Raw genomic sequence first — 72,089 nt, 5'->3', positions numbered from 1 at the left:
TGCAAAAAGGAGGGGTCTGCGTGTAATAGTGGGTATCACTACTAATCGAACCCGAGACTTCGGCCTCAAGGGCGACATGGGCATCCAACCACTACGCTACACTAGCAATTGGTGACATAGAGTGGGATTAATTTCTCCTTATTGATATGCTTTCAAAGGTATTGGGAAGACATCATAAACTCTTGCAGCACTACAGTGGGTAGTTTAAACTCTTACCAAGGAGCAATTCTCGACTTTCAGGCATAGAAGCGTTTGAAGAACTTCCCATTGATGGGGCCGATTCTTACACCATCATTATCAATCAACTTGTAAGCTCCATTGGTGTAGACTTCTTGCACAACATAAGGTCCATCCCATTTTGAAGTGAACTTATTGCCTATACGATGAGTTGTGATGATAGGTCTTCGAACAACAAAGACTAAGTCACCAACTTGGAATGATTGTGGTTTAACTCTTTTATTGAATGCGCTTGAAAGACGAGCTTGATAGCACTCAAGGCGTTGTTGGGCCTCGAGCCTTTTCTCATTAAGTGCCTTTAATTCTTGCAATTTGAGCTTGACATTTTCTTCTCCAGTCAATGCTTCTCGAATGGAAATCCGTAATGATGGGATTTGACGTTCCAAAGGAAGGACGGCTTCTACTCCATAGACAAGAAAATATGGCGTCGCTTGAGTAGGCATTCAAAATGTTGTTCAATATGCCCATAATGCTTCTCCGATTCTTTCATACCAGTCTCACTTTGTCTTGGATACCACTTTCTTCAACAAATTGCCAAGTGTCTTGTTAAATGTTTCAGCTAGTCTATTTGTCGGGGCATTGTACATGGAGAAGTTGTATTGTTTAAATTCAAACTTCTCACATAGTTCCGTCATCAGCCTATTGTAGAATGGTTTTCTATTATCAGTTATGATATAACGAGGGACACCATACCGATAGATCAAATGAGTTCGAATGAAGTTGACCACCATCTCTTTTTTCACTTCCTTAAAGGGCACAGATTCCGCCCACTTCGAGAAGTAATCAGTTGCGGCCAAGATGTACAAATGGCCACCGGATGACTTTGGTAACGGTCCTATCACATCAAGCCCCCATGCATCAAAAGGCCAAGAAACTACAATTGAGTGTAGAGGTTCTAGCGGTTGATGGATGAAGTTTGCATGATACTGACAAGCTTCGCATTTCTTAGCGCACTCCATGGAATCTTGCACCATTGTAGGCTAATAGTAACCTATTCGTTTGATCCTGTAGTGTAACTTAGGACCCGACTAATGTGTGCCACATATTCCAAAATGAGCCTCCTCTAAGGCTTGTTTAGCCTCCTCCTTTCCATCAAATGAACGACGGAAGAGAGTGTCTTTATAGTAAATGAATCGAACAGCCCTCCGCCGAACTTCGGTATTGTGGAGTTTATGATTCGGGAGTCTTCCATGTTGAAGGTATTCAATGATCGGTTGTTGCCAATCTTCTTTTTCAATAAGGCATACAAAAATGATGTTGGCTTGCTCTTTTTCTTCTTCAACCACGAGAGGTACCACCTACCTTTGGGAAATAGCAACTTTGGTTATCTCTTCTTGGGATAATGCCAAGGTGGTAGACAAATTAGCTAAAGCATCGGCTTGTCTATTCTTCTTCCTTGGTATATGCTCCAATGTGATGGCCTCAAAATTTGCTAGCAACTTCTTCTCATATTTGTAATAGGGGATGCGGTCTTCCTTCTTGACGTCATATTGCTCCAAGATTTGGTTGATAATTAACTTGGAATCCCCAAAGATCTCAAGTTGCGATATGCCCATCTCAATGGCCATTTGTAGACCAATAATTAATGCCTGATATTCGGTTACATTTTTAGAGCAAAGTTTGCTTAACGAGAATGAGCATAGAAGTATTTACCGTTGTGGAGAGATAAACACTACACCTACCCCTGCTCCTTCTTGATGTGCAGCCCCATCGAAAAATATCATCCATGGTGGCATTAATTCAATGTAAAACACGTCTTCATTTGGGAAATCATTGGAGAACTCCCAATCAGATGGAACTGGGTGATTAGCTAAGAAATTTGCAATTCTTATCCTTTGACAGCTTTTTGTGGAACATACGTGAGGTCATATTATTGTAGCAAGACCGCCCATCGAGCTATACGACCCGAAACCACTGGCCTAGAGAGCACATACTTAATCGGGTCTGCTTTTGCTATCAAACGTACTGTATATGCTTGCATGTAGTGCTCCAGTTTGCCCATGGCAAAGAAAAGAGCGAGATACATCTTTTCGATAGAAGAATAATTTAATTCAGCCCCATTGAAAGTTCGACTTAGATAATAAAGGGCTCTTTCTTTCCCCTTTTCATTTTCTTGTGCGATAAGAGCACCCAGAGACTTCTCTTGTGCCGCGATGTACAGCACCAGAGGCTTTCCTGGGATAGGAGCACCTAAAACTGGAGGATTAAGCAAGTATCTTTTGATGCGCACGAAAGCATTGCTACAAGCCTCATCCCATTCAAAGTGCACATCCTTCTTCGTTAATCTATTGAAAGGTTGACATTGACCAGCTAAGTTCGAGATAAATCATTGTATGTAGGCTAGTTTTCCTTGCAAGCCTCTAACTTCTTGCAGATTCTTGGGCTCTGGAATTTTTCAGATAGCTTCAATTTTGGACTGGTCAATTTCAATACCACGTTGCCTCACAACGAAACCAAGAAATTTCCCAGATGTTACGCCAAAAGCGCATTTGCAGGGGTTCATTTTAAGCTAATACTTTCTTAGGCGATTGAACACGAATCGCAGATCTACTAGATGGTCTTCCGTCCTTTTTGTTTTAACCACCAGATCATCGACATAACACTTAACGTATTTATGAAGTACATTATCAAAGATCTGTTGCATGGCTCGTTGATAAGTAGACCAGCGTTCTTTAGTCCAAAAGGCATCACTTTGTAAAAGTAGATGCCCTTAGGGGTACGAAAAGCTGTGACCTCATCCTTAGGATTCATTCGAATTTGGTTGTAGCCTAAAGAACCATCCATGAAAGATAAAACTTCATGACCAGTAGTGGCATCAACCATGACCTCAGTGATGGGTAATGGAAAATCATCCTTGGGACATGCATTGTTCAAATCATGGAAGTCAATGCACGCTCGGATTTGTCCATTCTTCTTTTTGACAGGGATGATGTTAGCGATCCATTTCGGGTACTGTACTTCACGAATGAAACCCACCTCGATTAGCTTATTGACCTTAGTTTCTATTTGAGGGATAAGCTCCGGCCGAAAGCATCTTTGGGCTTGTTTAACTGGGCGCACGCCTTTCTTTACTGCCAAATAGTGTAGAGCAATACTTGGATTGAGCCTGGGCATTTCCTTGTAAGTCCAAGCAAACACATCTTTGTATTCTAATAGGAGCTTTTGGTACCATTCTTCTTCTTCAGGGGTGAGAAGCGCATTGATGAAAGTTGGCCGGGGTTCTTTAGCAGTTCCTAAATTGACCTCTTTAAGTTCATCAACTGTAGCCTGTCCTCCATCTTCCAAGGTTGGAGGAGCTTCATCGACCTTTTCATTGGCTGCTTCAGCATCTGAAAGTGTATCCTCTTTTACTGTAATATGAAACGAGGATGATACCTCTTCAATTTGCTTATTGTGGTCGAGTGACTAACTTGTGCATACAATTGTTCATCTTTTGACTTTGAGCGATCCTTCAATGCTGATATCTAAGGTAAAGTTATGTTTCATGCGTGAAGGAATGCTACTGCGGATCTCATCATTAGCTTTTTTCTCCCCTTGAACCTCAAATTTGATTGAATTTTGAGAATGACTATCAACAGGCCTTTTTGTTGCCCCCAATCGATCAAAGACTTATTTAGAAGCAAAATCGTCACGATTCTGTGTTAAGCAAGTTGTATTTAACCAGTCGAACACTGTGACTCGTGACGATGAGGCCTCGATGCGATCAAACCCCGAGACACGCGATAAAGAGTGATCTTTTCTTTGATTCGAACTTTCGCCGACCTCCACTGTTATGTCTTCGGAACTTGAAGCATCGCTTCTTTTCCTAATCCATGTTTGAGCTGGTTGTTTTAGAGTATAACCTAATCCGGTCTTTGGGATAGAAATTTTATGCCCTTCAAGACGCATTTTCCTTTGTGTTTTGCTAAGGCCATGCATCTTTTCTCTGGTGGCTTCTGGAATTAGTTTCCCTAAGTCCCCTTGTTTTGAGAAATCGTAGCCTGGTTTGGCTAACAGCCTGTATGCCTTTGGGTCGAACCATTCTTTCGTTCGTTCACTTGGTAGAATACCATGCTTTGTCAGACTTTGTGAAGACCTCACGAATCCATTTAGCGGCATCGAGGGCAAAAGATTTGTGGATGAAGTTAAAGGCATGACATGATTTTCTTTCAATATGGCAACATCCTCCATTGTGAGCTTTGCAGGAGGCTTTCCCTTGTTTTTTATAAGTTGAAGGCATTTCGCGAACAGTGATTGTCCATTCTTACGGTGTAATAATGGTACATAACGGAGGAATGAAGGGTTATTGGAAGGTGTTGAAATTTTCACTCTTACTGAATTACTGGTAGATTCACTAGAATGATCATTCCCACATTCTGGACCTTCCTTTGGGGAAGGATTATCCTTTTTCAGTGATGAATCTAACATGCTCCTTTTCACCCTGCTTGCTTTCCATGGACGGGATCTCAACTGGGAGAACTTCATTAAGAATGTCATCTTCCACATAAAACTTTGCGTCGGCAAAGTGAGCTTCAGTCTCAGCGAAAGGCTTCAAGTCGGCGTTGACCTTTTTTATTCCACTTTGAAGGAATTTGAAACATTGATGCAAAGTTGACAGCATTATTCCATTTCCATGAATCTAGGGACGTCCTAACAACATGTTGTAGGTCATCTTGGTATCAATGACATGGAACAAAATGTTGCTTGTCAATTCTCCAATGATCAATTCCAGGTGGATCATGTCGATTGCGCATTGTCCTCCTTGGTTAAAACCTTGAATGACCAAACAACTATGCGATAATTCCTTCATAGTAAGACCAAGTCGTCTCATTGTCATTTTTGATAGAATATTAACAACTGAACCTCTGTTAATGAGAATACGATCAATCTTTTGTTTATGAGCATAACTAGAGACATAAAGTGGACGATTGTGGGGCTTAGAGCCTAACAACAGATCCTCATTAGAGAAAGTTATGTTTAGAGAGCACGCGTAACATTCCTGAGTTTGTTGAAGCATGCTGGTAGAAGGAGTGTACAATTCTGGCTTTTCAAGGGCTTGAGTGAGCACTCCTTTTGGTGAGATGGAGGATTGCAAGGGTTTAACTTCATTGACCTGAGATTGGAGTTCCTCCAAAGATGACAACGTCTCATTTGGACCACCATGGTCAACATCCTCATTTTCATCCTGAATTTCGCAACAAGAAATTGTGTGAACGGCCTTGGCTGAGTCATTTTGAAAGAATTTTCTAGGGAAGAATTCTTCCAATGTGATGAGATTTTGAAGTTTTTGGGTTTGTGTTGAATTGTCATACATTTTTGTTACCAGTCTTTCTTGCCTTTTATCATTCCTTCTTCTTGACTGAGGCTGAATCTAGTTTTGTGCTCTTCTGGACTTTTGGGTGATCAAATGAAGAGGGAATGCTCGTCTATTCTTCCATCTCCTGCTAGTAACCATCGTCCAGCCTTCTTCTTCATCCATTGTTGACCTTTTATCATCATTTGAATTATAATCAGATGCTTTTTGTGAGAGCTGAACTTGAATAGGTTCTAGAGAACCAAACTGAACAAGAGTGGTATTTGCCTCCTGCTTAGTAGTTGGAGACATGCAACTAGGTAACCTACAAGCAAATGTTGCAAGGTTTGATTGAGCAACATCATTAAAATCCAAGTCGATTTTCCTTTCCTTGGCGAGTTTCATGATGAGTTCTTTAAGAACAAAGCATTTTTGGATTGGATGGCTTATGATGCTATGATACTTACAATAGTTCGGGTTATCAACTTTTCCCATCTCTTCCGGTCGTTTGCATTCTGGCAATTCAATTAATTTCAACTTGAGCAATTGTTCTAGCATTTCGGGCATATCGGCATCTAGGAAAGGATACACCTTTTGTTCCCTTTCCTTAAGTGATAAGCGTCGCGTCTCACGCTGTTGGCCTACTTCGGGCTTCTTCTCATTGGCCTTCACATTTCTTGTTGAAATTTTGACTGGGGTAGGGTTGACATTCATTGAGTCTTTGACATTAATTTTTGCATTCCTATCAATTTTCTTTATTTCCCATCTTTCTTTCCTTTCCTTAGGTATGGGAGGTTTCGTATTCCATGGCTAGAGATACTCAGTTCTATGTCATGCGCATGAGTTGCCAACTCTTCAAATGTTCGGGGTTTTATCCCTTGAAGGATGTAAATGATTCCTCAATGCATGCCTTGGATGCACATTTCTACAGTAGATATTTCAGAAAGTCTATCCTTGTAATCTAGACTCAAAGAACGCCATCAGTTGATATAATTAACGACGGGCTGATCTTTTCACTGTTTGGTATTGGTAAGCTCCATCATGCTTATCGTGCACCTTGTGCTGTAGAATCGGTTGAGAAACTCTCTTTCAAGTTGTTCCTAACTATCAATTGACTCTGCTTCTAAGTCTGTATACCAATCAAAGGCATTCCCTTTCAGTGAACGGATAAACTACTTTACAAAGAGGCCTCATTGAGTCCCTGCATTCTCACAGGTTTCTACAAAGTGAGCCACATGTTGCTTAGGGTTTCCTTTGCCATCAAATTGCAAGAACTTGGGGGGTTGATACCCATTTGGCATCCTCATATTATTGATGCGCTTTGTATAGGGCTTCGAATATATGAGAGAACTTGTAGAAAAACCTCTATATTGTGCTCGAATAGTGTTCGTTATCATGTTCTGCAATTGTTGGACAGATATCGAGGCTATTAAGGTGGAATGTTCGTGTTGAGAAGTGCCGTCACCTCCTTTTCCCTTATCAACCCTAACATTTTCTCCCTTCAAGGTAAAGCCAGATGGGTGCTCAGGCCCAAGACTTGATTCACCCGAATCTTGTACCTCCAGCTTGTTCATTAGGGTTGCAATTTTGATGTCCTTTTCTTCAAGTGCTTTGGTGAGAAGGATGACGCTTTGCTCCATTTCAACCATCTTTTCTTCCATGGTAGAGGTGTTAGTCATCATCACTGGCATGACCTCTAGATATGATGGAGAAAATGATGAAATAGGATGAGTCAAAGGTACTTCATTCCTTAAGTTACTCATCACGGGTGAAGAGTTGATAGAAAAGGTCTTTGTTGGGGATGATTCTTTATTGATCTCCAAATCTTTCAAGATAGATGAATCCTTAGTGGTAGCTTTCCTATTTGCAAGAAAGTCTAGAGAGATGGTAGTATGAAGCTCGCCTTCTTTGGTTGGTTGGGGTTGAAGTCGATCAAGAGTTTTGGATTGACTGCGAGTGATTGGGCCAACATAATCATTAGCATTGGAAGCATCAACTATTGATTTTCGAAAATTCTTGCTAGAGGCCATTGAAGCTGGTAGTAAAATGATGTCGAATTTCTTTTGAAGGAGAAAGAGATGGGAGGCAGAGAAGTCCCACTGGGCGTGCCAGAATATGTAGATGACTAAATTTCTAGTTTGAAATAAATCAAACAAGTAAAATAGTTTCACAAATGCGGATTTGTATTGATGATTGTGTGATACAATTCTCTGAAATTACAAAAAAGTTATCATCTAATTCGATCTCCTTGCGAGACTTATTGATTGGATATGTGGTAATGTGATTTTGACTTGAACACAAAATATCCTTCAATTTGGTTGAGGGATGGATCGAAGATTGTTGAAACGGAATTACAATGAATCTCTGGCTATGAGCTTGTTAGAAATCCTTTGTTCTTCACGTTCTCCATGTTCTTCGTGTGTTCTTCGTGTTCTTCTTGCGTTCTTCATCTTTGAAGGTTTATGGTGGAAGTTCTTCGGGGCCTTAGGGGCTTGAATCTATAGAGCTTCACTGATTTGTGATTTGTTGAAGTTTCTGGAGGCTTTTGGGCTTGATTCTAGCAAACTTTAGGATCTAAGCAGATAGTTTGGATGATTCTGCTTTGAATGTTCTTCAATTTTGTGGTTGAAGTTCTTGAAGTTCTTGAAGGCTTTGAGGCTTAATTTCTGCAGAGCTTTTGTATTTTTGAATCTTCTCTGATGCTGCTTATGCTTTAGATGACTTGGTGTCCTCCTAAATGTCTTAGGAAGGCTTCTATTTATAGGAGTTTTGGGGTGGGTGAACGACACGTGGTAGTGATAGAAAAATCTAGCAGCAATACGTGGCGCTTTGTAATCGGCTGCATTTTGTAGACTTGGTAGTGTGACGTGTCAGCTTGTGATAGGTCGAGAATTTTCCCTTTCTACAGTCTTGATAAACATTTGGATATATTATTCAATTTTTTCTAAAAATTGATTTGATTTGATGGGATAAATTTAGTTGTAATTTTAAGTATATTTTTATTAATGAAATAGGTTTCATTAAAAAAAATTGTACTAGTTATAAGGCAAATTAACAAAAAGTAGAGTTTTATGGGGTGGGGCAGAGTTTCGCAGGGCCCCAAGGAACGGGGATGGGGTGGGAAAGTTTTTCCCATCATGCAGGGCGGGGCGGGGTGGGGACTAAGACCCCATCCTTCGTTCTAGCCCTGCCCCATTCCCATCTCTAGTTGAGAGCAAGTGAAAAAAAAAAAAAAAAAAGAAAAAAAAAGAAAAAGAAAAAAAGAAGCACAACTTTCAATTTCATGTCCCACAACCCACCACCACTGTCCTGCTCAGTCATTACACCCTTGGCTCTTACCATCTCAAAAAATCGAGCATTATTTTTGTATGACTTTACCATTGTTTTTATAAGAACGACCTCTTTCAATTTTACTTTTCCTCATGGTTCTCTTTATAATGATCAAGCCTCAGAAGATATATACGGTCATTTGACCTAAGGAACCTTTGATTTATTTCAAGTTTTCAACCAAAGAGGGTTTAAAATTATCCTTTTTTTTTTTAAATGATTGTCACACACTTTAAAAATTGGACCCTCAGTCATATCTAATTATATTTGTTGTGGTTATTGTTTTCTTTTCTTTTCCTTCATGTTGTTTTTGGTTGGCAACTTGAATTTTCTTTATAAAATGAGTTTGTGAAGGAATAAGTAACCCATGCAAAGCACGGAAAAGCTTTACATAAAAATATATGACTTGGTTGTTACTGTAAATTTAACCATTAATATATATATATATATATAATGACATGAAAAATGTGGATCCTCTATGTTCCTTTGAATAATTATCCAAAAGAGAAATTACATAAAAATTAATAAAGTCTCAAAAATGGAGGTACCCGTATATATACATATCTTGAGCATCAATGTACAAGTTTAGCCAATCAAAGTATACACAACCTTTTTGCTTTGAAATTCTCACAGAGCTACTCATAATAGTATACCCTGTACAAAACAGTTTTTTTATTTTATTTTATTTTTTTAAGAAAGAAGCATAAGACAACAAAAAGATATATAATCTGTTATGATCCTAGTATCTCACATGAAATAAGTATAAATTTAATCATATATTTATAAGTTCTTGAGTACCCTCCTCAACACATATTTAAAAATTTATCCTATAGAAGACCGGATCAAAAGCTCTAATATGGTTGAATAATGGTCATTCAAAGGATCTAATAATATCAAAGATATTTCTATAATATATATATATATATATATTTAAATCCAACTTTATTTATCTATTTAAGTTCTCATTGGATACATTCTCCATGAAGACCTAACACTCATTTCGGGAAAAAAAGAAAAGAAAAAGAAAGAATACCTAACACAAGTGGTATAATCTTTCTTCAATAAAGACCTAACATCAAAAACAATAATCTTTCAAGACCAAACAACAAATGATTTTGCAATTCTATCATCAAATTACTCCTAGCTCCTGTCATGAACTAAAGCAAAAACGAACAATTATTCAAGATTTGAGATAGATTATTGAGGGAAGTAAAGAAAAGTAGCATGCATGGACAACCAACATTTATATAAGTAAATGATAACCACAAACCTAATTGAAGAAACAAAATCATAGGTTTCACTTCCCAGATTTATTGGCAAAATCAATTCATATTATGACCATCCTCTATAAGCCCGTCATATTAGTTTCTTAAAAACAAATAAACAATAAACAATTAATAATTTTTTTCAATTATGGAAGAAGGCTCATGATCCAGTCGGTTTTCTTGAACGCCAGTACCCACAATATCAATGAATGAACATTGATAGAGCTTTTGGCTCATTGAGACGTGGCATGTCTTCTCTGTGTGGCACTGGAGGCCTTAGGGCAGAATGATATACTTGAAAGGAAGATAAGCAGGAAAAAGAAGAAAGAAGAGTGTAAGAATGTTTATAGGAATTGAATCCAATTATCCTAAGCTAAAGGAGCAATTAACAAATTACATCCACCAAAGTGACCATCTAAGCATGATCAACCTAATCTTTTTCGTTTGAAATGTGGTCATTTATATTAGACTCAATTTTTTTTTTTTTTTGAATTGAGAATTAACTCACTTGGCAGAGAATTTAAAAATTTTAATTGTGCACATAGCACAAAATTGGATTTGAGTTAGATATATGATTGGTATTTTGGTGGTCATTAATTTTATATTAGACTCCTAGTTTTTTGCATTGAGAATTAACTCATTTGACACTAAAATTAAAAATTTTAATTGAATACATGGCACAAAATTGGACCTTAATTGAAATACAATTTGGATTCTAGTTGGATTTTCTCTTAGTTTTGACTTATATATATATATATATATATAGCATGTAACCAATGTGAACACATGGATGCATTAAAAATTAAACATAATTTTTATTAATAAAAATATAAATAATTAGTGAAATTATTAAAAAAGAAAAGCATGTAACACATGCATACGTATAGATACGTTTAAAATTAAACATAACTTGAATAGAGGAAATTCCTTATATGATTGAGTCTGCTGTGACTCAAAATGTATTGTTTTTATAAAAACAAAAAACAAAACATAAATCAAGGAAATTCCTTTTAAGGAAATTCCTAAGTGAAAATAATTTTATAGTAAATCAAGGTTCTAAGTCGTAAAACACATGCATGAACATGTTTTGAATGTTTGAGAATATGTTAACTTTTACCTCCGAAGAGCTTTAGAATCCCAACAACACAAAAAATTGATGATTATACATTTTCTCGCAAACTTTTTCTTGATACAACATTACAATAGAATTCATACTTATAATGAAGATTATACTTGAGAGTCAATGATAATTAAATTTAAATTATTAGATATTGACTATTTCAATCCCATAAAGCTACTCAGGTTATGAACTGAATCGGTCCAATGATGTCTGTAGAACATTATCAAGGCAACAAGGGCAGAGCTCCACCGATTCTGAACAGAGCCACTAATAGCAAGGAATGGTAAATGGTAATATGGCTGCACGTTGGTTAGCAAGTTATGCACAAAATTAACGTAAACATAAAGGAGATTTGTCTAGAAGAAGTTCCAGCATTTTCACGAAGTTAGTTGGCTTTTGATGTATTATTACATGGCTAAAATGGGCAAATGCCCTTTTCGTGCAAAATATACATTGTTTTACCATTTTTCCCAAACTAATTAGGAAAATACCCATCTTTTGAAACTCGATTTTCTAAAAATTGAGTTTTAATTTAAAACTCAATTTTTGGACAATCGAGTTATAACAAACTAAAAATTAAAATTAAAAAAAAAAAAAATTGCTGGAACTCAAGCTTATAAACTTGAGTTCCACACAATTTTTTAAAGCCCTATAGTGGCATTTTAAAATATGCAAGGTGTTTTTTTTTTTTATTTTTTATTTTTTTAATATTTTTAAATTTATATATATATATTTTTTATTTTTTTACCTATAGTGGTGTGTTAAAACATGCAAGTTTTTTTTTTTTTTTTTTTAATGGAACTTAAGCTCCATGAACTCGAGTTCCATGCAATTTTATTTTTATTTATTTATTTATTTTAAGTTTGATCGTCCCATAATCGATTTTCTACAAATCGAGTTTTACATTGAAATTTGATTTTTAGAAAATCGAGTTACAAAAGAGGGGCATTTTCCTAATTAGTTTAGGAAAGGGGGCAGAATACTGTATATTTTGCGCAAAAAGGACATTTGCCCATTTTGGCCATTATTACACATTCCCTACTATAGATTTCAATACTTCCTTGATCTATCCAAAATGAATAAATCTTAATACCTAACTAGACACCTCTCAATCTATCGAGTTTTGGAAAAATTGAATAATAATTTCCTATTTCAGTCCATAATGACTTGACCTGTCTTGAGATTCATGCACTAAGGTTCTAGAACATATAAAACACATATTTTATAGCCATAATCAAATACATAGAGAGATATACACATACAGGAGTTGCTGCAACATTCTGTGCACCTAGAGTTTTGTACTAAACTGCAACTGGTTCATCAAAGCATGCTTTGGAGAACATTGCAAAACTACAACAATAAAAAAGGTTGATGTAGTGTTAGTCACGAATAGGAGATTCATGCAAAGGAGAAGTCCTTAGCAAGAAGTAGTCCAATTGGGCGATTGGAGTTAAGTTTCCTTATAGATTAGTAGGTTCTACTATAAGTAGGTACTTTGGAATATAGTAAGATTCATTATACTTGTAAACTCTATTCTTGTTAATAGATTTTTCAAGAGTGGTGACCTGAAATTCACTAGCATTTTGCATTTGAGGGTTTTCCCAATTGTGATCAAATTGTTGTGTCAAACTTATTTTCCACTGCAATTAACTTTAGTTTGGTGATTTAATTGTGACTTAATTGGATTTGCATATAATTTGGACTAATTAATTCAATTTGTATAATTGGTTAATTAATCAACGAGGGAGGTTCACATACGTATATGTTAGTTTTTAGACCCCTGAACAAACAATATTTAACTTGATTTTATAGTCTAGTTAATTATGTCAATTATGCAGGCCTTAGTTAAACATAAATCAAACATATCATGCAGCGAAAACATAAATAACACAATAAAACAAACTAGTTTTAAGGTAAAAAACTTGGGGGAGGGGGGTGAGGGGACCAATCCCAAGATGAACAATCCATTATCAAATGGAAGTTTATAGTTAAGAATATTTAATTCATAGTAAACTTAACTATGATTATCAAACCTAGCTCTAAAACCCTTAGACTTCTTTGATGTGGATCTGCTCCAACATGAATCTCTAGTTCATGCCTTTAGATCTCCAACATAGACCTCCAGTTTATGACTCCAAGACCATCCTTGAAGGTTTAGATCCAGCACCTTTGATGACTGGTATGCAGCAACTTCGAATCTACTGGTTCATCAGATTGTATGTAAATTGATTTTGGTAGTAACTTTGAAAGGAAAAGGCATAAAAAATTTAGATCTCAAAAGAGCAACTCCAAAGTCCTCTCAAAACGTATATTAGGGTTTTCTTTATATACATAGTAAAGTAGATCTGAAACCCTAATCATCTGATGGGTCAATGAGTTGATGGGCTTTAATTTAAATTCTGTAGATTCGTAGTTCGATCGATTGAAGCACAATCTCGATCGGTCGAAGCTGTCATATTTCAAATTCTTGAACCTGCTTCTTCCTTGTTCTTGTACTCTGACTTGCAGCACCTTGAGTATTGTCTAATATGACTTATAGACTCTATGATACATACCTAGACAAGTTTGTGTTTTCAATTTGTCAATTATTCAAAACTTTTAGAACTTAACAGTATATACTTAAATTAGACAAGAGTAGAATTCTATCAAATATATATATATATATATATTAGGCACAAATTGCAAAGTCATTGCATAGACTTTCCTCCATATTTTTGGATAATTTAATAATATTTTTAAAGAGAATAAAAAAATAAATTAGATCTCCCGGTAATGCATGATTGTTTGTTGGTTTTGTATTAAAATAATATGGGTAAAATATTTTTATATTCTATGTTAATAAAAAATGTATTTAAGTGCTGTTTCTTAGGCTCCCCTTTTAAGATTCTACGATGTGGATTTTTTCATATGAGATGAAAGTGTATTTTTAGTTAAATAGCCATATGTGGTTCACTTTTTGACCATACGGTAATTTGGAACAGGATTGATAAAGTAACATATCATCTTAGATCTTGTTGGAGATAATATGTCACTCAATAACATGGTGTGGTACAACTCACCAAGAAAAAAATTGCTAAAGCAACTTTCACATCATCAGCCAAACATTTAGATATACAGAGAAAATCTTTCACATTCCTCTTAGAAACATTGCAAGTCAAGAACTTACATATCCTTACATGGTAAGACATAAGTTCTTCTTTATATCTGAGTGGTCCACTCTTTCTGCAATACTTATCACTCATTTGACCATACAGTAATTCGTAACAGGATTGATAAAATAACAATATGTAGCTTAAACTTCTTTCGGTGTGCCCATGGCTAAAAATGGAGTGAGATTTTTCTTTTACATGTTGTTCTAATATTTTAACCAATTTGACCATAACGCTTCCAAGTTAGAAATTAATGAGTGTGCTAAAAATGAATGAACAAGGGGTATGAGTGGCCAAAAATTAATATTTTGAAATTAAAATTTCTATAGTTTACAATGCTTCTATTTAAATAAATAAAAACATATGTTTGTGCGTTCAAATGAAAAAAAAAAAAAAACTACTTATTTTTATGTTTATGTTTATTTGTTGATTATTGGGGGAAAAAAAAAAAAATAAGGAACTCGAGCTTGCCAAACTCGAGTTCCATATTACAAGGAACTCGAGCTTGTTAAGCTCGAGTACCATAGAAGAAGAAGAAGAAAAAAAAAAGAGCATTATGCTCAAGTTTTGTATTTACAAAGAACTCAAGCTTGGTAAGCTCGAGTATTGTGTTGCATGGTACTCGAGTTTACTAAGCTCGAGTTCCATGTGGCATTTTTCAATAAAAAAATCCACGTCAGCACAAGTTTATTTATTTATTTATTTTTTTTATGAAACTCGAGTGTTTAAATCTTGATTTACACAGCAAACTCGAGTTTCACGAACTCGAGTTTGAAAAAAGTGGAATACTGCTACTTATTTTGCTGTGAGTAGGAATGTTATTTTGATCAATAAAGATTGATATATAGATTTTGAAAAAGTGATTCTCAATGCTAACGTTTATTAATATTCTCTTCTAGTTCGAACTTTGGTGTTACATTGGTGGTTTCCTCAAAAGAAAAACTTATTACAATGAGGGAGGTCCTAGCTGCTGGTCCTCAGCCTTAACCCACGCTTGTAACTGTTATTCTTACTCTAATGCACATGGCTATTTATAGTGAGGAAGTAGATTTGGAAGTATATGTTGTGCATTTTCATTTATTTATTTATTTAGAGCATTGTTTTATGTGAAGCAAACTACAGCAAGTCCAATAAAAAGAAAAATCAAAGACACAGTAATTAGAAATGAAGAGCTCCATTAACATTTTGGTACATGCTTATGTAAATCTGCAATAGTAGTATGGTACTTAAACTTTAAAATTAGTATTCACTTATTTATTAATTTAAGATATAGATATGTGGCTAAGTTTAAAATTATTCACTTTCAAAATTTAATTGATCTAATGCACGTGGCTGAGTTTAAAATTATTCACTTCCAAAATTTAATTGATCTAATGCCCTCACATAAATTAAAACCCAGCCTGCTTGATTTGGTATTAAGTTTGTTTGGTTGTGAAAATACTTTGGAAGCTTTATATCAAACGGATGGTGTGCGTTTATGAAAAGTGAAACTATTTTGCTTCTAGGAAAGTTAACTAAACCTGGGTAATATATATGGTTGCAACCACATGACAATAAATATTGACCATAACAATAGTAGGGCTTCAACAGTGCAAAATTCTATTTGATTATGTTACTTCTCTTATGGATTTGCACTTCGAGTTGCTTCCCTAAGCAATGTCAAGGACCCTAGGTGTAAAAACCTGTAATGCCTCCCTTAAAGGTTGATCTCATGCCAGAATAGGACCTAACTACCAATACCTACTTAAAGTAAATGTATAATAAGAACCTATCCCACCCTTCTCACACTTATAAATACCTCAGGCTATGTCCTTGCAACTTAAGATAGATTCATAAATTCTTATCCTACTCATGGAGTGAGATCACTTCTCTTCTTTGCTATTGCCTCTTTTAATTGTATTGAAAAATCTAGGTGTGGCCAAAGTTGGATGGTAATCAAAACAGATCAACATAAATCTTAACCTGGTCTAGTGTGGCCACGGTATCATCACCCGCTCATTTAATATAGAAGGCTCCTACATAATAATAATAATAATAATAATAAAAAAACAGTTACTAATACATAATACCACAACATTCAAAATCAAATCAAGCATAAGATCCCTACCAAGCACAAACATAATTTATCAATGATTCAAGTGTGCAGGCTTCAAAAGTGAAAAATACACATCAAATAGAAGAAAGGAAATATAAAACAACTTCAACTAATGGTGAAATGAAACACCTAAGGTACGGTCCATATGCGAATTTATATTGTAAGTCTATTGTAATAGTTTCAAAGGAAGAACATGTCAATCTCTAGCTCTTTGAAGTATAGATAATATTTAAGGTTTTATAAAGCTAAGATTTCAAGTAAGATGGAAGCTGTGGTGGCAAAGGTGAGCACAGGCCAGCAATGCAAGTACATCTACTAGTCAACTTCTCAAACGCTACTAATAGTTCAAGCCATTCTAAGTTTCATGGATGAGAAAACACAATCAACTAATTGATGCTTTCCTTCATCACCCAAAACCAAACCAAGGAAAATTGAGCTGACTGAGATATTTTTAGTCATGAAAATCCAATACAGGGAGACTATAAAGTAAAATGGATGAAAGTAATCTTACCACCTAAAAGTCAAGTTTATAAAAAATGATGCAAATTTCTTAGATGCATGATCTTTTAGATCATTGAACTTCAGAATTCAAATCCATAAGGATTATTTCTACGTTGTAAACTAAAATATTTGAAGTTCTTGTCTTTAAGATCACATTCACGAGTACCACAGTAGATCTCGGCATCAACATTGACATCTACGCCTCAATAAATTAGAAATAATGTAAACCAATAAGAACAACTAGAAAACTAAGGAGTATGTCATATTCATAATACTATAAGCAAACAAACCTTCCAATTACCATGTCCCAAAACTGCTCTTCGGAGACTCTTTCCTGAGAATTAAAATGTCACGAATATCACCCTTGCCAAAAAATGAAAAAAGTGAATATGTACAAGTACACGTGTTGGTACACATCCTATAACTAAAACTCATTACATAGAAAAACACCCCATTTAAGCATTAAAGTAAATTGCATGAAGAAGGATCTGATGTATGGCCAATCCAAGAATACATCCTGACTCATACAAAAGTCAATAAAACCCTATCAGAGTTCAAACACAGAGACCAAGATCAGTAGCAAGAGCAGAAGAGAAGCAAGCAACACAAAGGATCCATCCACTGCACACAGAGTTGTTGATCTTGTAACAGAGCATAAACGGCAAGCAGTTACAAATGAAGACGACTTGTAGTTTAGTACATTTAGGAGAATTCTTAAGTAAATAGCACGTGTGTTAGTTAGTTAGTACTGTGGCTAGCACGTGTAAGAGTTTGTTAGTTCTGTTAGTTAGTTAGTTCTGTGTTCACACCTGTACAAAGCAATATATATATATCTCTGATGTAATTCTTCAATTCAATTTTTAATGAAATACAGATTTTCAATTCTGTTTTTGTGATATGGTATCAGAGCAAATTCCCAAATTCATATAGGGTTTTGTTTTTCTTTTCTTTCAATTTTTTTTTCATTTCTCAGTTTTCCCGAGAAAATCTTTCTCTGTTCTTGAGAAAATTCAGTTCTTGAGAAGTTCAATTCAATCTTCAATCTTTATTGATCATCTATGGCTTCCGCTACAAATACAAATGGTCCTACAGATCCTTCTACAACTATGAATCTATCTTCTTCTTCATAAGAATCTCCAATGGACAACCCTTTGTTCTTGCATCACGCAGAGAATCCAAGTTTAGTTCTCGTTACACAGCCTTTGATAGGTGGAGAAAACTATGCAACTTGGGCTCGTGCAGTGAGAAAAGCTTTGCTTACCAAGAATAAATTAGGGTTTATTGATGGAACCTTGACCCTCTCATCATCGTTGGTATCAACTCCTTCGAATGTGCAAGCCTGGATAAGATGTGACAACATGGTTGGGACATGGCTGACCAATTCAGTCTCACCAAAACTCCAAGCAAGCATCATTTATGAAGATACAGCCTTAGAAATCTGGAATGATCTGAAGAATCATTTTGCTCAGACAAATGGACCCAGAGTCTTCAATCTTCAAAAGGACATAGCAGAGCTTCATCAAGGAGAAATGTCTATCACTGACTTCTTTACACAGTTGAAGGTATTTTGGGACCAATTACAGAACCTTAGTCCATTTCCTGTCTGCACTTGTGGTAAATGCATTTGCAATATTAACAAGAGGCTAACTGAGCTGCAAGTAAGAGAATCAGTCATGAAATTCCTAATGGGTTTGAATGACTCTTTCTCCCAAGTTAGATCTCAAGTCTTGCTTATGGATCCTATTCCATCTCTTAGTAAGGTCTACTCATTGCTAATTCAAGAAGAGACACAAAGATCTGTACCTAATGCATCTTTTGCTAAGGTTGATTCCACGGTTTTAGCTGCTAAGTTGTCAAATGAACATCTTGATCCATTTCTTGGTGGTGTTGTTGGCAAAGGGAAGGAGAGACCAACTTGCACACACTGTGGCAAGATTGGTCACACAGTGGATAAATGCTATAAAAAGCATGGTTTCCCACTTGGCTTTAAGTTCAAGAACAAGCCTTTCATGGCTCATCAAGTATCTTCAGATGTGTTACCTGTTGGTCCTTCAATTGCTACACCAGTACATCAACAGACTGCTTTTACACCTGAACAATATCATCAACTTTTTGCTATTTTTGGAGCCTCCACTTCATCTGCTTCAGCCAGAGACAGTCCAATGGCCAATGTAGCATCATCTTCTGCATCTGCCAGTGCTCCAATGTCAGGTATTGACCTATTTCATAGTGTTTTTTTCTGCACAAGTAGTCAACAGAAGAACTTATGATAAGAGCACTTGGGTATTGGATACTGGAGCTACTGACCATTTTGTTTGTTCAATTGATTTGTTAACTTCAATAATTGCTACTATACAGTCTTTGGTACACTTGCCTAATGGGGAATCAGCTCAAGTCACTCATGTTGGAACTGTTGTTCTTTCTCCTTCACTCACTCTCACTAATGTCCTTTGTGTTCCCTCATTTAGTTTTAATTTGCTATCTGTTAGTACACTCACCTTATCACAGTCTTATTGTCTTGTTTTCCTCTCCAGTTATTGTTTTCTTCAGGACCTTTTACCTTGGAAAACGATTGGGGTGGGCAAGGCTGTTGATGGGTTGTATTTGTTGCAATGTGATAGCCTTCAGCATGTCTCTCCTTCTTCACTTGCTGATTATCTAGGCAATCACAAGTTCAATGCTTCTTTCCTTCCATTCTCTGCAACTACTTCTGCAAGTTCTGCATCTTCTTTTCTGTGGCATGCCAGATTAGGCCATCCATCAGACATGAAGCTTAAAGCTTTAGGTCATTCCATTCCTTCTTTACAATTTTTCTGTAATAAGGCTTGCCAAATTTGTCCTATGGCCAAGCTTAAACGATTACCATTCCCTTTCAATAATAAAATTTGTGCTTGTGCTTTTGATTTAGTCCATATGGATGTTTGCGGACCTTATTCAATTCCTACTTTAGATGGTTACAAGTATTTCTTGACAATTGTGGATGATGCAACCCGAGCCACTTGGCTATTTCTGATGAAATCCAAATCTGATGTTGGGTCTTTATTTCAATCCTTTTATACTATGGTTGCCACCCAATTTAGTCAAAATATTAAATCTATTCGAACTGACAATGCCAAAGAATTTACTGCCATGTCTGATTTCCTTAGTTCACATGGCATTATCCATCAACACAGCTGTGTTTACACCCCACAACAGAATTCTGTTGTGGAGAGAAAACACCAGCATTTACTTTCCATGGCTCGGGCATTACAGATTCAATCCCAAGTACCTTTGCAATTCTGGGGAGATTGTGTGTTAACTGCTGCATACCTCATTAATAGACTTCCCTCTCCTTTGTTGCATGACAAAACACCTTTTGAGCTTTTATTCCATAAGCCTCCTGAGTATAACCATCTCAAAGTCTTTGGTTGTCTTTGCTTTGCCTCTAAAATTGCTCAAACTAGAAACAAATTCTCACCAAGGGCAAGAAGATGTGTTTTCCTTGGCTATCCTTGTAATATCAAAGGTTACAAACTATATGATCTTGACACTTATGTTGTTTTTGTCTCAAGGGATGTTGTCTTCCATGAATCTGTTTTCCCTTATGTGCCCTCTTCAAATAAGTCTGTTTCTTCCAATACTTTACCTCTGCCATGTCCTTCCCCAGTTCCTCCCTTCCATGATGAACCAACTTTAGCTAAACCTCACACTACTTCTACTCTTCCACCTTCTTCTATCATTCAAGTTCATCATACTATTGATGATGATTTCCTTGATGAAGTTCCAGAGGCCCCTATTGACCCTATTGCAGATCCTCTTCCCATTAGAAAGTCTACTAGACCTGTTAAGAGACCTTCTTACTTACAAGAGTTTCACTGCAATTAGGTTGCCTCTATTCAGGCTCTGTCTTCTCCCCAATCTGGTACTTCTCATACCCTTTCATCTCATGTCTCATATCACAATCTTTCTCCATCATATAAGACATTTTGCTGTGCTATTTCCTCCCTTGTTGAACCCAAATTTTACTACCAAGCTGTGACTGATCCCCAATGGCAAGCTGCCATGGCTAATGAAGTAGCAGCCCTTGAAGCTAATAATACTTGGACTTTGACACCTTTGCCTGTTGGTAAGAAAGCCATAGGCTGCAAGTGGGTCTACAAAATCAAGCACAAGGTAGATGGTTCTATTGAGAGGTATAAAGCAAGGTTAGTGGCTAAGGGATTCACACAAAAGGAGGGTATAGACTATTTTGAAACCTTCTCACCAGTGGCAAAAATGGTGTCTGTCAAGGTTTTACTTGCTGTTGCAGCCATTAAGGGTTGGTTTCTTAGTCAATTGGATGTAAATAATGCTTTTCTTCATGGAGATTTGGATGAGGAAGTGTATATGGCTCTTCCACAAGGGTTTCACAGCCAGGGGGAGATTGTTTGTAAACTAAATAAGTCCATCTATGGACTCAAGCAAGCTTCTAGGCAATGGTTTGCCAAATTCTCAAGTACCTTGATTTAGCTTGGTTTTATTCAGTCCAAGGCTGATTATTCTTTGTTTACTAGGAGACATGGTGATATTTTCATGATTCTTTTGGTTTATGTTGATGATGTTTTGATAGCTTGCAATGACAAGGCTGAAGTGGATAGATTCAAAGTAATGCTAGATGAGAAGTTCAAACTTAAGGATTTGGGTGATTTGAAATATTTCCTTGGTTTGGAAGTTGCAAGATCAGACAAAGGAATTGCTCTTTGTCAAAGGAAATACACTCTTGAATTACTCAATGATGCTGGACTCCTTGGCTGTAAGTCTGCTAAAACTCCTATGGAGCACAGCTTGAGGTTAAGCAAGATTGAAGGGGAAGAGCTTAAAGATCCCAGCCATTACAGAAGACTTGTGGGCAGGCTCTTGTACTTGACAATCACAAGACCTGACATTACATTTGCTGTCCATAAACTCAGCCAATTTATGTCTAAGCCAAGAAGACCACACCTGGATGCAGCACATAGAGTATTACAGTACTTGAAAGGTGAACCAGGTAAAGGACTCATGTTTTCTTCAGGCACAGACTTGCATTTGAAAGCATTTGCAGATGCGGATTGGGCTGCATGTCCTGATACTAGGAGGTCAGTGACTGGCTATAGCATATTCATTGGTGATTCCTTGGTGTCTTGGAAGTCCAAGAAGCAGTCTACAGTATCAAGATTCTCAGCTAAGGCTGAGTACAGATCCATGGCAGTAGCAACATGTGAGATAGTGTGGATCTTATACTTTCTTAAGGATATTGGAGTGAATCATGAAAAGGAAGCTTTGCTGTTCTGTGACAGTCAAGCTGCACTGCATATTGGTTCTAATCCGGTCTTCCATGAGAGGACAAAACATATAGAAATTGACTGTCATGTGGTCAGGGATAAGGTGATAGAAAAGGTGATTAAGCTGAACCATGTTAGATCAAACTGCCAACTAGTTGATATGCTCACCAAAGCTTTGCATCACAATCAGTTTTCAAATCTTACTAACAAAATGGGAATGCTTAATATATATACACCTGCTGCTCTTGAGGGGGAGTATCAGAGTTCAAACACAGAGACCAAGATCAGTAGCAAGAGCAGAAGAGAAGCAAGCAACACAAAGGATCCATCCACTGCACACAGAGTTATTGATCTTGTAACAGAGCATAAACGGCAAGCAGTTACAAATGAAGACGACTTGTAGTTTAGTACATTTAGGAGTATTCTTAAGTAAATAGCACGTGTGTTAGTTAGTCAGTACTGTGGCTAGCACGTGTAAGAGTTTGTTAGTTCTGTTAGTTAGTTAGTTCTGTGTTCACACCTGTACAAAGCAATATATATATATATCTCTGATGTAATTCTTCAATTCAATTTTTAATGAAATACAGATTTTCAATTCTGTTTTTGTGATAAACCCAAACTCACATGAAAATTAAATGTTCTGCAACTCTACTCTGGCTTCATTAAGTTGACAAGTACCTTGTGTTTTGTTATTCTCAAGAAGTGAATTGGGAAAAAATTAAATTACCCTAACAGAAGAATAAGAATAGAGAATTTATCGGCTATGAAATTAGAGAACGAAATCACATTAAAAAAAAAAAAAATTAACAAATTCTTAGGTGCAGATTAGACTCTTATAATCTAAATTGAAACCAACAATACTCAAATTGGAAGCAATTCAAACATTAACGCTTCACTGATATCCGATGCGATTTGTACTAATATGTATTTAATTGTAGAGAGAGAAAAGAGTTACCTTCTTGGAAGCAGGGGCGGAGCTAGGGGGTGCCGAGAGGGGGCATTGCCCACTTTTGCCTTCTTAAAATATTAGCCCATTCTATATTAACATAACCCAATTCTATTATTTAAAAAAAAAAAAAAAAAACAGATATCTTGATGCTTGTCTAACTTATAACCTCATATTGTTTGATTTTTCTACTCTCTTTCTTTGGTAATTTTTTAAATGCATATCTTGTATTGTAGTATAAATAAATGGTTAATAAATAGGATGGTTTTTGAAACATAAGTTTGCATGTTAAGCTAAAATAAATAGACCTATAACATATAGCATTACAAAAATAATAGAAATTTACCTAAGTTGAACTTTATGTCTATCTAATAACTAAAAATCTTTCAATTCGTAAGTAGAGTTATAACTTTTTTATTTTTTATTTTTTTATTTTATATAATTAAAATTTTAAAAGGATTATTCATGTAAATAAATTCCTAAATAGATAAATATAATATAATGAATATGTTATTTTATTGGGAATTTTCTTGCATTTTGTTTATAGGACTTCTATTATTTCTTTTAATTGTTTCTTCAAACTTATCTAAACATATGGACATCCTCATAAATTCCTTAATGTATGCCTGTAGCACTCTGCTCAGGTTTAAAATTCACAAAAATATAGAGGACAAGACAGGGGTATATTAATGCTTACATTATTTTTGTGAGACTATTGAATTACCTTTGAATCTTTGATATGGGAACAATCTTTCACATTTTTACAATTCAAACCATATTATAATGTTCGCTTTAACTTCTTTGGTAGTCTCTCTTTCATCTTTTTCTTCTATAATTTAATAAAATTTCTTACCCTATCATTTTATTGAAATACAAAATAGTAGTTTGTTGCTAATAATTTCCATGAAAAGTTGTAAAGGGCTGATTTGGCCGCATCATGCATGTGCTGAAGAAGACCTCAGTGAGAGACGCATCTAGTCTTTTTATTGGGTTACTTGAATTAAAGGATACTTTGTAATTACGATTTTAGGAAGACTCAAATATTCTTCCACTTCTTTTGGGTAAAGAAAATAACTTTGGTGTTCTTTTTCTTTACACTATTATGACAGTCTGTCTCTTAATAGGTCTGTTAAATATTAGCTCTGATACCATATTAAATGGATAATATTATCAAACGTAATGTGTTATACCATGTTGTGTATGTTAGAGTGGATGCGGAAGAGGAAGCATAGAATAGGAACACTGAGAATAAGAGGGTTACGTGGTTCAGCCTTGACGGCCTACATCCACGGAGGAATCCCTTAAGGGCTACATCTTTATTGTATAAGAGTGTAGTACAAAACCTGTGTTACAATGAATCCTAACATGAGTATATATAGGCGACTAAACCCTAAACTACTAGTAAAAGTAGGAATGAGTTTGGGCGTATTACATTGGGCTAATATCACTAATATATATCTCTAACACAAGAGATTAAAAAAAAAAAAGTTGTGTATGCTAGAGTGGATGCGGAAGGAGAAGCATAGAATAGAAATATCGAGAACATGAGAGTTACGTGGTTCAGCCTTGTTGGCCTACATCCACGGAGAAATCCCTTACGGGCTATATCTTTATTGTATAAGAGTGTAGTACAATAACTTGTATTACAATAAAGATGTAGCCCTTAAGGGATTCCTCTGTGGATGTAGGCCGTCAAAGCTGAATCACGTAATTCTCATGTTCTCGATGTTTCTATTCTATACTTCTCCTTCCGCATCTACTCTAGCATACACAACATGGTATAATACATTGCGTTTGATAATATTGTCCATTTAACATGGTATCAGAGCTAATATTTAACAAGTTCCATGCTATTAAATTTCATCATAAAAATCAAATTCACATGATTGAGATAGAAATCAGAAACACCACACCACTCCATTCGAGCATATATGCAAAATCGTAACATTCACTGATGTAGTCGTTTATGGCTTTTGATCTGTATGTATAATTGTAAATATGGACCTTCCACCACAGAACTGGAAATATATAGGTCCCAGCCATAAATTCAGGATGATTTGGAAACCTTTCATCTTGTTGTACTTACTTTCATTAAAGTGATAGTTTGTAATAAGTAAATCTGCGTTTAAAATTATATATACATGCATGTCCAGACTTAATTAAGTATTTTTGTGCCCATGTTTTGTTTATGTATTACTCCTATGTACTATAAATAAAGAAAGTTCAGATTCACACTATCTATAATAAATGACAAACTTTTGGTACAATTTCGTCGTTATTGTGCTCTAGAATTTCAAATTAAATTTAAACGTGTGGTTACATTGAATTTATTGGGGGATGGAACAAAAAAAAATTCATTACATTTCTAGATTAGCCTACCACCTCAATTATTGGTCCACCCCAATTTTCAATTAATTATTTTTATGATCCATGTGTGAAGTGGTAGCTTAATTTAAGAATGCTATGAATTTTGTTGTATTCCTAAAATTATTTTTGAATTTAATTATTATTTGAAAAAATACATATGACATTCTCTTACAAAAAGAAAGAAAATAATTACGAATTAAAATGAAATGAATAAAGTTTGGGATATAACAATTTTACAACAATTTCATAGAAAAGTTTACGTCACAAATTATTAATGGTAATTAAAAAAAATATATTATAGTGGTGTTCTTATAGGGTGAAGTTTGAGTTTTGTGACATATATCATTAGGATAATGGACCCACTACATGCAGGAATCTAAGCCTTACCCCCCAAAAAAACCATAGTGGCTCTACTCCTTTTCCAAATTCCTTAGTGTCATATCAGTGAGACAATGGCTTTTTCCACCACCCAACACAAATCTCTATCCCTCTAGGGCTAGGATGATACACAAAAAAGGGTGAGGTTTGAGTTTTGTGACATATATCATTAGGATAATGGACCCACTACATGCAGGAATCTAAGCCTTACACCCCAAAAAAACCATAGTGGCCCTACTCCTTTTCCAAATTCCTTAGTGTCATATCAGTGAGACAATGGCTTTTTCCCGTCTCACCTAATACCTTCTCCAACTTGGGAAGCCTCATCAGATAGGTGAGGCCAAGCTAAACTTGGCTTCCGTTGAATACAACTGAAGGCTTGTGCCACCACCCAAGACAAATCTCTATCAATCTTCTCTGTCTCATACTCTAGAGAAGTGGGGGAGTTTTTGGAGGTTTGTGTGAATGGATTAGCAAAGACAGAATGAGTCACAACCAAATCTGTCTGAGGTTAACGTTGTTGTTGTTGCTGATTCTACTGCCTCTGATGGCCGCCTTCTCCACCTTCATGATTCTGCTTCCCTTCCAAATGCAAATGAACAAGTATTCATTCATATTTCTCACCTCTCTCTTTCTCACTCTCTGTGCACATATAAACATGCATTTCTGGTTCCACACTTCCTTCTCAAACAGTTGCAGAAAAGCATATGTAAATATGTTTGTATCTACAAAGCATGTTCATCAATATGGGTTTTATTTTGTTTCGTTTTTCTCATGAACTTTATGTTTGGTGTATGTAATGGTTGTGAATGGACCAGCAAAGTCAGAGTGAGTCACGACCAAATCTGTCTGAGGTTAACATTGTTGTTGTTGCTGATTCTACTGCCTCTAATGGCCGCCCTCTCGACCTTCATGCTCTTAGTACTGATTCTGCTTCCCTTCCAAATGCAAACGAACAGGTATTCATTCATATTTCTCACCTCTCTCTTTCTCACTCTCTCTGTACATATAAACATGCATTTCTGGTTCCACACTTCCTTCTCAAACAGTTGCAGAAAAACATATGTTTGTATCTACAAAGCATGTTTTTCAATACGGGTTTGATTTTGTTTCGTTTTTCTCGTGAACTTTATGTTTGGTGTACGCAATGGTTGTGAATGGACCAGCAAAGTCAGAGTGAGTCACGACCAAATCTGTCTGAGGTTGACATTGTTGTAGTTGCTGATTCTACTGCCTCTAATGGCCGCCCTCTCGACCTTCATGCTCTTAGTACTGATTCTGCTTCCCTTCCAAATGCAAACGAACAGGTATTCATTCATATTTCTCACCTCTCTCTTTCTCACTCTCTCTCTGCACATATAAACATGCATTTCTGGTTACACACTTCCTTTTCAAACAGTTGCCGAAAAATATATGTTTGTATCTACAAAGCATGTTTATCAATATGGGTTTGATTTTGTTTCGTTTTTCTCATGAACTTTATGTTCGGTGTATGTAATGGTTGTGCTAGATTCTTTAATATGTTTACATATTTGGAGTTTGTTTTTAAAAAAAAAATATACTTTTTAATAAGCAATGTAACTTTATTTTTAAAATTTTTGAGAACTTTTGGTGATTGAAATTTTTAATAAAAGTATTATTATTATTAGTTTTAAGTTGTATGATGTGTAACATTTACGTTGAAGCACATAATGCAAGCGTTGGTGTGACCCAATAAAAAATTATGATAAATAATTTAGTTTAAAAATTTTTGAAAACAAATTTTTTATTGGAGTAGTATTTGAAATTTTAATGATAGAGATTTACCAAGAACAAACTATCTTTAATGATTTTAGTATACTATAGTATTTCACATGTGGAAGGAGGCAAGACGACAGTCTTAATGTGTAACACATAAACTCATAAAGGGATATAAGAATTGCCCATATCCACATGGTATAAGGATGGGAATGTGTAAAATATAGGGATATAAGGATTGTCCATATTCACTGTTCACATGGTATAAGGAGGGGCATCCCAGTGTGTAGTATGTAACTTTTTCCATATGGTGTATGATTTGTAATATATATCTTCAGTTTCTGCCCTGCTTTCTTCCTGATTTTCTTTACCAGTCATTTTTAAAAAGTAATTTAAAAAAATCATGATTTCTTGATTACATTCTAAATTGATACACACAATTCCTTGTTAAACAGTGCTTTCACGATTTAAACAGTGTTTGGAGTTATTCTTTGTTATTTTGTTGGTCATGTTTCTCCTCTTCCAATTTGAACACTTTCAAACGTATATTTAAGCTTTTATTTTATTTTTTTTATGTAAATTATAAGTCTTATCTTAAATAATTAATTTAATTAGCAGATCAGTCGATGGAGTACTCTGGTACTTGCGTACAAGACTCTTGGAGTGGTATTTGGGGGACTTGTAACATCTCCATTGTATGTGTATCCTTCAATGCCATTGAAGTCTCCGACGAAAGAAGACTACTTGGGTATCTACAGCATAATGTTCTGGACTCTTACTCTCATTGGTGCTTTAAAGTATGCTAGCATAGCTATCAAAGCCGATGATCAGGGAGAAGGTATTACATGAACCTGGATAATTGCTTTTATTGTTCTCATATATCTGGATTTCTTGCATACTTATTCTGAAGTGCAGTTTGCTTACCTTTCAATTTCTGTATTGGATTTGGGTGAAGATGATTGATTACTTCTAAGATTATGTCTTAATCAACTTAGTTGCTAAGTTGTTGTTATCTCCTTCTTTTCTAGCTTACTTATTCTGAAGTGCACTTTGTTTGCCTTTTATTATCTATACTGGTGTTGGGTGTAGATAATTGACTAATTCTAAGATTAATAATTTAGTTGTTAAATTTTTGTTATTTCCTTTGTTGAGAATTGGGTGGTTGGTTGGACTAGTGGATGATTTGCCACTGTTTGAATTGTTTCACTTACCAGTTTTCCACTTAAAGTGTGAGGAAATGCTATGGATTATTGGAAGAATGCTGTTTTCACCAGAATAAGGGTTGGGTGATATATCAGTGCGCTGATGCATTTCATGTTTGCATTTCATGTTTTTTGTATGTGAAGCAACTTAAGTTGGTTACTGTCTGCAATTTAAATTCTTTACTTATACGGACACCTTTTTAATTGCAGGAGGAACATTTGCCTTGTATTCATTACTATGTAGGCATTTGGAATTCTTTCATCAAAACGTGTAAGTTCAAATTCAAGCCTTTCACACACTATGAATGAGGGCAGTGAAAAGAAAAGAAGGCTCGGAATGTTTTTTGAAAGCAGTATAGTTGCTAGGAGGGTATTGCTTTTTGTTGCCATGTTAGGCATGTGCATGCTTATTAACGATGGTATACTTACCCCTGCAATCTCAGGTTTGTCTCCCCAATTTTGTCTGTCTTAATTATAATTTGGTCTGGTGCTTAATTGGATTTAATATTTTTAACTTTGTAAATTTGTTCAGTGTTGTCAGCAATGGATGGACTAAGAGCACCGTTTCCTTGTCTGAGTAAATGTAAGTACTCATCCAGATTGTAATAACTTTGCACAAGCTTGAGAATTTTTGGGTCTTCCTGTAAGATATTGTTAAGATTGACTGACTCATGTATATCATAGTTGGCTGTGCTTGGAGTTGGCAATATGTTCAAGCTACATTTTGCATGATCTACGTAAACTCTTCTGTTATTTCATAAAAATCTTTTCTATGTTGCCTCTAAAAGCTCAAAAAATGAGAAAAGTTAATCATAAAATGCATTCCTCTAATCATATACAACTAATGATTAATTCCATGATAAAAAGTAAGAATCAGGAACAGAATCCTCCAAAATCAGTTTACAGTCTGCTTTATTTGCTTTTAGTATGACGGTAGTAGAGAAAGGGAATTACTGTGGCAAAATTTGTAGGAGTGCATCATTAAGGCTAAAGAACAGTATATCATAGTTGGCTGTGCTTGGAGTTGGCAATATGTTCAAGCTACATTTTGCATGATCTACGTAAACTCTTCTGTTATTTCATAAAAATCTTTTCTATGTTGCCTCTAAAAGCTCAAAAAATGAGAAAAGTTAATCATAAAATGCATTCCTCTAATCATATACAACTAATGATTAATTCCATGATAAAAAGTAAGAATCAGGAACAGAATCCTCCAAAATCAGTTTACAGTCTGCTTTATTTGCTTTTAGTATGACGGTAGTAGAGAAAGGGAATTACTGTGGCAAAATTTGTAGGAGTGCATCATTAAGGCTAAAGAACATGACGTATACTGGATGATGTCCTGAAAAGATTATTATCCTTGTATTGGGCCAACCAAGGAGGTGTGTCATTTCCAAATCAACTAATGAATTGTGTTCAAGAAGCTTTATAAACAGGAATGTTGATATTGTCATGAAAATCACTCTTAAGACAGAAATCAGGACATACGTTGGAGTCACTAGATGCTTTGTTTTTAAACAAGGGTTTCAAAAGTCAAACTCACGCAAATTCTGTCATAAACACAATGAGCAGATGTTTTGATGCCATGATGTAAGCGACTGATTCAGTTTGAAAGGATCACATACATTCCAAAAAATGGAGAGAATGCATGTCACGTAAACAAAGGAAAGGGAAAATATTTGGAAATCAAGTGGGAAATACAAACCCATCTTAAAGTAGGCCTCCTGTATGTTCTAGGAAACCACCAAGTCAGCATTCTGTACTGGAAATTGGGGTTGCATTGTTCTATTGATACAAAAATTTACAATTTAATTGAAAAAATATCACTTTGAATTTATTTACTCTCTGGTTTGTTATCTTGCAGCTCTGGTGGAGGCACTCTCTGCAGTAGTGTTAGTTGTCTTATTCCTGTTGCAAAAGTTTGGTACCTCTAGAGTGAGTTTCCTCTTTTCTCCTATAATGGCTGCATGGACCTTGAACACTCCACTTGTCGGAATTTATAGCATTATACATCATTATCCAAGTATATTCAAGGCTATATCGCCACACTACATCTTCCATTTCTTTCGGAGAAATGGAAAGGAGGGCTGGCTGTTGCTTAGTAGCACTTTCCTTTGCATCACAGGTGAGTGTCATATTTAGATAATATGAATTCATAAATTCAAGTAGAAGAGTAGCATAATTACTTTGGGTTGAGTTCTTTAACATTATGATAGCCCTAAACCCAGATACATACACAAATCTTGGGTCGTGGAACTTATTGAAATGATTATCCTGAAAATATTAATTTACATAGGGTGCAGACTGACAAAAATGTCTAGAAGTTATTAATGAAAAAGATTTTATGAGTTTCTCAAAATAAGCTGAGAATGATTTTCCCAAAACGATTTTAGATATTGTTAATGTAGGATGTACAGTGTATTAAGAAGAAAAACAAGAAGAAAAGTGCTGAGAGTGTTGAGGCACGTGAGGTTCACATGGAAGAGGTTAGTAAAGAGAAGATGCAGCAGAGATTAGTTGATAAGGAGCAGCCAGATGCAGACACGTGATTGAGCATTAACTACTTCCGCATTTGCAGCCACTAACTCCTTAATTCACGGATCAATTAGTTTTAGAAATTATTATTTTTTTTTTCTCTTTTACGCTTACTTCAGTTGCTTGTACATATACATATAAAAGCAAAGCTACTCTGTAAATTCTGATTCATTCTCATTCAATGAAAGAATAATCTTCTATTCACTTTTCTTCCAAAGAGAAACAGAGAGAGAGAGAGAGAGGGGTAAAGAGAGTGTTTTTCATTGAATGTGATACTATTTTTCATGGTATCAGAGCTGTAACAATGGCTTTCGCTGATCAAGCTTCTTCGATTCCTGTTCCAGATCCAGTGGATTCTTCGGATTGTAATGAATTGAATCCCAATCCATATTGCTTGAAGAGTGGTGATAATCCTGGTTCTATTCTGGTCACTAAGCTTTTGATTGGACGTGTCAATTATCCATCCTGGTCACGAGCAATGGTTATTGCTCTCACTGCCAAGAACAAAATTGAGTTCATCAATGGTGTTATCAGCAAACCAGAAGCCAATTCTCCACTGTACAAAGATTGGACTCTTGCGAACACAATGGTCCTTTCTTGGATATACAACTCTGTGAATAAGAACATCAAATCTAGTGTGATGTACAACGAGACTGCTAGGCAGGTCTGGTTGGATTTAAAGCACAGATTTGCTCAAGGCAATGCTGCCAAGATCTACTCACTACAGAAGGCAATTTCTCACATTTCTCAAAACAATCTTTTGGTGAGTGATTACTTCACTAACTTCAAGACACTTTCTGATGAATTGATGAATTGTGATCCTTTGCCTGAATGTTCTTGTGGAGCAATGAGGATTTTGACTGAAAAATTTGAGAAAGATTGTGTGATGAAGTTCTTGATGGGACTGAATGAGAACTATGCTGCAATTCGAACTCAAGTCCTCATGGCTGATCCAATGCCTGATCTGAATAAGGTGTATTCTATGGTTCTTCATGAGGAAATGCAAAAGAACATTAGTTCATCCTCCTCCTTTGAGATTGAAGCAGCTGCTTTGTATTCTAATGTAAGTGCTAAGCCTAATTTAGGGAATAGGTATGGCAATCGAAAGGAAAGGCCAATTTGCAGTCACTGTGGCATTCAAGGGCACATTATTGACAAATGTTACAAGTTACATGGCTATCCGCCTGGATATAAGCCAAAAGGAAAATCATCTTTAGCAAATCAAGTTTCTAATTTCATTGGAAATGATCAATTGGTCATGTCAAATTCTGGTTCCATGTCCACCACTAGTTCACTGGAGCATCAGGCCATGAAGTGCCCTATCACTCAAGAACAATGTCAGCAGCTAATGGCTTTCTTGAACAGTCAGTCTTTGGATGGATCTCAAGTTGGAAGTTCTCATCAGGCAGCCAATGTGGTAGCTACAGGTCTTCACTCTCAGGCCATGGTTCAGCATCCTCTAATGCCAAGTTTCACAGGTAAGGTTATAACTTCCTCTTGTGCTTCCACCTTAGACCCTTCACATTCCATTTTTTCTTCCCAGAAAGTTAATAGACTAGCTTTTTCTGCCAATACCTGGATATTGGATACTGGAGCTAGTGATCATTTTGTACATTCTGTCACTATCCTATCTACCATAACTTCCACTTTAGAAGCTTATGTTCAATTACCTAATGGAGAGACTGCATTAGTGAGTCACATTGGCACTGTCATTATCTCAGAACATTTAATCCTTGAAAATGTCTTGGTTGTTCCTTCTTTTCATTTCAATCTTATTTCTGTTAGTCAATTGGTCAAGTCCTTGACTTGTTGTTTCATCTTTCTTGGTGATATGTGTTTTATCCAGGACCTTCTTCACTGGAAGATGATTGGTCTGGGTAAAGAACTTCAAGGACTTTACATTCTTCAAGACACTGCAACACAGTGTTCTTCTCAGATTACTGCATTTTTACATTCCATTGCATCAGCTGTTCGAACTGATCTTTGGCAAATCAGATTGGGTCATCCTTCTGATCAGAAATTATACATATTGAATAAAACTGTGCCTATTGTTTCTTGTAATAACAATGAACCTTGTATGGTTTTCCCTTTGGCAAAACAAAAGAAATTACCCTTTCCTGCTAGTCAGCATGTTGTGGATTGTGCTTTTGCTTTAATACATATTGACATTTGGGGTCCTTTTTCTATTCCTACAGTTGATGGTTATAGATTCTTCTTAACAATAGTTGATGATTACACTAGATGCACTTGGCTTTATCTTTTAAGGTTCAAGTCTGAATGTCAATCAATTTTAAAAAAATTTTGTTCTATGGTTGAAACACAATTTGACCTCAAAGTTAAGATCATTAGATCAGACAATGCAGCTGAATTTGTGATGAAATCTTTTTATCAAGAAAAAGGAATTATTCATCAGTTGAGCTGTGTTCAAACTCCACAATAAAATTCTGTTGTTGAGAGGAAGCATCAACACCTCTTAAATGTAGCAAGAGCATTGAGATTTCAGTCCAATCTGCCTTTACATTTTTGGGGTGATTGTGTGTTGACAGCAGCTTATTTGATGAATAGGTTACCTTCTTCTCCTTTGAATCACAAAACCCCTTATGAAATGCTTTTCAAAAAACCACCTTCCTATACTCATTTAAAGGTTTTTGGTTGTTTGTGTTTTGCTTCTACTCTTTCTCATAATAGGCACAAATTTGCTCCTAGAGCTAAGAAATGTGTTTTCTTAGGCTATCCATTTGGCATTAAAGGATATAAAGTTCTGGATATTGACACCAATACCTCCTTTATTTCAAGGGATGTTGTTTTTCATGAAACAATTTTTCCTTTTGCCTCTGCTTCTGTTCAGGTAGATTCAGATTTCCTTGTTTTTCCTAAACTTGTTTTGGATTGTGAATATGATCCTATATTTGATACTACTGAGCATTTTGAGCATGATGACTCTTCTTCAATTCAGGATTCTAATCCTATTGTTCATTCTGAGACTGATAAACCTATTACATCTCCTACTATTGCCTCTATTCCTAATCAACTTCATGATTCTTTTGTTTCTGATGTATCTTCTTCTAGTACACAATCAGCTCCTGTTTCTAATGATATCATAGCTCAGCCATCTACTCCTACTGACATCATAGCTCCACCTCTTAGAAGGTCTACCAGATCTCACAAACCCCCTATTTACCTACAAGACTATTCATGCAAGTCTTCTACTCTTGTTCCCACTGCTGGCCAGCCTTATGACATTAGGTGTCAACTCACCTATGCCAAAATTTCCACCAAGTACAAGTCCTTTGCTTTAGCCATTTCCAATCCTAACTCTGAACCTGCTTTCTATCTTGAAGCTGTGAAATTTTCTCATTGGAAGGCTGCCATGCAGGCAGAAATTGAAGCTCTTGAAGCTAACAATACTTGGTCTGTTGTGCCTCTTCCACCTGGTAAGGTAGCTATTGGTTCAAAATGGGTTTACAAAGTGAAATATCACTCTGATGGCACCTTTGAAAGATACAAGGCCAGGTTAGTGGCCAAAGGATATACACAGAAGGCAGGCATTGATTATAATGAGACATTCTCTCCTGTGATTAAGTTCATTACTGTGAGGTTGGTTCTTAATTTAGCTGCTGTGAAACAATGGCACATCCTTCAGCTTGATGTCAACAATGCATTTCTGCATGGTGACTTGCTTGAAGATGTTTATATGTCCCTTCCATTGGGGTTTCACAGCAAGGGGGAGACAGAAGGTAAGGGGGAGTTTGTTCAGGGTGCTCAAGGTCCTTTAGTTTGCAAACTAAACAAATCTTTGTATGGTTTGAAGCAGGCATCCAAGCAATGGTTTGCCAAACTTTCTAATGCTATCTTGGAATTGGGTTTTGTTTAATCTAAAGCTGACTATTCTCTTTTTACCTTTACTAAAAGTTCTGTTTTTGTAGCACTGCTGGTATATGTGGATGACATACTCTTGATTGGAAATGATGAGTCCTATATTACTCATTTGAAGGGCATGCTAGACACTAGGTTCAAGCTCAAGGACCTAGGACCTGTCCAATATTTCTTGGGGATAGAAGTAGCTAGAAGCAAGACAGGAATAGCTTTAAACCAAAGAAAGTATGCATTAGAGATTTTGCAAGACACTGGTTTAGCTGGTTCTAAGCCTTTTAATACACCCATGGAGCAAAATATTAAGTTGTCTAAAACCAGTGGGGTTTTATTAAAGGATCCTACACAGTTTAGAAGACTTATTGGTAGACTAATGTACCTTACCATGACTAGACCAGACATAACATATGCAGTACACTTGCTCAGCCAATACATCAGTAAACCAAGAGAGCCACACTTGAAGGTAGCCTTTAGGATTGTTCAATACATCAAAGGATCACTAGGACAAGGTCTTTTTCTTTCCAACAATACAGAATTGCACTTAAAGGCATTCTGTGATGCGGACTGGGCTGGATGTCCAGACACTCGTAGGTCTACAATAGGCTATTGTGTCTATCTAGGGGAGTCCCTAATCTCCTGGAGGTCAAAGAAGCAAGGTACTGTTTCAAGAAGTTCAGCAGAAGCTGAATATAGGGCTATGGCTTCAACTACTTGTGAGATTGTGTGGCTAAAGCAGCTGTTGAAGGACCTTCATATAGAGCACAAAAGGCCAGCACTATTGTATTGTGACAATCAAGCAGCTCTTCACATAGCTGCCAATCCTGTATTCCATGAGCGCAGCAAACATATTGAAATAGATTGTCATTTGGTTAGGGAAAAGATATAGAAAGGCATCATCAAAACTTTCCATATTGCAATGGTTAATCAAAATGCAGATATATTTACTAAACCCCTGGGATTTCTAGCTTTTTCAAAGTTGGTAGCAAAGTTAGTAATGATAGATATCTACAAACCTGTTGCAGAATCAATAGAGGTGCAAGGTAGCCAATCAAGCACAGCAGCAGTGGCTACCTTGAGGGGGAGTATTAAGAAGAAAAACAAGAAGAAAAGTGCTGAGAGTGTTGAGGCACATGAGGTTCACATGGAAGAGGTTAGTAAAGAGAAGATGCAGCAGAGATTAGTTGATAAGGAGCAGCCAGATGCAGACACGTGATTGAGCATTAACTACTTCCGCATTTGCAGCCACTAACTCCTTAATTCACGGATCAATTAGTTTTAGAAATTATTATTTTTTGTTTTTTTTTCTTTTACGCTTGCTTCAGTTGCTTGTACATATACATATAAAAGCAAAGCTACTCTGTAAATTCTGATTCATTCTCATTCAATGAAAGAATAATCTTCTATTCACTTTTCTTCCAGAGAGAAACAGAGAGAGAGAGAGAGAGAGAGAGAGAGAGAGAGAGGGGGGTAAAGAGAGTGTTTTTCATTGAATGTGATACTGTTTTTCACAGTGAGGTAGGTTTAAAATTGTTGAATGTTCAACTTATAAGTGCAATACTTATGGGATCTCTTTCACAATTTTCTTTCATGATTCTCTTTAGGCAGAAGGATCCCAAGAATGCACATAGTGGATATCTTTTGCATTGCTTGGTACTCCAAAGAACTCATAGGAATTATCTTTTAGTAGTTTGATATTTACACCATGACCAAGAACTCAATTATATTATTTGGATTATTTGATTTCAGTTGATTTTGTTGAAGAACTACTAGGCCTTTATGTTTGAGGGTCTAGACCTGTTTGCGTTTCTGAGTAACATGATTGAGAAAGCTTGTAAATCTGATTTACCTTGTAATAAAATCTTCTTGATATAGATAGATAGACATATTCACACAAAAGTACCACTATATGCAGCACTTGATTTTTGATATCATCTACCCTATTCAGGTTCAGAAGCAATGTTTGCGGATCTTGGTCATTTCAACCAATGTTCCATTCAGGTTATAGCAGTACCATTTGTTTGTTTATCTTTTAGATTTTCATGTCTTCTGCTTCATTAGCTCTCTGACACTTTTTCTTCCATCAGATAGCTTTCTTGTTTACAATATATCCTTCTTTAGTTCTAACATATGCGGGGCAGACAGCATACCTGATCAAGAATCCCAATGATCATGATGATGGATTCTACAAGTTCATACCAACTGCAGTCTATTGGCCTATCTTTATCATAGCCACATTGGCTGCAATTGTTGCAAGCCAGTCGGTCATATCAGCCACATTTTCTGTAATCAAGCAATCTGTAGCATTGGATTATTTCCCTCGAGTGAAGGTGGTACACACATCCAATTGTAAGGAATGCAAAGTTTATTCCCCAGAAGTGAACTACATCCTCATGATTCTTTGTGTTGCTGTCATACTCATCTTTGGAGGTGGAAAAGATATTGGAGGTACAATAAATAAATAAAATCTGGAGATTGCTTTATACTACATTCACTATTTAAAAAATTTGTTACCAGTTTATAGATGTTAATCTAAATCAAGTTCCAATAAGTACTGCAATTAAAGTTTTTTAACAATTCGACATCACCACCAATGCAATCTAAATCAAACTAAATAATACATCATATTCTCCAATTTGAATATTGTTTTGAACTTCCTTTATTGTTTAATCTATGCAATCCTTACAAAATGCTGATCCATCATGACCTTGCTTGCAGGTGTCGTTGTCAGTCTAGAGATGCTCATTACCACTATATTGCTAACACTTGTGATGATCATAATTTGGAAAACTCCACCTGTGCTTGTTGCTTTTTACTTCTCTGTGTTTTTTGCTGTAAGGTTGAATTTAATCAACCATTTAATTGGCTTTATTCCGTGACCAATTTGCTTGTAATTTTACCCTTAGCAACCCTGTATTTAGGTGGGAAAATTGTAAGGGTAGTGTGTGAGAAGATGTGAAGAAAAGCTCAAGAGTGTGCAAGAAAAACAGAGTCTCGCGGCTAGGGCTCGCGGGTGGATCGCAACTAGCAAGCCGCGAAAGGCAGGCACGTGAAAGGCACACTGGGAAGCTGAAGGGTCGCGCCAGCTGTCACGCTACAGGACAAAAGTTCCAGTCTGGCCAGGCCGTTATGTCACGACTTGAATTCGCGACTTGGTTAAGCCACGAGATCAAGTTGCCAACTTGCCCTGTTTGGCAAAAACTGACATTTTGCATTCCCTTCTCACCCTACTATATATACACCCTTATACCCATCATATTGTGAGAGCTTCCAAAGAGAATTTTGTGAGAGAAAACCCTAGGGAAAACCAAGATTGAGTCATCCCCAATCTTCATCTAAAGAGACTCTACAAATTCCTCTACTCTCTTCCTCTCCATTGTCACACCCTTGAGAGGTCATTTACCAAACCCTTCTCTCACCACACCCACGTCTGTGAGAAGGTCCATTTGGTGCTTTAGGAAGCAGTCTGGAAAGGAACCAATATACATTGGTTGATGCTATGGTCAAGTAGAGGAATCCAGCAAGCTAAAGAAGAAATAGGTTCGGCGTAACCTCGTTGGAGCAAGAAGCTTGGAGGGCTTAGGTACTTGGGTAGATTAGGCTTGGAGGGTCTTCTGCTGTTCATGTATCCCAACTACATTCTTTAGTGGATTATTTGGCCGCTTGGAGGGCGGCAGAGAGGTTTTACGCCGAGAACTTCGGTTTCCTCTTCGATAACACATCGTGTGTTGTCTGTGTGTTTGCATCTTCCTTTCCTTTATCTTTGCCTTATATTTATTACTATGGATGTGTTTATATTTGGCTTAGATTGTTTATCAATTCTGTTATGAGCTTGTTATCATGTTCCGCACATTAATTGTTTGATATAAAGCTTGAATTGGTAATTTTATTATTTGGGATCTAAACGTTCAAGGGTGTTTCATACCCATTTTGAACTTTCAATTGGTTTCAAAGCGGGTACACTTGTTGTGGTTTAAATACCTAAGTGTGATCCTTGACCCCTTTTGTTATTTACCATGGATGTTGCATTGTATGCCTCTTTGTATGATTTGGTTGATGATAAATGTAGCATGTCACGTGTTTGTGAAAATACCTCCATGAGTGATAATCCTCATAATTGTGATGCTATGTTACATGAATCTTTGGATGTTGTTGATATTCCTAACATCAAACTCTTGAAGAAAAAGGCTAAGAAGTTTAATAAGGATTTGAACAAGTTATTTTGTGAAAAGGATGATTTGATTGCTAAGCTCAATAAATCCAACAAATTGGTTGAAAAATATAAGAAACTTGTTGAAAATTCTGTTGAAAAACTGAAAGAGTTTGAATGTTTGAATATGGACTTGGATGCTAAACTTGTTTTGTCTAACAAACTTGTTGATGAGCTAAAATGTGAAAATGAATCTCTTAAGATGCATGCCAAGTGTTTGATTGCTGAACCTATTGTTAAAAGGGATGAAATTATTTGTTGCAATCATGTTGTCGTACCCGATTTTGTGCCTATTGTGTGTTCTACCCCAAAGGACAAATCGGTACATTCCTCCACATAAAAGAAATCGAAAGGTGGAGAGAAAGGCTGTTAAGTCAAAGCCTCCATTTAGGTCTCGATCTAAGGTTTTGGATCGATATAAATTTGTTCCAACTTGCCACCATTATGGTGTGATTGGTCATATAAGACCTCAATGTTATAAGTTGAAGAGAGAACAAAACCATGTTGCTAGATCCCTTCCCAAAAAGCCTAGTGGACCTAAACACAGTGTTTGTCACCATTGTGGTGCCTTTGGTCATCTAAAACCTCATTGCTCTAAGTTTCATGCTCTCAAAAGAAAAGAGAAACTTGAGCTTCTTGGAAGTTATGCTAAAAAGGGTAAACCGGTTTTGAGTAAAAATAGCATGTTGATTAAGAAAATGTTTAATGCTCTTAACTCCTTGACTATGTGCATCTCCGGTTCTCATTCTTCCAACCCTCGTCTCACTTTTCTTGAGACACTCATTCCAAACAATCGTTCTGTTTGGATGAGGAAGGGTTCTTATGGTTGAGCTTTTGCTCTTTTGGTCCTTGATCTAATTCTTTCGATCTTTGTGGGACCCCTCATGCATTGCATGTTATATCTTCATGCATTTTTTGCATCTTGCATTTATTTATATGCATTGTTTTTGTTTTGATCTTACTTTTATGTCTTTGTTTTGTGTGAGTAAAAATCCAAAACCATATAAAAAGTGAAAAATTCAAAAAGTTTGATCGTATATGTTTGAGCACATATCACATGTGAGTTTTGCCTTGTACCTTCGTACAAATGGCCTTATGCATTTACGAGCTTAGCTTGTTCTTTATGCACTTATATCTTTGTGGGAAAAATCTTGACATCTTTGTGTGATTGTTGTAAATCGATCTTTAAGCTTGTCATGAATGATTAGTCAATAGTCATGTTGGTTTTGATACATGCATAGACTTGTGCCTATATATCTTCCCACTCTTTTATTTTTTTTGCTTAAAGAGCTCAACAAATGTAAATCTCAAAATGAAAAGAGATAATGAGCTGCAAAAGCCGTCGCATATACTAGTATTTGACTAGGAAAAAGGGAAAGCGACTTTTATGAAATTGTATGATGCTCAAAAAGCCAAAGGCTTGTTCATCAAATTGAAATATCAAAAATTTTAGGCATCTATCTCACAATGAGATTTTCTTTGCTCAAAAATGGCAAATGATATGTTGAATATGGAGCCAAATGAAAAGCTTCAAAGAATTGTTATCAAGTTCTTGTGGAAGGTCATATATGCATGTTTCTATAATTGAGATAGACCACTTGTCTTAGTACTAGTTGTGTATGACTTGATTGAATTAATCATTGAAGTTTCATTCTAGACTAAGGACTATTCCACGCTTGATACACACACAACACACATGCCTAATGTTCAATGAATGTCTTATTTATTTGTTCGATTGTACTTGTTTAAATGTGATGTGTGTGAGCTCAACTTTATATGGAACAATCCAAAAAGATTTTTGATCATTTTATATGTTTTTGGAAGTGATTTTTATCACTATTTGTGTTCTTTTTTAATGCTTACATTGTTTTACAGTGTTTAAACATGTTTTGTGTTGAAAAACAAGTGTCAGAATTTTTGGCGACTCGTTTTGGCGACTTGACCAGTCGCAAGTTACAGTTGCGAGTTTTGGCGACTCATTTTGGTGACTTGACCAGTCAAGAGTTACAGTCCCGAGTTTTGGCGACTTGACCAGTCGCGAGTTACAGTCGCGAGTTTTGGCGACTCATTTTGGCGACTTGACCAGTCGCGAGTTTTGGCGACTCGTTTTGGCTACTTACCCAGTCGCGAGTTCATCTAGAAGCTTTGGCGACTCACTCGCGACTCGCTTCGCGACTAGCCCAGTCGCGAAATGCCCAGAAATAGCTTTTTAAAGGGCTTTTCGTCTGAAACTTGTTTTTAACCTCTCCCATCTTCTTTTAAACCCCTCTTTCAATATTTTTACATCAAAACTCAACCAATTTGAGTGGTTTTTCATTCCTTTAACATCTCTAAGGTAATTTTAAACTCTTTTCATTGATTTGGATCCTTGGATTATGTTTTAGTGAGTTTTGTGCTCTTGGTTGGGATTTTCATCATAGGGGTTGGGAAAACTTAATTTTTTTCTCAAGATTTCTGTATGGGATTGGTTTCTTTTGATGATTTTCTTTGAATATTGGCCCCTTGTGGCAAAAAGAGCATGTATTAAGGATGGATTTCATGATGTTCATGCATTGTTTCATATTGTTGTTCATAGTGTGCATGCTAGGTGTTTGATAAAATGTCTCTTAGGTATTTTCTCACTTGTTTGGACTCCGATGAGTACCAAACTTTGGGGTTTCTCATGTTTTCTCATTAGGAACATGTTTGGTTTATTGGTTGTGTATTTAACACAGCTTGCCCCAAATGTGCATTTTCCATGCATTGGTCATGCATTGCACTTGCCACCTCTTGCACACACCTTGCTACCTTTGTCATGCATTGGTTCATACATTGTTTCTTCATCCTAGCATGTCATGTCTTAGGATTGAGCTTCATTTTCTCATTCATCTCGCACCCCTCATGCATCATTACACCATTATGCATTATTATCATTGTTCATACTTTCATCTCTTGCCCTCTTTTCTCCTTGACCCCTTTGTCTATTCGTGTCAAAAAGGGGGAGAGTATACTCTCGAGTAGTATACCAGAGAGTGTTGTCATTTCTATATGACTCTTGTGCACATTCTTAGGGAGAGAAATTCCATTTCTCATGCACATTCGTAGGGGAAGAGATATTTCATAGGGGAGATGCATATACAAAGGGGGAGAAGACTTTGTTTGGTCAAGTTGCTCACATATTTCACATCATGATTACTTGATCGCAATTTACTTGTTACATTATACTTGTCCATTTATTACTTGCTTTACCTTGAGGGTCTAATGTGTTTTGTGCAAGTGTTTCAGGTTACAGGTATATGTGTTCAAAGTTCATCACAGCTCCTATGATTCATGATAAGGGGAGTGATATGATAGGGAAGTATTTTATAGTTTGTTATGTTGTTGGTTTGTACCCATTGATGCTTTTGTAAGCTTTGAGGGTTGTGACTTGTTCTTATGCACTAGTTTTTAGGCTTGTATGGTTTATGCCATGTATTTGCAAAAACTTTGCATATGCAACCTTTGTGCTTTGTGTTTTGGTACTTGTTAATACTTTGCATTACCTTAAGTACAACACTCTTGTGCCCGTGTAGGATTGTTCCTAGATGCATATATGTTTGTATGCATTGGTTGAGTGTTGGACTTGCAAATGATACTCTTCAATTGAGTTTATCATTTTTGCATGTCCGGATGTTCATTCCTTGTGTGAATGAACATAGTAATCACTTTTGCTTAGTGACTACTGGTGTTGATCTTGCCATGAATTATTGCTTTTATGCTTATGTTCATTTTTGCTTGATCATGCTTATTTTGCTCCATATGCATATTAAGTTTTCTGCATACAATGATATTGCAAAAAAAAAAAAAAAAAAACAGATATCTTGATGCTTGTCTAACTTATAACCCCATATTGTTTGATTTTTCTACTCTCTTTCTTTGGTAATTTTTTAAATGCATATCTTGTATTGTAGTATAAATAAATGGTTAATAAATAGGATGGTTTTTGAAACATAAGTTTGCATGTTAAGCTAAAATAAATAGACCTATAACATATAGCATTACAAAAATAATAGAAATTTACCTAAGTTGAACTTTATGTCTATCTAATAACTAAAAATCTTTCAATTCGTAAGTAGAGTTATAACTTTTTTATTTTTTATTTTTTTATTTTATATAATTAAAATTTTAAAAGGATTATTCATGTAAATAAATTCCTAAATAGATAAATATAATATAATGAATATGTTATTTTATTGGGAATTTTCTTGCATTTTGTTTATAGGACTTCTATTATTTCTTTTAATTGTTTCTTCAAACTTATCTAAACATATGGACATCCTCATAAATTCCTTAATGTATGCCTGTAGCACTCTGCTCAGGTTTAAAATTCACAAAAATATAGAGGACAAGACAGGGGTATATTAATGCTTACATTATTTTTGTGAGACTATTGAATTACCTTTGAATCTTTGATATGGGAACAATCTTTCACATTTTTACAATTCAAACCATATTATAATGTTCGCTTTAACTTCTTTGGTAGTCTCTCTTTCATCTTTTTCTTCTATAATTTAATAAAATTTCTTACCCTATCATTTTATTGAAATACAAAATAGTAGTTTGTTGCTAATAATTTCCATGAAAAGTTGTAAAGGGCTGATTTGGCCGCATCATGCATGTGCTGAAGAAGACCTCAGTGAGAGACGCATCTAGTCTTTTTATTGGGTTACTTGAATTAAAGGATACTTTGTAATTACGATTTTAGGAAGACTCAAATATTCTTCCACTTCTTTTGGGTAAAGAAAATAACTTTGGTGTTCTTTTTCTTTACACTATTATGACAGTCTGTCTCTTAATAGGTCTGTTAAATATTAGCTCTGATACCATATTAAATGGATAATATTATCAAACGTAATGTGTTATACCATGTTGTGTATGTTAGAGTGGATGCGGAAGAGGAAGCATAGAATAGGAACACTGAGAATAAGAGGGTTACGTGGTTCAGCCTTGACGGCCTACATCCACGGAGGAATCCCTTAAGGGCTACATCTTTATTGTATAAGAGTGTAGTACAAAACCTGTGTTACAATGAATCCTAACATGAGTATATATAGGCGACTAAACCCTAAACTACTAGTAAAAGTAGGAATGAGTTTGGGCGTATTACATTGGGCTAATATCACTAATATATATCTCTAACACAAGAGATTAAAAAAAAAAAAGTTGTGTATGCTAGAGTGGATGCGGAAGGAGAAGCATAGAATAGAAATATCGAGAACATGAGAGTTACGTGGTTCAGCCTTGTTGGCCTACATCCACGGAGAAATCCCTTACGGGCTATATCTTTATTGTATAAGAGTGTAGTACAATAACTTGTATTACAATAAAGATGTAGCCCTTAAGGGATTCCTCTGTGGATGTAGGCCGTCAAAGCTGAATCACGTAATTCTCATGTTCTCGATGTTTCTATTCTATACTTCTCCTTCCGCATCTACTCTAGCATACACAACATGGTATAATACATTGCGTTTGATAATATTGTCCATTTAACATGGTATCAGAGCTAATATTTAACAAGTTCCATGCTATTAAATTTCATCATAAAAATCAAATTCACATGATTGAGATAGAAATCAGAAACACCACACCACTCCATTCGAGCATATATGCAAAATCGTAACATTCACTGATGTAGTCGTTTATGGCTTTTGATCTGTATGTATAATTGTAAATATGGACCTTCCACCACAGAACTGGAAATATATAGGTCCCAGCCATAAATTCAGGATGATTTGGAAACCTTTCATCTTGTTGTACTTACTTTCATTAAAGTGATAGTTTGTAATAAGTAAATCTGCGTTTAAAATTATATATACATGCATGTCCAGACTTAATTAAGTATTTTTGTGCCCATGTTTTGTTTATGTATTACTCCTATGTACTATAAATAAAGAAAGTTCAGATTCACACTATCTATAATAAATGACAAACTTTTGGTACAATTTCGTCGTTATTGTGCTCTAGAATTTCAAATTAAATTTAAACGTGTGGTTACATTGAATTTATTGGGGGATGGAACAAAAAAAAATTCATTACATTTCTAGATTAGCCTACCACCTCAATTATTGGTCCACCCCAATTTTCAATTAATTATTTTTATGATCCATGTGTGAAGTGGTAGCTTAATTTAAGAATGCTATGAATTTTGTTGTATTCCTAAAATTATTTTTGAATTTAATTATTATTTGAAAAAATACATATGACATTCTCTTACAAAAAGAAAGAAAATAATTACGAATTAAAATGAAATGAATAAAGTTTGGGATATAACAATTTTACAACAATTTCATAGAAAAGTTTACGTCACAAATTATTAATGGTAATTAAAAAAAATATATTATAGTGGTGTTCTTATAGGGTGAAGTTTGAGTTTTGTGACATATATCATTAGGATAATGGACCCACTACATGCAGGAATCTAAGCCTTACCCCCCAAAAAAACCATAGTGGCTCTACTCCTTTTCCAAATTCCTTAGTGTCATATCAGTGAGACAATGGCTTTTTCCACCACCCAACACAAATCTCTATCCCTCTAGGGCTAGGATGATACACAAAAAAGGGTGAGGTTTGAGTTTTGTGACATATATCATTAGGATAATGGACCCACTACATGCAGGAATCTAAGCCTTACACCCCAAAAAAACCATAGTGGCCCTACTCCTTTTCCAAATTCCTTAGTGTCATATCAGTGAGACAATGGCTTTTTCCCGTCTCACCTAATACCTTCTCCAACTTGGGAAGCCTCATCAGATAGGTGAGGCCAAGCTAAACTTGGCTTCCGTTGAATACAACTGAAGGCTTGTGCCACCACCCAAGACAAATCTCTATCAATCTTCTCTGTCTCATACTCTAGAGAAGTGGGGGAGTTTTTGGAGGTTTGTGTGAATGGATTAGCAAAGACAGAATGAGTCACAACCAAATCTGTCTGAGGTTAACGTTGTTGTTGTTGCTGATTCTACTGCCTCTGATGGCCGCCTTCTCCACCTTCATGATTCTGCTTCCCTTCCAAATGCAAATGAACAAGTATTCATTCATATTTCTCACCTCTCTCTTTCTCACTCTCTGTGCACATATAAACATGCATTTCTGGTTCCACACTTCCTTCTCAAACAGTTGCAGAAAAGCATATGTAAATATGTTTGTATCTACAAAGCATGTTCATCAATATGGGTTTTATTTTGTTTCGTTTTTCTCATGAACTTTATGTTTGGTGTATGTAATGGTTGTGAATGGACCAGCAAAGTCAGAGTGAGTCACGACCAAATCTGTCTGAGGTTAACATTGTTGTTGTTGCTGATTCTACTGCCTCTAATGGCCGCCCTCTCGACCTTCATGCTCTTAGTACTGATTCTGCTTCCCTTCCAAATGCAAACGAACAGGTATTCATTCATATTTCTCACCTCTCTCTTTCTCACTCTCTCTCTGCACATATAAACATGCATTTCTGGTTACACACTTCCTTTTCAAACAGTTGCCGAAAAATATATGTTTGTATCTACAAAGCATGTTTATCAATATGGGTTTGATTTTGTTTCGTTTTTCTCATGAACTTTATGTTCGGTGTATGTAATGGTTGTGCTAGATTCTTTAATATGTTTACATATTTGGAGTTTGTTTTTAAAAAAAAAATATACTTTTTAATAAGCAATGTAACTTTATTTTTAAAATTTTTGAGAACTTTTGGTGATTGAAATTTTTAATAAAAGTATTATTATTATTAGTTTTAAGTTGTATGATGTGTAACATTTACGTTGAAGCACATAATGCAAGCGTTGGTGTGACCCAATAAAAAATTATGATAAATAATTTAGTTTAAAAATTTTTGAAAACAAATTTTTTATTGGAGTAGTATTTGAAATTTTAATGATAGAGATTTACCAAGAACAAACTATCTTTAATGATTTTAGTATACTATAGTATTTCACATGTGGAAGGAGGCAAGACGACAGTCTTAATGTGTAACACATAAACTCATAAAGGGATATAAGAATTGCCCATATCCACATGGTATAAGGATGGGAATGTGTAAAATATAGGGATATAAGGATTGTCCATATTCACTGTTCACATGGTATAAGGAGGGGCATCCCAGTGTGTAGTATGTAACTTTTTCCATATGGTGTATGATTTGTAATATATATCTTCAGTTTCTGCCCTGCTTTCTTCCTGATTTTCTTTACCAGTCATTTTTAAAAAGTAATTTAAAAAAATCATGATTTCTTGATTACATTCTAAATTGATACACACAATTCCTTGTTAAACAGTGCTTTCACGATTTAAACAGTGTTTGGAGTTATTCTTTGTTATTTTGTTGGTCATGTTTCTCCTCTTCCAATTTGAACACTTTCAAACGTATATTTAAGCTTTTATTTTATTTTTTTTATGTAAATTATAAGTCTTATCTTAAATAATTAATTTAATTAGCAGATCAGTCGATGGAGTACTCTGGTACTTGCGTACAAGACTCTTGGAGTGGTATTTGGGGGACTTGTAACATCTCCATTGTATGTGTATCCTTCAATGCCATTGAAGTCTCCGACGAAAGAAGACTACTTGGGTATCTACAGCATAATGTTCTGGACTCTTACTCTCATTGGTGCTTTAAAGTATGCTAGCATAGCTATCAAAGCCGATGATCAGGGAGAAGGTATTACATGAACCTGGATAATTGCTTTTATTGTTCTCATATATCTGGATTTCTTGCATACTTATTCTGAAGTGCAGTTTGCTTACCTTTCAATTTCTGTATTGGATTTGGGTGAAGATGATTGATTACTTCTAAGATTATGTCTTAATCAACTTAGTTGCTAAGTTGTTGTTATCTCCTTCTTTTCTAGCTTACTTATTCTGAAGTGCACTTTGTTTGCCTTTTATTATCTATACTGGTGTTGGGTGTAGATAATTGACTAATTCTAAGATTAATAATTTAGTTGTTAAATTTTTGTTATTTCCTTTGTTGAGAATTGGGTGGTTGGTTGGACTAGTGGATGATTTGCCACTGTTTGAATTGTTTCACTTACCAGTTTTCCACTTAAAGTGTGAGGAAATGCTATGGATTATTGGAAGAATGCTGTTTTCACCAGAATAAGGGTTGGGTGATATATCAGTGCGCTGATGCATTTCATGTTTGCATTTCATGTTTTTTGTATGTGAAGCAACTTAAGTTGGTTACTGTCTGCAATTTAAATTCTTTACTTATACGGACACCTTTTTAATTGCAGGAGGAACATTTGCCTTGTATTCATTACTATGTAGGCATTTGGAATTCTTTCATCAAAACGTGTAAGTTCAAATTCAAGCCTTTCACACACTATGAATGAGGGCAGTGAAAAGAAAAGAAGGCTCGGAATGTTTTTTGAAAGCAGTATAGTTGCTAGGAGGGTATTGCTTTTTGTTGCCATGTTAGGCATGTGCATGCTTATTAACGATGGTATACTTACCCCTGCAATCTCAGGTTTGTCTCCCCAATTTTGTCTGTCTTAATTATAATTTGGTCTGGTGCTTAATTGGATTTAATATTTTTAACTTTGTAAATTTGTTCAGTGTTGTCAGCAATGGATGGACTAAGAGCACCGTTTCCTTGTCTGAGTAAATGTAAGTACTCATCCAGATTGTAATAACTTTGCACAAGCTTGAGAATTTTTGGGTCTTCCTGTAAGATATTGTTAAGATTGACTGACTCATGTATATCATAGTTGGCTGTGCTTGGAGTTGGCAATATGTTCAAGCTACATTTTGCATGATCTACGTAAACTCTTCTGTTATTTCATAAAAATCTTTTCTATGTTGCCTCTAAAAGCTCAAAAAATGAGAAAAGTTAATCATAAAATGCATTCCTCTAATCATATACAACTAATGATTAATTCCATGATAAAAAGTAAGAATCAGGAACAGAATCCTCCAAAATCAGTTTACAGTCTGCTTTATTTGCTTTTAGTATGACGGTAGTAGAGAAAGGGAATTACTGTGGCAAAATTTGTAGGAGTGCATCATTAAGGCTAAAGAACTTGACGTATACTGGACGATGTCCTGAAAAGATTATTATCCTTGTATTGGGCCAACCAAGGAGGTGTGTCATTTCCAAATCAACTAATAAATTGTGTTCAAGAAGCTTTATAAACAGGAATGTTGATATTGTCATGAAAATCACTCTTAAGACAGAAATCAGGACATACGTTGGAGTCACTAGATGCTTTGTTTTTAAACAACGGTTTCAAAAGTCAAACTCACGCAAATTCTGTCATAAACACAATGAGCAGATGTTTTGATGCCATGATGTAAGCGACTGATTCAGTTTGAAAGGATCACATACATTCCAAAAAATGGAGAGAATGCATGTCACGTAAACAAAGGAAAGGGAAAATATTTGGAAATCAAGTGGGAAATACAAACCCATCTTAAAGTAGGCCTCCTGTATGTTCTAGGAAACCACCAAGTCAGCATTCTGTACTGGAAATTGGGGTTGCATTGTTCTATTGATACAAAAATTTATAATTTAATTGAAAAAATATCACTTTGAATTTATTTACTCTCTGGTTTGTTATCTTGCAGCTCTGGTGGAGGCACTCTCTGCAGTAGTGTTAGTTGACTTATTCCTGTTGCAAAAGTTTGGTACCTCTAGAGTGAGTTTCCTCTTTTCTCCTATAATCGCTGCATGGACCTTGAACACTCCACTTGTCGGAATTTATAGCATTATACATCATTATCCAAGTATATTCAAGGCTATATCGCCACACTATATCTTCCATTTCTTTCGGAGAAATGGAAAGGAGGGCTGGCTGTTGCTTGGTAGCACTTTCCTTTGCATCACAGGTGAGTGTCATATTTAGATAATATGAATTCATAATTCAAGTAGAAGAGTAGCATAATTACTTTGGGTTGAGTTCTTTAACATTATGATAGCCCCAAACCCAGATACATACACAAATCTTGGGTCGTGGAACTTATTGAAATGATTATCCCGAAAATATTAATTTACATAGGGTGCAGACTGACAAAAATGTCTAGAAGTTATTAATGAAAAAGATTTTATGAGTTTCTCAAAATAAGCTGAGAATGATTTTCCCAAAACGATTTTAGATATTGTTAATGTAGGATGTACAGTGAGGTAGGTTTAAAATTGTTGAATGTTCAACTTATAAATGCAATAATTATGGGATCTCTTTCACAATTTTCTTTCATGATTCTCTTTAGGCAGAAGGATCCCAAGAATGCACATAGTGGATATCTTCTGCATTGCTTGGTACTCCAAAGAACTCATAGGAATTATCTTTTAGTAGTTTGATATTTACACCATGACCCAAGAACTCAATTATATTATTTGGATTATTTGATTTCAGTTGATTTTGTTGAAGAACTACTAGGCCTTTATGTTTGAGGGTCTAGACCTGTTTGCGTTTCTGAGTAACATGATAGAGAAAGCTTGTAAATCTGATTTACCTTGTAATAAAATCTTCTTGATATAGATAGATAGACATATTCACACAAAAGTACCACCATATGCAGCACTTGATTTTTGATATCATCTACCCTATTCAGGTTCGGAAGCAATGTTTGCGGATCTTGGTCATTTCAACCGACGTTCCATTCAGGTTATAGCAGTACCATTTGTTTGTTTATCTTTTAGATTTTCATGTCTTCTGCATCATTAGCTCTCTGACACTTTTTCTTCCATCAGATAGCTTTCTTGTTTACAATATATCCTTCTTTAGTTCTAACATATGCGGGGCAGACAGCATACCTGATCAAGAATCCCAATGATCATGATGATGGATTCTACAAGTTCATACCAACTGCAGTCTATTGGCCTATCTTTATCATAGCCACATTGGCTGCAACTTATGTTCATTTTTGCTTGATCATGCTTATTTTGCTCCATATGCATATTAAGTTTTCTGCATACAATGATATTGCTATGTTATTGTGTTTCAGGAGTTACTTATTCATATGTTCAAGAGCTTTACAGAATCTAGAGTTAGGTGTGAGTGAGTTTTCCAACTGTTCCCAACTCACGTTTAAGTCTAGAGTCTGTTGTAGGGTTTTGTCACGGAATAGCCAAAGGGGGAGATTGTAAGGTTGAATTTAATCAACCATTTAATTGGCTTTATTCCGTGACCAATTTGCTTGTAATTTTGCACTTAGCAACCCTATATTTAGGTGGGAAAATTGTAAGGGTAGTGTGTGAAAAGATGTGAAGAAAAGCTCAAGAGTGTGCAAGAAAAAAGAGTCTCGCGGCTAGGGCTCACGGGTGGATCACGACTGGCAAGCCACGAAAGGTAGGCACGTGAGAGGCACACTGGGAAGCTGAAGGGTTGCGCCAGCTGTCACGCTACAGGACAAAAGTTCCAGTCTGGCCAGGCCATTACGTCGCGACTTGAATTCGCGACTTGGTCAAGCTGCGAGATCAAGTCGCCAACTTGTCCTGTTTGGCAAAAACTGACGTTTTGCATTCCCTTCTCACCCTACTATATAGACACCCTTGTACCCATCATATTGTGAGAGCTTCCAGAGAGAATTTTGTGAGAGAAAACCTTAGAGAAAACCAAGATTGAGTCATCCCCAATCTTCATCTAAAGAGACTTTACAAATTCCTCTACTCTCTTCCTCTCTATTGTCATACCCTTGAGAGGTCATTTACCAAACCCTTATCTCACCACACCCACGTCTGTGAGAAGGTCCATTTGGTGCTTTGGGAAGTAGTCTGGAAAGGAACCAATATACATTGGTTGATGCTATGGTCAAGTAGAGGAATCTGGCAAGCTAAAGAAGAAATAGGTTCGGCGTAACCTCGTTGGAGCAAAAAGCTTGGAGGGCTTAGGTACTTGGGTAGATTAGGCTTAGAGGATCTTCTGTTGTTCATGTATCCCAACTACATTCTTTAGTGGATTATTTGACTGCTTGGAGGGCGGCGGAGAGGTTTTACGCCGAGGACTTCGATTTCCTCTTCGATAACACATCGTGTGTTGTCCGTGTGTTTGCATCTTCCTTTCCTTTATCTTTGCCTTATATTTATTGTTGTGGATGTGTTTATATTTGGCTTAGATTGTTTATCAATTATGTTATGAGCTTGTTATCATGTTCCGCACATTAATTATTTGATATAAAGCTTGAATTAGTAATTTTATTATTTGTGGTCTAAACGTTCAAGGGTGTTTCATACCCATTTTGAACTTTCATTTGTGATGGAAGGTGTTTATGTGAGTGCAGTGTGCACTAAAATTTATGAAGGTGGATGGATTCCTTTTGCCATATCCTTCATTCTTGCTGTTATTATGTTTGGCTGGTTTTATGGGAGACAGAGCAAGCTAGAGTATGAGTTGACTCACAAGATAACTTTGGAGAGACTAAGAGAGCTTTTATCCAACCTTGGTGTCCAAAGGGTTCCTGGATTGTGCTTCTTTTATACTAACATTCAAGATGGACTTACTCCTGTTCTTGGACACTACATAAAAAACATGAAATCCCTTCACGAGGTCAGCATATTCACAACTCTTCGATATTTGCCGGTTCCTGAGGTTGCCCCACATGAGAGGATCGTCATCAAGAAACTGGGCCTAAATGGGGTTTATGGGTGTGTGATTCAGTATGGCTATGCAGATTCCTTAAATCTTGAAGGAGATGATTTTGTAAGTCAAGTTACCAAATGCTTGCCGATGAATCTACAGGGCTGCTCGGATGGTCTAACATATGATCCTGTGGAGATCCAAGAAGTGGTTTCTGATTTGGAACAAGCAAAGCTGGCTGGGGTGGTTCACGTCAGAGGGAAGACAAGGTTCCACAAAAACTGTGGCTGGTTTGACCGAATCATGCTTGCATTTTACGAAGTTATGCACAACAATTGTCGGTCTGCCCTGCATGCTCTGGGGGTACCATTACAGCAGCGTATTGAGGTTGGAATGCTTTACGAGGCTTGAAAGGATGCTTTCTATTGAGTTTCATCTCCTCTCACTGTGATTTTTAGTAATATACTGTATAAGCAAAAGATAGAGAGGGTGTCTAGAAGCTTGGGGAAAGAAGGATCAAGCTCAATATTATATATCCTCAAAATAATTCTCTAGTACAACATTTAATACCATAAAAATATTAATAAAATCCTCGGAGGTTGTTTCATGCAATTGCTTTTTCATCCTTTGCTTTCTGAACCAACACAAGGGCAAAACAAGCTCTCTTTTGTTTTCACCTGAAGAAGAAGCATCATCACAAGCTTATTGGCAAGCCCGGAATGACCGGAGTTACACGACATCATCTTTCTTGAGCTCATTCCACTTATGAACATTGTTCCAAGTGAACCTCAGCGCATACATAGCAGGGTCGTTCAACTGAACCAAAAATATATCATGACTTCGGAGCTCGGGATCGATGAGTGGCGCTTTGATTTTTTGTCCTTCTCCAAGCTTCTTTTTCTCTTCTTCAGTCAAGAAATCCTTCGACAGTATTTGCCTGAACGGTATTGAAAATCAGTTTTTATTCGTGTTTGTGTCAGTCATGAACAGCTTTTTCTGAATCACCAGCAATTCATCACTCCCACCCATTTCTTTGATCACATCCTTGAATTTTTGAGGCAGATTGGGCGGCGGCTCCAAATGTTGTTGATCTCTGAATCTTGCTCGCTTTGGAACAGGAACAGCAGTGTTCATGAGCACCTTTTCTTGCATTGGGTTCTTTTTCTTGGGTTCCCATTCCGATTCCAAACTCCAATCTTGGTCATCATCATCGTCTCCAAATCTTGATTGCTTATTTCCAACAGGCACAGAGACTGGCTTCTTGAGAGCCTTTTCTTGGAACAACCTTTGAAAATTTTGAAGTTTCTCTCTGGCAACGATTGAGACCTCAACCAACGCGCCAAATTTAGACCGAGTGGGAGCAATAGTACGATCCTCCATATCATGGCTCATGTCCTCCAACAGAGACAAATCTGTCTTCATCGCAGTACTTCCCCTTCTTTTTGTTGAACCCATGGAACTAGAAAGCACGATAATACTAGATACTAAAAAAACACAAAAGAAAACAATGGCTTTTGTTTTTGTTTTCCCAGGAGCGAGCAATCTTTTTTTGATTATCAAGAGCGAACTATCAATATTGAGAGAGAGGGAGAGAAATGTTGGGTATTAAGTATTTGCTATTGAAATTGTTGAATAATTCAATTTGACGGGAAGTATTTAAATAAAATTCGAAATGACCGTTGTAAGATTACTTGAGTCGGTGGGATGGGATGGGTCCCAAGACGACATGCCTTTTTTTTTTTTTTTTAAATATTATTATGGATAAAACGACAGACCGTTTTTAAATTGCCTTCCTAGTTCTGGTTAATCAGTAAACGACAGGTCTATAACAACTTTAAGACTCGCCTATTAAAGATGAATGAGAAAAGTCTGTGGATGGTGGGAGAGGATTTGAGCTTCATGCAGTAAAAACGAATTTTCGTATAACAATATTACAACTCCCCGTATTAAAGATGAATGTTGCGGGTAGGGATGGCCATACCCTTGGGTAATGGATATCCAACCCTACCCGATCCAAATATTTGGGTAATACCCGGTTCTTCATGGGTAGAGCCTAATCGGGTAGGGTATGGATATTACCGAATTTTTCGGGTAGGGTATGGATATTATCCAAACCTGACTCGAAAAAAAAAAAAAAAAAAAAAAAAAAAAAAAAAAAAAAAAAAAAAAAAAAACCCTAAACCTCTCTCAGACTCTCACCGTCACTCACACAGTCACACTCTCTCTGCCTCTCCTCAGTCCTCAGTCCTCACCGTCACTCTCTCTCTCTGTGTCCCTCCTCATTGCTTCTGCACTAGTGGTTTCTGGGTTTGACGTTTTGGGAAGGTTCTGTCTCTCACATATACGCACAGTTATTGGTTTTGATATCGATTTTTTGCTTGATGCTCGTTCCTCGTTCTCTACAAATCAACTGGGTCTTCCTACCGCTCTCTTTCCTTAGGTAAATGATTCATTCTTTTTCCCTCTTTTGCTAGTTTGGCTTCAAAAGAAAATTCTTTTCTGTGGGTATCTGGGTTTGACGTTTTGGGAGGATTCTGTTGATAATTAGCTTTTGTTTCCTTTTCTAGACTAAATTTGTCAACTAGTGAGTTTTTTGTTCTTTGCATGTTGTTTGCTTGTGTTGTCTTGTTGAATTTATCGTATGGGTGTGTGTTAGATTTTGATTTAGAGTTTGAATTCAGCTCGGTATGTGTCAATTTTGGTTTTTGATTGAATTTTATCAACTGGGCATGTGTTAGATTTGGTTTTTGACTGCATTAAGGTGTTTGATTCTATGTGGGGATATGTCTATTTATAGAGAGGAGTGAATCTGTCTAAGTTTTTTCACAAACGGAGCATGTAAGGCTTGTTAATTCTTCAAGCGTTCTCAATTTCTTGTTTAATGGCTGAACAATTAGTTGTACTCTGTACACATTTGAAAAGAAATCAAATTGGACCACTTTCATGTTATTATGCAGTTTTTGTGGTACTGCCTACCCTACGGCTTGTTGTTTAAGAAATCAAATTCTTCAAGCGTTTTCAATTTCTTGTTTAACTTTAACTTGTTGTGGCTACCATTCAAAATTGAAATTGAATTAGAGTGTTTCATTTTCTCTCATTTTTTTTTTATGTATTCTTTTAATGGTTGAACAATTAGTCTGTACTCTATACACATTTGAAAAGAAATCAAATTGGACCACTATAATGGTTGAACAATTAATCTTTCTATCTCTCTTTGCAGTTACCTACATGTCTACCACATCCTCTGCCTCAACCCCAGCCCCAAGGCCCCCAACTAGCACGACATCAGAATCACAATCGTTGTTTGGAGAGGAAGTTGAGTCCATTCCGGTTGAGAATCCACAACAACAAGGCACTAAAAGAAGAACAACTTCAGACATATGGAATCATTTTAAGAAGAAGAATATTGATGGGAAAGTTAAGGCTCAATGCAACTACTGTGGAAGACTTATGGCTGGAGCAAGTACATCAGGGACGACTCATTTAAAACTGCACATTACAAAAAGTTGTCCAAGTGCTCCGAAGGAAGCACTTCCGGGGGAAGGAACAAATATTAGGAAGCAATTTCTTGTCAAACAACACAATAGGGCAAGAAGTAAGGGGATCTCAAGCCCTAGTGTTTTTAATGAAGAGGATCGGAAGGCTTCGAGGAGGGACCTTGCCCGAATGGTCATTTTGCATGAGTACCCTCTTGCAATTGTTGATCATGTTGGGTTTCGGGATTTTGTTGGTGGTCTTCGGTCAAATTTTAAGATAGTAGGAAGAAACACATTGAAGTGAGATATCAAAAAAAATTATAATGAAAAGAAGCAGAAGACTATGGTAGAAATTGACAAGAATGCAAGTAAAGTTGCAGTCACAACGGACTTGTGGATTGCAAACAATAGTAAGAGGTCATTCATGATAATCACAGCGCATTACATAAATGACTCTTGGACTTTGGAAAGTTGAGTTATAAGGTATTATTTTTCTTTGAGTCATTTTGTTGTACTAGTTTTTAGATTCTTAGGCAAGCTTATTAACTTTCTACTTTCTTTAGTTAATCATATTTATGTTTATTTTTTTAGGTTTATTTGTATGCCATCTCCACATGATAAGTATTCTCTTTCTAAAATCCTTTTGGAGTGTCTTTCTGATTGGAACATTGATTTAAAGTTATCTGCCATAATTGTAGATAATGCTAGCAACAATGATGGCATGATGAAACTTGTTTCGGATAAGCTTCAAGCTAGTTCACTTATTTTAGGTGGAAAATTGTTGCATATGCGTTGTGCAGCACATATTTTGAATTTGGTTGTTCAAGAGGGTTTGAATGTAATTGGTGATGGTATTGAGAAGGTTCGAAGTAGTGTATATTTTTGGACACAATCACCAAAAAGAACAGAAATTTTTGAAAAAATATCTCGCCAATCACATATTGCAAGTACTAAGGAATTGGTACTTGATTGTAGGACTCGTTGGAACTCTACATATTTGATGCTTTCAACTGCCTTGATTTATAAAGATGTTTTTCCCAGTTTACTGTGTTGTGAGCCTCAGTATCAATTTGCTCAAACTAATAGGGATTGGGAGGTAGCACAAATTGTTTGTGAGAAGTTGGGTTACTTTCATAAAGTTACTGAGTTGCTTTCTGGTACTGCCTACCCTACGGCTAATCATTATTTTCCTTCAGTCTTCCGGTTGAAGTTGGAATTAAATCAGTGGCTTTCAAGTGAAGATGAGTTGGTTAAGAAAATGGTAGCAAAGATGTTAGCTAAGTTTCATAAATATTAGAGTGACGTTCATGATATCATGAGTTTGGCTATTGTTTGGCTATTGTTTTAGATCCAAGATATAAACTGATGTTATTGACATTTTATTTTAATAAAATGTATGGTAGTAATGCTAACGAAGAAATTGACAAGGTTAAGAACCTTCTTTTTGAGTTGTTTGCGGAGTATGACTTAGAAAACATTGATAGATGAGTCATTTATTCTCAAGCTTCATCTTCTACATCTACATCAAGTGCTGCACCTGAACATGATGATACAATGAGAGACTATGATTTGTTTGTTAGTAATGCAACTACTAACATAGGCCAAAGGAGTAGGGATATTATATCGGAGTTTGAACTTTATACTAGTGAGAAAGTGGCACCTAGAACTAAACAATTTGATGTTTTAGGTTGGTGGAAGCGTAATGCTAGTAAGTATCCTACCTTGTAACGCATTGCAAGGGATATTTTGGCTATTCCTATGACAACAGTTGCCTCAGAGTCAGCTTTTAGCACTAGCGGGAGATTGTTGAGTCCACATCGTAGCCGTCTTCATCACGATACCTTAGAAGCATTGATGTGTGGGCAGAGTTGGTTATGGAGCGAACTTAAAGGTGTACTAAAAGATGCTACCATTCAAAACATTCTTGATGATTATGAAGAAGATGAACTAGAGGAATGTCATGCCATGGAGCTTTTAGACTAATGGATAGGTATTATTATCCTTGATTTTGGTCTATGTTTGGAATAACATTCCCTTTCTATTTGAGACAATGGTATTTCTTAAATTCTTTGTTAGAAATTTATAAGTTTTGTACTTCTGATAGTTTGATTCATATACTTTCTAAAGGAATGCATTGCTTACCTATTTACTTGAAAACTGCATAAATAAGCTCCACAACACTGATATACATACTTTAACATGGAACAAACTAAAAATGAGCTTGTTGTTGGTTGTCCACTGTATTATTTTGTTGGTTTTGTACAATAGGCTCACGTTTGTCTTGGTAGTTTGCACAAATCAGAGGGTTGCCTCGATGTATGATTCTTGTCTAACAATCAATATATGCTTTGTATGGTACATGAGAAACTTAACTGTTCACTGTTTATGGAGCATAGTTTCCTATTCTTAAGTGAAAAGGGTTATCAATTTGCTTTTATCATTCATCCATTTTCTTTTTTTCTTTTAGGAAAAATTCTCTGAGCTTTATTGTGTATCTTATTAGGTATCAAATATCTCAGACTTTGTGTGACTTACTGTCACCTGCTGCCAGGGGAGCAGGGAGATTAGTGTTGCCCTGTTGTGGCTTGGCTTCCGCATGCTTGTTGTCATGCACAAGTCATGAGATCTATAAAGGCAAAAATAAATGTCTTATATTGTTGTATTGTTGAAATAGGATTATTGTGTCATTTGTGTCAGGTTTTTCTATGACAAATGGAGATTAAATAGATAGAATCAATGTTGGTAATTTACAGAAGGTATTGAATAGCCTTTTACTCTCAATGAATGTTGCTTGTCTTCAGTAATTTGTTTTTTCTTCTTAAGAAGTGCTGGTTGTTAGTAGTTCATGCTATGAGTAGTGTTCTGATCATAATATAGTTAAGTAATGAGATGTAGTGTTATCTTATATTTACCATAAAAATCTAATGAATCACTACATTAGATTTTTAATATTATTTATGTTTGTTTTGACAGGTCCTGCACTGTTAGAGTTCATGATGGGAATGCAATGTTACATGCTGATCTTCACTACCATGGAAATAGTAGTATTTTGTGGTTTATTTTAGGAGTTGGAATTTGTTGACAAACAACTAAAGAGGCAGAGGAAAATGTTGCTTCTTTGTTTTATTTTACTTTTTAATATTTTGCATCTAATTCTTGATGAGGCTCACGAAAGAACATTGGCAACTGATATTTTGTTTGGACTTCTAAAGTAAGTGTTGACAAATAGATCTGATCTGAAGCTAGTTGTAATGAGTGCTACTTTTGAGGCTGAAATTTTCAAAGTTATTTTGATGCACCACTTATGAATGTTCTAGGGAGGCTTCATCCAGTGGAAATATTTTACACTGAAAAGCCTAAAAGTGACTTTATTTTAGGAGTTGCCATTTGCTTGGCAAACAACTGAAGAGGCAGGGGAAAATGTTGCTTCTTTATTTTATTTTTTATCTAATAAAATTTCTATCTCTATCTCAAAAAAAAAAAAAAAAGAAGCAGATACAAACTAATCCATAAATTTTTTTTATTGATTAGTTTTTTCTTTTTCTAAGATTGGTTAGTTTTTATGTTAAAATGTTTTGAATTAAAAAAAAAATTAAATGGGTTTCGAGTTTCGGGTAGGGTATGGATATCCATGGATAATATATTCGGGTAAGATTCGGGTATGGATATTAATGGGTATTGATAATTGGGTATCCATGGGTAAACTTTTCGGGTCAAGTATGGGTATACCTAATCCATACCCTACCCATGGCCATCCCTAGTTGCGGGTGTTGGGTGGTGTACTGTACAGACTCTAGAGTGGAGACTACAGAATAGAAATGGTGACACTTACATGCTGGATATGGTCACACAACAAAATTTGTGTATCACAATTACACAGCTGTGTGTATGACAGTGTGTGACTAGCCATGTGTAACAATAATTAGTGACTTGCAGTAAAAACAAATTGTCGTATAACAATTTTACAACTATCCATATTAAAGATGAATGATGTGGGTGTCCAAGGCCGGCCCAAACATTTCAGAGGCCTAAAGCAAAATTTTCAAATGGGGCCTTTATGTTATCACTTAAATAATATTTAACTAAAATTTTATATAATAATTTTTTTAATTCATTTTTTTTACTTTTTAATTTTTTTTTTTTTTTAGAAAATGCTAAAGTTATAACAAATTTTACTACAAACTGATGTTGTAATCGATGTGATCAATAACATGAGACTTACAAAATACTTGAGATATTATACATTTTACAACATGAGAATTACAAAGATATATCACCAATTACAAAAATTCATTCAAAAATGCATTTAATAGTTTTTTGAAGTCCACCTATCATATTTGTTAGGACATGTGAGAATTGTTAGAGACATATGTTATGTAAATTAGCTAATCCTTTGACAAAACGCACTTTACTTGTAATTGAGTAAATCTAGGATGGGTTTAATATTTCAAGAAACAAGTATTCAAATTTAGTATTGAAACTATGCAAGTCTGACAAAGAAACAAGTGAAGAAGTGTTGTTCATTAAAGCTTGACAGATATCTCGATAGAACCCTTTCTATCGAGGTCTAATGTTGAAGCTCGACAGAAGCTGAATCTGTCGAGAATTACAAAATTAGAATTTCCAGATCTGATTTCATGTATATCCATGAGTATTTGTGTAGAGCTTTTTTTTCTCATAATCCTAGACATATATAAGGATTATTTTAAATGCTGTCACAAGTGATGCAACTTGATGCAAAGTAATTGTGCATGCAAATTATGATTGGAGACATTTTGCCCTAATTCATCATATATTCTCTCTAGAAGTTACTGTGTCTTTGCGCCAAAGGTTTTGTAACCAAGGAGCTTCTTGATCTTTATTATTGGATGAATTGAAGAACTTTGCAGCCAACATCTTCCTCAAGTTAGTGTGTTAGTCACGTACTGGGATTCGTGTATTATTGGTTAGTCATGTACTGGGAGCCGTACATTGAAAGGAGAGATTGCCGCTACACTACAAGTCCAATTAGGTATTGGGTTAAGGGTTCAACTGTAAGTAGTGAATTCTCGGGAGTGCTGACCTTAAATTCACCTAGTGGAGTTTTTCCTCGGTGGTTTTCTCCATTCGTAAACTAATCACCTGTATTAAATTTATTTTCCGATGCATTTAACTTAGTTGGTGATTTGTTTGTGCTACCATGCTTATTGCATGTAATTGAATCTAATTAATTCACTTGGATAATTAATTGATTAATTTATCAAAAGGGGTCAATATATTTTTGACCTATCAATATTCATTGTCACATCAAATTATAAAAGTTATGTAGACCACCGCACACCTTTGGCACAATGGTCAATCCACAAGTATAAGTGCTTGTAAAGTGTGAAGGGCAAGGGCCGAGGTTCAAGTTTCCAAGGAGGAACTTCACACATATATACATTTAGATTAGGCTAGAGTAGAATTTTTATCTTGTATAAAAATAATAAATAAAAGTTATGTAGTAAAATTTATAATATTTTTAACATTTTCCTATTTGAATTACTTGCGATTAGTAACACGTCTATTTGTAAGATCTATTTATTTAAATTTGTCTTATCTCTATCTCTAGCGTTATTTAATTCTTTGGGCCTTCTTAATACTGAAAAAAAAAAATGTAGACTAAATTTTTTTTTTAATATCTCCCAAAAATATTTATATATAAAAAAAAAAAAAAAATTGCCACTTCTTAATACTGAAAAAAAAAAATGTAGACTAAATTTTTTTTTTAATATCTCCCAAAAATATTTATATATAAAAAAAAAAAAAAAATTGCCTCCCAAATTTTGAGCCTTTCTCTAGTAGGGGGCCCTAGGCAATGGCCTAATTGGCCTAGGCCTAGGGCCAGCCCTACAGGTGTTGGGTGGTGTACTATAGTCGAGACTACATACTAAGAATGGTGATAGTTACACGCCGTGTATGGTCACACAACTAAAGTCATGTATCACAATTAGAAGTGCAACTGTGTATGGCAGTGTGTAACTAGCCATGTGCAACAATAATAGTAACATACTACTCTCTCTGCTTTTTATGGGATTTCTAGGAAATAAATAAATGAGATGGTATCGGGTCATGGAAAGTATGTTTGTGGAAGAAAATGGAAGAGGAAAGGGTTTGAGTTTCTTCGGAGTAGTGTAGGAATTGGTGGAATGGAAAATGAGAGCTGAGCAAAAAGCTTTCACTCAAAGCAGAAACTGTGGAGAAAGAAAAAAAAAATGTAGGATTGGATTCTCTGCCAGTGCTGCCATCATTTGTGAATGGTTGCATGGTTTATTTATAGGAGAAGGAAAGAAAACATTAATTAATGCTGCTAAGTTGCAACTTAATAGAATTAACCATCCATCATGAACTGATTTGGGAGAGAGTGCCGATGTTTGACTGCCTTTCAGAATGAATGTGTAAATGCTGGGAGTGGGAAGAAGGGAAAGAAAAAGAAGACGAGTTATAACGATATCGATTCATTGAGAAGATTTTATTATTAAAACATGAAGTGAAAGAAAGAGGAGGAAATTCAGAATTAGGGCCATTACAAATACAATACCTTCCTGGCTGGACTTGCATGTGTTTGATAAGTGATGGAATTTTACATATTAGTATGGATTGGCAACTTAATTGAAGTTTCAAGAACAACCTTCATAACATAAAAAAAGGGCAAGCCTTCGCTACAAATGATTTGTACTGAGGCCCCCCCTCAAAAGAGTGACAATTTAGCAGCCATTAAACAATAGTGATTATGATTATGAACAATTGTTATGCTTTGTTCTTGGTTTGCCTAATCTAATCAAAGTTCCTGTAAAACGTTACTGATGCTTTATTCTCATTACCGATTGACTTAAAAAATAGTGATTTATTATTATAATATATTATGAGCCAACTTTTACTTGAACATTCTCTGCATGTGCATATGCAGGAACCAGATGCTACAAAGAAAGTGGATGACAGTGACAGTTCCTCTGATAGTGATTCAGAAGAAGAAAAGGGTCTGTTTGTCTTGCCCTTTCCTTTATGGAATGACGTAGCTAGTAGATTACATAGTATTTTTGCTAAATTTTGGATTTTGATTTCAAATTATTATGGATGCTGTATATTTGTTTGCTTATTTTTCATTTGCCTGATCTAAGTGAAGTTCCTGTATGTCTTGCGTTTTTGTGATCTCTATGTCTTTGTGTTTCATTAATTTATCTGAATAATTTCTTCAACTTCACATCAACCTCACTATTATGCACAGTTACTGGTCATCAGCAATGGCACTCAGATCTGTATCAGATGTGATTTTCTTTTTGAAGTTGAGTGGTGTTATTTTTTTTTTTTTTTTTGTCCATTCCATGTTTGGCTGTAGTGTTGAGGATCATCTTGTGTAATTCCCATTAGCTTTGCACTAGTTCTTAATATTCGACATTTAGCCACATTTCTTATTTTTGACCCTGCAACACGCTCAAGATTCAATGAAAAGTAGAAGTTCAGATGAGGAATCAGAGGAAGATACAAATGAATCTGATGAAGAAAGTGAGGAAGAACCCTCCAAGACTCCAAAGAAAAATGTAAATTTATGTGCCTGCAGTTTGTGTGTTTCTATATATTTGTGTTTTGGTGGAGTGACATTGCATAAAATGAAATCTGTAGTGGTAGAACACAACTTGACAATATTTTTTGGGCATTTGTCCTACGTGGAGTTACCAAATTGAAGCTACATGGTCCATGATCCTAGATACAAGCATGTGTAACTTACCAATAAAAAAAAATGGTAAGGAATATTTTGCTTAATTGTAATTGTTGTACAGATAGCACCCCAGGACTCAAATCAATAACAGTAAATAAGCAGAAATTAAATAACAAGCACACACAAAGAACACAAGAATTTACGTAGTTCGGCAAACTGCTTACCTCCATGGCGATGACGGAGAAATTTTATTATAAAAAAAATAGGAAGATACAATAGAGCACAAGAACATTCTCAATAAACCCAAATCCCAATTACACCCTAGCACTCTCTCACAGAAATAATAAGAATAAAAGTTGGCTGCCTCTCTTTTCTCTATTTTCTCTCATGTGGCTGTTGCTCACTAGGTTAATTGGAATAATCTGTATTGCCCCTTCAACACAAACCTAATATATATATATATATATATGTCATTGGTCGGCTGTTACTAGGAATTGTATTCCTAGTTGTATTTGGTCATACTTGACTGACATACAAATAGTGGGCTTGGGCTTCAGTGGCAATTCAAGCCACCCACGTAAACAAATCTCCACCTTGGCTTCAATTGATCAAGTTGCATGAGCAAACTCCTCCATCGCCTCCACCTTAGCCCCTTAAGGGCTTACAAGCTGCAAACACCAATCAAGTCCAAGCAGTGCTTGAACTTGTTTGTTGGAACTGGTTTTGTTAACATATCAAAGGCATTCTCACTGGTGAGAATCTTTGACAAAGATATATCACCAGACGAAACCCATTCTTTGATCTTGTGATACCGCATAGCAATATGCTTTGTTCTTGCACGATATACTTGATTCTTTGCCAAATGAATTGCACTCTGACTATCACAATGTAGCACCATGCTATCCTGCTTGAAGCCAAGCTCATTAACCAGTCCACTAAGCCAAACGGCTTCTTTTCCTGCCTTTGTCATCGCCATATATTCTGCTTTTGTAGTGGATAAAGCAACTGCATCTTGTAGCATAGACTTCCAGCGAATTGGGCCACCAGCAAACCTAAAGACATAGCCTGTCGTGGACTATCTAGAATCAAGGTCCCTTGCATAGTCGGAATCCACATAACCCACAGCTTCTGTACTAGCTCTCTGATCAAATAGGATATCGAAATCACTAGTGCTTGTAAGATATCTAAAGATCCACTTTATTGCATTCCAATGCTCTTTGCCTGGATCTGCCATATACCTACTAACCACACTGACTGAATGAGAAATATCAGGCCTACTGCACACCATCAAATACATGAGACACCTAACTGCATTCGCATATGGCACTTTAAACATATACTCTAACTCTTCATCTGAACTTGGACACAACTGTGAGGACAATTTAAAATGGGCAGAAAGTGGTGTACTAACATGTTTTGCATCAAGCATACTAAACTTCTCTGACACCTTCTTAAGATACCCCTTCTGAGATAACCATAATTTTCCAACCCCTCTATCTCGGTGAATTTCTATCCCAAGGATTTTCTTGATAGCTCCAAGATCCTTCATGTCAAATTCACTACTCAACAAAGACTTCAACTTCATAATTTCTTGCTTACTTTTTGCAGCTACTAACATGTCATGAACATATAGAGCAAGAAATATATAAGAGCCATCAGCAAGTACTTTAAAATAAACATAACAATCATACTCACAGCACATGTACCCATGTGTGACCATGAATGAATCAAACAATTTGTACCACTGCCTAGGAGACTACTTCAAGCCATATAATGATCTCTTCAACAGACAAACATAATCTTCCTTGCCAGGTTCTTTGAAGCCTTCGGGCTGTTGCATGTAAATCTCTTCTTCTAAATCTCCATGGAGGAATGTGGTCTTCACATCTAGCTGCTCTAACTCCATGTCATGCATTGTTACAAATCCTAGGATTACTCGAATTAAGGTGTGCTTCACAACTGGTGAAAAAATCTCATTATAATCAATTCCTTCTCTCTGTGAGTAATCCTTAGCCACTAACCGTGCCTTGAATTTTTCACCTTCCTTTTCTGACAATGCTTTTTTCTTGCGGAATATCCACTTGCAACCAATAGACTTCTTTCCCTAAGGCAATTTCACTAATCCCAAGTCTTATTCTTCTGTAGTGACTCAATCTCTTTTGACATTGCTACAAGTCATTTATCATTGTCTCTCCTATTTATAGCCTCCTTGAAAGTGAATGGATCTCCACCGCTGGTTACGAGAGCAAAACTAATCATGTCTTCAAACCCATATCTCTGTGGTGCTTTGTGAACTTGCTTCTCTCTACCTTTAGCAATTGAATAAGGCTCTTCTTGTTGCTGGTATGGATCAATTTCAACATCACCCTTATCACTAGGTGAACTATTCTCGTCAAAGTCCACCTCAACAGTTAATTTCTCCTGTGCATTATCATCACAAGTTTCTGCTTCATTCTGTTTCAACATAAATGCTTCATCAAATATGACATCTCTGCTGGTCACTGTTTTCTTTGAGATTGGATACCAAAGCCTATAGCCTTTAACACCTTTTTCAAAACCAAGAAATACACATTTTCTTGACTTCGAATCCAATTTAGAATGCTTTCCACTCTGCGCATGCACATAAGCTAAACAACCAAAGATTTTTAGACTCGAATAATCAACTGGTCTACTTGACCAAACCTTTTCTGGAATCTTGAAATCTATGGCTGATGATGGAGATCTATTAATAATGAGGCTTATTGTGTTAACTGTCTATGCCCAGAACACCTTAGGCAACCCTGCATTCAATCTCATGCATCTGGCTCTTTCTGCTAAGGTTTTGTTCATTCTCTCCACAACCCCATTATGTTGTAGAGTTCCTTTAACTGTGAAGTGATGAGTAATGCCTTCTAATTCACAAAATCTTATGAATTCTTTATCTCTATACTCTAGTCCATTATCTGTTCTAAGGTATTTTATTTTCCTGCCAGTCTTATTCTCAATCTGTGCTTTCCACTTTTTAAATATGCCAAACACATCAAACTTATACTTCATAAAATAAATCCAAACCTTTCTAGAGTAGTTATCAATGAAACTGACGAAGTATTGAGCACCCCTATGAGAAGAAATTGATACTAGGCCCTAAACATCTGAATGAATTTAATCAAGAACACCCTTACTTGTATGAGAGCCTCTCTTGAAACTGACTCTATGTTGCTTCCCATACAAACAATACTTGTAGAAGTCTAGCTTGCATGTCTTCACCCCTTTCAATAAATTTCTCTTGTGCAATTCTAACATACCACGTTCACTAATATGGCCAAGTCGCATATGCCATAATTTTGCGTCGTTAGTGCTAGACTCTACCGAAGTGATGACAGCAACTCTTCCTACAACTGTGTTCCCAATCAATCTGTAAAGTGTGCTTACTTTCTGTTCCTTCATCACCATCAAAGCACCTTTGGTAATCTTCATGATTCCACCATTTGATGAGTATGAATAGCCCAAATCATCTAGTACTCCTAAAGAAATTAAATTCTTTCTAAGATCTAGAACATGTCTAATATTACTAAGAACTCTCACAACTCCATTAAACATCTTGATCTTCACGGTACCAATTCCAATAACCGGGCATGTAGCATCATTACCCATTTGGACCATACCACTGTTGTAAGGCTTATACGTGTCAAACCAATCTTTCTTTGGAGTCATATGATATGAGCATGCTAAATCTAAAACCCAAGATTCCAATAGAACATAGTTACTTGATGAGATTGAAAGTAAATCTGCACCAACTTCACTGTCATCTAATATTTCTTCAGCAACACTAGCTGATTCTAGGAGCTTCTTTCCATTCTTCTTCTCCTCTAAATGCTTTTTCAACTCTTTACATTGATTCTTGCAGTGCCTTTTCTTGTGACAATAAAAGTACTCTACATATTTCTTTGCACGTGATTTAGACTGTGATCTGTTCTTGTTGGAGTTTCGTCCTCTTGACTTGCTTCTACCCTTATTGCTTAACTCAGACTTTACAATAAGTCCATCAGCCTGAGAACCATCGCCATCTTGCTTCATCTTTATGTGTGACAAGCGAGCACTAGTCACCTCCTCAAGTACTATAGTCTCTTTCCCGTACATCAACGTAGTTACTAGATAATCAAAAGAAGTAGGAAGCGACGATAACAAGCGTAATGCTTTATCTTCATCCTCATAATTCACTCCAAAACTTGACAGTTGGGTGTTCAACATGTTAAACATGTTGAGATACTCCAACAGATCTGAACCTTCCTTCATATGCAAATTATACAGTTGCTTTTTCACGTACAACTTTTTCGTCAGATTCTTTCTCATATAAAGACCTTCTAGTTTTTCCCAAACCTCCTTTACGGTCTTTGCTTCTAGGATGTTGTGAATGATCTCATCACCTAGGTTGAGATGAATAGCGCTAGCTACTTTCTCATTCGTCTCTACCCATTCTACATCCTTCATCGTTTCTGGTTTCTTCTCCTTCCCAAGCAAGGCCTTGTGAAAAATTTCCATCATCTGTCTTTGCCAAAGTGAAAAATTTCTTTTACTACAAAACTTCTCTACATCATACTTTATGCTTGACATATTTACTATATCCAAAGGATTGAATCCTAACCTGGCTCTGATACCACTTGTTGTGCAGATAGCACCTTAGGACTCAAATCAATAACAGTAAATAAATGAAAACTAAATAACAAGCACACACAAAGAACACAAGAATTTACGTAGTTCGGCAAACTGCCTACCTCCACGGCGATGGCAGAGAAATTTCACTATTAAAAAAAATAGGGAGATATAATAGAGCACAAGAACATTCTCAAGAAACTCAAATCCCAATTACACCCTAGCACTCTCTCACAGAAACAATAAGAATAAAAGCTGGTTGCCTCTCTTTTCTCTATTTTCTCTCATGCGACTACTGCTCACTAGGTTAATTGGAATAATCTCTATTGCCCCTTCAACACAAACCTAATATCTATATATATATATATATATGTCATTGGTCGGCTGTTACTAGGAATTGTATTCCTAGTTGTATTCGGTAATACTTGACCGACATACAAATAGTGGGCTTGGGCTTCAGTGGCAATTCAAGCCACCCACGTAAACAGTAATTAATCAATTAGATAGGATCATCATCTTATGGGAATTCCATTTAAAAAGTGGATACTAATGCTTAAGGTCTATAATATCAATTTAATCGTAGACATTTAGAATCTTCAATAATAGCTTTGGTCCTTATTATTGCTCAAGCTCCATAACCTCTTGAACTGAATACTGATGCGGAGGATGCTGTGTCACCGAAAACCAAGCAGACTGATTCAAAATCTGAGAAGAAAACCGTGATTGGCTGTTACAGTGTTATGCCTTTCTCTTTTGGGAATTGTATTATCAAATTTTCATAGATTTTGTGATGATTTCTAATAAATTTTTGCTGTCCAAACCCCTGCTACTCCTCAAGATTAAACAGCATCAAAGACCCTGTTTTTTGGCAACCTATCATACAATGTTGAGCAAGCTGATGTGTATATATAGCTTACAGGTAATCTTATAGAGTATCAAGATAATTTTCATCTAATTAATGTATTTTTGTAGGGAAAATTTCATTAAAGATGCTGGTGAAATTGTTGTTTTTTGGCTCACTTCGGATGTTGGTGGAAGATTTAAGAGGTTTGGTCAAATTGAACTAGCAACAGGGGAAGCTGCCCAAAAGGTATACTTTTGGCCCCATTATCTAGTAAAAAATATAGCAAGAATTTAATGACTTTGTAAAGGGGTTGCCAGAAGCTTCAAAATCAGTGTTTGGATGTTGTAACCATAAAGCTGATAGTTGTTTTATTACTGTGAGTGACTTCTTCTGTTTGAAATTGTCTATCATACTTATTGGCTTCTTTGTTCAACAATATAAATCTGTTGCAAGAATTAATATGCTGTTTCCATTTCAACGTTGTTGAATATGATTAATAATCACTATTTCTCATCACATGTTGTAAGTATGAATGGTCAAGATTAGCTTCTGTGCTGTGATACTAGATTTTGCTCTTGTAAGGGGGCAATATAACCCACATGACATGACATAAACTCATTTTGCTCTATACAACTCTTAATCCTCCAAAACCTATCTTCTACTTTTGAAATTCCAACCATAAATGTCTTAGAGTCACCATCAATAATTACCTTTGGAACTTAATTCTCCATAGCTAACTGGGTAGGCCACAATAATGCTTCTGCTTCTGCTTCTGCTTCCGCTTGGAGAGGGATGATGGTATTAACCTTTTTTGAACCGGCTAAAACCATCATCCCTCTCCAATCTCGAACCACAGAAATGATAAAGAACCTGCTCCCTATGGCTGCACCACAATTAAACTTGAACCACTCTCTTCTTGGCTTAGACCGGGTTGAAGGAACATTAGTTGGATGCCTAGAAAGGATGGTATCTCTAAGACGCGTTTGGTTCGCTTGAAACTACATTACATTCTAATGTTATATTAGAGGCATTTAGTTTGCAGTGATATGACCTTAATGTGATGCGCATTACCTTAATGTGACATCATTAAGATGTTTAGTTCATTTGATTTCACTAACATTATAGTAATCTAAGATTACAAAACATATCATATCACCTTAATCTTTTCACTTTCTTAAATAGGGGTAATCTTACATTACTTATTGGTAGGAGATATAATCATATATATATATATATATATAGAGAGAGAGAGAGAGAGAGAGAGAGAGAGAGAGAGAGAGAGAGAGAGAGAGAGATGAGTTCAAGTTACACCTGATGTAATTTCATAAGAGTTACACATTTTTTGGACTATTGATTTGTACTAGATCTAAGGGTGAAAAAAACTCATGGTCATGTCATTATTGTTCCCTATAATATTAGTAACTAAGTCATTAAATCTTCTTATTGAAAATAGAAAAATAAAAAGTAGCATTAACTTTCTACTCTCCATCATCAGCTACATCTTCTCTCCCTCTCTCATGCAGTCTTTGTGTTCTATGTACTTTTAGGCAACCTTTAATTATACAATTGTTAAATTTTATACCTAACTAAGATCCAAGGCAAATCGCTCTAGAACAAGAAACACAAAGTTGTTAGGCTAACCCCAAATATCTTTACATAAACTGCATATAAAGCAGTAGAAGCACTCCAAAAAGGTATCGGGTTCAATGAATTTGTTTTATTTAGTAGATCAATCATTGTGTCAACTATATAGCTAGAGCATATATGCTACCTTTAAGAACTTATTTCTAATTAAGATCAAAGAGACTTCACAAATTTCATATACAAGCTACAATTATATAGGAAAGAATGGATATAATATAATAAATAAATGAACGAAGAAATCAAACAATTTGTCATTGGTGGTGCAACGCGGAAAGCATGGCCCCATGAAAGAATAGCTTCAAACATGGTAGCAAATGAATGAAGCAATCAAACACTCCCGGACATAAAATAATAATAATAATTTCACTTGTTTCCTGAACTCGCCCTTAATTTCCATTGTTGAGGGTGAAAGTATATAGAACACAAGACCATGTGAAAGAGGGAGAGAAGATGAAGACGATGATGGAGAGCAGAGTTAATGAAGTTTTTTTATTTTTCTATTTTTAATAAGAAGTGCTAATGACTTAGTTACTAATTTCTAGAGAATAATAAATACATGACTATGAGTGTTTTTTTTCACCCTTAGATCTAATACAAATCAAAGGTTCAAAAAAGGTGTAATTTTTGTGAAATTACACCAGGTGTAACTTGAACCCATTTCATATATATATATATATATATATATATTATACAAATTTGTACTAATGAATGTGTTATTACCATTCTCATTATTTAATTTCTTATACAATAGAATAATTCTTTGATTCGATCTCCTTGGAAAAACTTCAATTCAAGAATTGTGTCG

The 72,089-nt window shown here is 35.8% G+C and overlaps 2 protein-coding genes across 2 annotated transcripts; both read left to right on the top strand.

Annotated features, from left to right (window-relative positions):
• The first annotated feature begins 21,007 nt into the window (after window positions 1-21,007).
• LOC111987200 (probable potassium transporter 17) lies at window positions 21,008-53,421 on the top strand. Its single transcript, XM_065778523.1, is given in 14 exon segments — window positions 21,008-21,370; window positions 21,470-22,600; window positions 26,411-26,539; window positions 26,755-26,895; window positions 27,103-27,243; window positions 28,292-28,511; window positions 29,086-29,121; window positions 29,124-29,318; window positions 29,408-29,458; window positions 30,740-31,000; window positions 37,229-37,281; window positions 37,368-37,728; window positions 37,999-38,108; window positions 52,684-53,421. Coding segments are annotated over 14 exon segments (3,930 nt in total).
• A 2,817-nt stretch (window positions 53,422-56,238) lies between these two features.
• On the top strand, window positions 56,239-64,312 carry LOC136069722 (zinc finger BED domain-containing protein RICESLEEPER 3-like). Its single transcript, XM_065778522.1, has 7 exons — window positions 56,239-56,750; window positions 57,078-57,758; window positions 58,016-58,194; window positions 59,460-59,527; window positions 63,415-63,484; window positions 63,945-64,045; window positions 64,286-64,312. Exons 1-7 carry the CDS (start codon window positions 56,239-56,241, stop codon window positions 64,310-64,312), a joined length of 1,638 nt encoding a protein of 545 aa, XP_065634594.1.
• Window positions 64,313-72,089: the final 7,777 nt, after the last annotated feature.

This window comes from Quercus suber, unplaced genomic scaffold (genome assembly GCF_002906115.3).
Source record: "Quercus suber isolate HL8 unplaced genomic scaffold, Cork oak 2.0 scaffold_185, whole genome shotgun sequence".
In the NCBI taxonomy this organism is placed as follows: domain Eukaryota; kingdom Viridiplantae; phylum Streptophyta; class Magnoliopsida; order Fagales; family Fagaceae; genus Quercus; species Quercus suber.
The sequence above is the reverse complement of the archived record's forward strand: the minus strand, read 5'-3'. Positions and strand labels throughout refer to the sequence as shown.

What these genes read in the sequence shown, in the direction of transcription:
- LOC136069722 (XM_065778522.1), top strand. Translation starts at nt 56,239, where the DNA reads ATGTCTACCACATCCTCTGCCTCAACCCCAGCCCCAAGGCCCCCAACT. An exon ending in GATTTTGTTGGTGGTCTTCG is followed by an intron (nt 56,751 to 57,077) that starts GTCAAATTTTAA and finishes TTATTTTTTTAG; the next exon opens with GTTTATTTGTATGCCATCTC. An exon ending in TCTTCACTACCATGGAAATA is followed by an intron (nt 59,528 to 63,414) that starts GTAGTATTTTGT and finishes GTGCATATGCAG; the next exon opens with GAACCAGATGCTACAAAGAA.